Here is a 60,948-nt window from a genome sequence, read left to right as displayed (position 1 = left end):
ACCCCTTCTAGTCTTATTCAGGAGAGAGTTAGAGAGCCAAGTATATTAGACATCAAAGGGTCTAGGACTGGGGCTAAAATCCCAATAATATCTCATGGATTCTCAGATTTTCTACCTTTCAGATGGGATCAGCATGCAATGATTTGAGGACTTTGTCTTGGACAACTTTAGAAGATGGCATTATAGTTCTTTTTGTTTCTTCCTCCCCTCAACAAGAAAATCTCGACCCCAGTGATTTATAAAACAATCTAGACACATAGTTTTCTCTTCTGAGTATTCAGTACATGTCCCTGGAGTACTCTCAGGTTGTCAGATGCTGTCCTGATATTAGAGGCTGTCTGTTCTTTGTTTAAGGTTCAGGTAAGTGATTCATAATAAGACCCGATCCACATGCAGGATCTCAGGACAGTCTCATCAGTTTATATTTTTCCAAAGTCTTGTTCTTGAATATTCTCCTGCTTCTATTTTCTACTGAATCTAATTTCTCTTTGTGATCTTCCTTTTCTCCATAATGCTACGTTTTATAGCATGAATGGCATCCAAGGAAAGATAGGGAAAATGATAAACATTTATCATAAGAGAGGGTATGCTTTATTTATTTTGGTATGACCAGTGCCCAGGTCTGGGCCAAGCACCTAGATGAAGCTTAATAGATGTTTTTTGAGTGAAGGAATAATGTTCAGGAATGTAAGGGACAGAGAATGATAAGATCATTTCTTTTTTAAAAAATGTTTATTTATTTGTGTTTTTTTTGGGGGGGGGGAGAGAGAACACATGTGCAGGGGGAGGATGGGCAGTGCAAAGCATGACGAGGGGCTAGAACTCATGAACCACGAGATCATGACCTGAGCTGAATGAAGTCGGATGCTTAACTGACTGAGCCACCCAGGCACCCCTTACCTGCATTTTAAACAAATACAAGAAGTGATTCTTCCACAAACTAAATTTTGAGATTAACAGTTTCAATTAATATTCCCATTATAGAGTCCAGGTTATCATCATCTCTTACCTAGATCCATTCCTACAATAGCCCCACATCTCCCCAGGGCTATACTCCCTCTCTAGTATATTCTCCAAACAGCAGCAGCCAGAATGAACTTGGATCTTGTCACTTCTTTGCCTCAAGTCCTTCAATGGCATCTCAATACACTTAAAAGTCTCAACTTCACACCGTGGCCTGGAAGGCCCTGCATGATTTTTTTTTTTTTTTTTTTTTTTTGCTAATCTTCTCTCATTTCACCCTCCCCTTCAGTCACTATACTTCAGTACTATGAGGTTTTAGAGTCTCAAAGAAGCCAAAGTCATTCACTCTTCAAAGACTTTGCAGACATTGTTTCCTCTAACCCTGAGGATCGCCCCTCTTCTGCTTAATCCTTCCTGCCACTTGAGTGTTACCTTCTCAGAGAGGCTTTTTCTCTAAGTGTGGCAGCAGAATTAAGGTACATATGGCTGCAAATATCAGGAAACCCAAACCCAAACTGGCTGAAACAGTAGGGCAGGTTCCAGGCAGGACCCTCCAGGCAGTCTTCTCACAGCAGTCCTCCTGGAGACACCATCTTCTGTGTGTTAATGTCCTCCCTAGGTTAGTTGCAAAGTGGTTGCAGCTGTTCCAGCCATCTTATCTAGGCACAGCTGCATCCAGAGGGATCAGAGCAACTTTCTCTTCTTGGAGCACTCTGGAAAGAGGAAGCCTCCCTTTAACAGATTTTTCTTTGCCTGATTGGTCAGAATTGGGTCATATGCTAATTTATAAACAAGTCACTGGTTGGGGGAAGTGGAGTTATTGTGATTAGCCTTGACTAGAGATTCTTACTCTGTTTTGTACCAAGTACACCTGGCACAGTTTTGTGAGGTCTACAGACCCCTTCTGAGAACAATGTTTTTAAATAAATACCACTAAAATCAGCTATAAAGAACTATACTTGACAAAATTACCAAATTTGTGAGCTACTAATATATATTATCTTTTATTAATTACCATTAGACACTAATAGTAATCAACAATAATTGGTGTAATAATAATTGATGTAATTAAAAAAAAAGTTTTATGTTTATTTATTTTTGAGAGAGAGAGAGAGAGACAGTGTGAGCAGGGGAGGGACCAAGAGAGAGGGAGACACAGAATCTAAAGCAGGCTCCAGGCTCTGAGCTGTCAGGACTGGGCCTGACGGGGGGGGGGGGGGGGGGGGGGGGCGGGGGGGGGGGCTTGAACTCACGATGAGATCATGACCTGAGCGGAAGTCAGACACTTAACCAGCTGAGTCACCCAGGCACCCCTAATTAATGTAATTTTTAAGAAGTGCCTAGTATAAGTCATATTTTGAGATATCTGCAAGAGCTATCATGTGACTTGAAAATATCTGTGGTTTCTATTGGTGACAAAGACATAGGTACTATGGATATGCTACTTGGTTTACTGCCTACAGTGATAATTCAAGGAAATGCTACATTTTATTTAGAGGTTAATTAAAAAAATAGAGGTTAATTAAAGTATAGATGTGATCTTTTCTTCATCTAATATATGGACACCCTGAACTTAATCCTAAATTAAGAACTCCTGGCTTACACTTGAAGATTAAATGATGCAAAAATGTATTTCAAGTGTTAAGCATAATGCCCAATACATGATAGGTATTGAAGAAATGATAGCTTAAAACATAGACATACACAGAAATCTTGGGAATCCAAAACCCAAAATAATATAATTTAAATCAATTCATTTTATCCTTATGAACTAGGAAAGGGGTTTCAGTGTAATATATTAAAATATACTACTCCAAAACAATTTTACATATGCATTTCAAGGCAGTCAGAAGAATGGCAAATGAATGAAACGAACTTGGTGGGTGGATTAGAATCCTATCAAGAAATATTCAAAATCACACCCAGCTTATTAAGGTTACTAGTAGGAGAACTTGCCCCTCGATGCCATGGTTTGGCACCACCAACCACTGTGATTGAAATGCCTGGATTATAGCTCACTCTGTCATGTTGCTGATACTGGATAAGCCAGGACCAAGACTTGGCTATGCATCCTATGGTGTGGTCACCTTGGCTCAAAGCTGAGTAGTTCTGGCTTACACCAGTCATGGTTCTTCATTAAATTTTAGTTCCTTACCCGCCTCCCTTGAGAAGGATGTAATTCTATGACCATTAAGGTATCATATTTTAGTCAGAAAGATAAAAGGTCATCTTAACCTACAGAATGGGTTGGGGAGAAAAGGCACTTGCTTGTTCATGTGTGTGTTTGGGTCTGGAAGGAGAAACTTGGAGAGATGGCTGTTTTCTGATGATGGTTCTTATATTCTCTCCATAAAAGAAAGTAATTTCCTATTTCCAGAAGTGTTATTTTACTCTCAGAATTACCCTGGTTTAGTCATTCAAAAGCATTGCCTCCTCTAGTCTGAGCACTCAAGTTCTGGAGTCAGAAAGACCTGAGTTCAAATTCTGACTCTGCCACATACTGTCTGTGTGACTCTGAACAAATACCTACTTCTATAACATAATAAAAATTATAATATATATTAATACAATCTATAACAATGCATCAGAAATAATTATATAGTATGTATAATAATATTATGTAACATTGTATTCTTTTATGACATAATAGTAGTAGTGATCATAGCAGCAGCAGCAGCAGCAGCAGCACTAGTATTAGTAATCACATACTTAGGATTTACTCTTACAAGGCTAAGTAAGGGTAAACATGGATTCTTTTATTTAATTTTCACAGCCCTAAAAAATAGCTTATACTTTTTTTTCTCTCATTTTACAATGAGGAGATGAAGCTAACGTGGGTTACGTAATTTGCTTCTAAACTTTCTTTTCCTTTCCTACAAAGTGGAGATAATTGTGCTACCTGCCTCACACGCTTGCTGTAGAGGTTACATTGCTTTATGTGGCAGGTTTTTGATTGTGTGATACATAGTAAGTGTGTGGTGAGTTGCATTGTTAGGTCGTATTTGTCTACCTGATCTTGTATGGCCAACAAGACTTTACTGCACTTCCCCTTACATTAATAAAGTAATAGAGTAGTTGATTTTGCTTATTGATTTTGCTTATTCAGGAAGAGATGATATGGATTCATAATCATAATTACCACATGTGACCCAAGGGTACATATATCCTAAGCATAGTCTATGATCATGCTGATTCCACCCCTTTTGCAAAACAATTCCTGGGCCTTCGTGAACATTATTTGGCAACCATAGGCACTGTTGTTATATGAGAATATTTAGCAAGGAATATCTTTTTGTTTTATGTTTTTCTCTGCTTAATTCATTCTTATTCAAAATGGTTTGGGCTTGTTTTTTAATATTCAAAGTGACATATGGTTCGTTAATTCTATTGCAAATATTGCTAAATTATGCAAGGGATAACAGAAATATCTTAGACCAAATTACCATAGACAGGGTGGCTTAAATAACAAGAGCTATTTCTCACAGTTCTGTAGGTTGGAAGGCTGTGATCAGGATGCCAACATGGTCAAGTTCTCGGTGAGTCCCATATTTCAGTTTTCCGAAAGGCTGTCTTCTTGCTGTGTTCTTACTTGGCAGACAGAGCAGAAAGCTAGCTCTTATGTGTGTTTATAAGAAGCTAGCCTCTTCTTATAAAGGAACTAATCCCATTCATGAGAGCTCTACTCTTTTTTTTTTTTTAAGATTTTATTTTGAAGTAATCTCAACACCCAAGGTGGGATGTGAACTCACAACGCTGAAATCAAAAGTTGCCTGCTCCACTGACTGAGCCAGCCAGGTGACCTGAGAGCTCTACTTTTGTAACCTAATTACCTCCCAAAGGCCCCACCACTACATACTATCATATTGGGGCATTAGAATTTAACAAATGAATATTGGGGGGCACAAACATTCAGTTCATAATGTCCACAAAGCTCTATTTTCAGTGTGGAATTTTTCCAGTCTCGGATTACTTTACACACAAAAAGCCACATAAATTGCTTCCTGCTTATATGCAAAGTCAAAACTTCATTTAAGAAGACACTAGGAGTGAAATTCATGGTCTTTTATTAAGAAGCCATCTGTCTACTATTTATTTACTGAGCTGTAATGAACAATCTTTTGTGAACAAAGATTTCTCTGCCAGTGGGAAAGCTCCCTGTAGCCTTGAATGTGAGTGCCACCTGCTGGATGCTGTACACAAAAACTTTCCCGTACCTCAACCCAAGAATGGCTGGTCATTATCTGGGAAAATGCCCAGGTAACACCCCTTTGATTTTAGGTCACAAGGACAGCTGTAATGCCTAATGAGTAATGTAATCTTTGGGTAAGAGCGCAGATTTTATAAGAAAAACACACTCAGGAAACAAACCTAATGCAAAAATATTCCACTGAGCTATTGTTTATAAGCTTGCCAGTGCCAAGAATATAGTAAATAGTTCTCTGTTTATATTATGAGCTCACTGAGTTTTATACATTGGTGACATAGGCAGTTGGTGGGTGGCTTTTTACCTTAAGGAGGCCGTACCTATATCTTGCAGGAGGGTAGGAAATTAGGGACCCCTTGGCTATGACCATGAGTTGGCTTCAATACCAAATATGTAATCTCATCAATTTTAGTTTTGGTGCCAAATTCCCTGTTTGGGGCTTAGGGAAAAAGTGTTTCTTTGCATCACTCTAATGGACTCTGTGACTTATGGACTCAGTAGCCTGGGGCTTATATTAGCATTGGGACAATTTGTAATTTCCATTGAGGGCAAGAAGGTAGAAATGGCTCTTTAAGAGAAATAAATACACACCTTGGTCTATCAAGAGCTTTATGAAGTTTCTTCCAGTTTGGTCCTTGGGAAGGACATGAAAATTGCATAGCATTGTTTTCATGCTAGTTACCTAGGAGAAGGTAGGGGGAAAGAGGCCCTTAGAAAGGGACAATCATCTAGCCTTTTTTTTTTTTTAATTTTTTAACGTTTATTCATTTTTGAGAGACAGAGAGAGACAGAGTGTGAATGGGGAAGGGGCAGTGACACAGAATCCAAAGCAGGCTCCAGGCTCTGAGCTGTCAGCACAGAGCCTGACATGGGGCTTGAACTCACAGACCAGGGGGATCATGACCGGACCTGAAGTCAGATGTTTAACCGACTGAGCTACCTAGGTGCCCCTCCTGGGGTTATTTTGAATCACTTTTGCAGAAATTTAAAATTTTTAATAATTTTTGCAGAAAGTTTAAAGTTGGGCCTTTTCTCAGCTGCTGCTAAGGTGCTCTGTCCTTCCGAGGAAGCTAAGGCTGCTTTGGGGTGAGGCCCTCACTTCATCCAGCGACTAGCACTGTGCCAGCTCAGCACTCACCTGCCCGTGGCCTCTGTCTAGGAATTCACCTGCATCTGCTCAGCCCTCATCCAGCATGATGATGAGGTGACAGTCACGGAGGATAAGATCAATGCCCTCATTCAAGCAGCAGGTATAAATGTTGAACCTTTCTGACTAAGCTTGTTTGCAAAGGCCCTGGTCAATGTCAACATCGGGTGCCTCATTGCAATGTAAGGGCTGATGGATCTGCCCCAGCAGGAGGACCTGCTTCTTCCACCACTGCTGCTCCAGCTGAGGAGAAGAAAGTGGAAGCAAAGAAAGAAGAATCTGAGGAGTCTGATGATGACATGGGCTTTGGTCTTTTTAGCTAAACCTCTTCTGTAACCTGTTCAATAAAAAGCTCTTAAAAAAAAAAAAGTTGGTCCCTAGGTTATAACTCACCCAAGGATTGTCTTTAGTATGTTCTTGACATGATGAGACCAGTTATCTGCTTTTAGAATTTTATAGAAGCTGGTGGCATGTATTTCTCCTGCCCTGGCTCCCTTTTCCTAGCGCTGGAAAAACATCATGCATAATTCACAAAAGAGTCTTTTGGGCTAAAACAAAAATTCTCTTCCTTTGTTCCAAAGTTGGTTAATAGATTTTTGTGGCTAAAATTTTTAAACCTACAAAATAGGATTCAGATTTGGAAGGGGCTCAAGGCAGAGTGAGCTTTCTGTTTTTATTTCTGGTTATGTGCAGCTCAGGACTATAACACCATGGTGCTGGAATTCAGATTTTATGGAAAAATGATGGGTGCTTGACAAGATTCTATATTGAGGGGCACCTGGGTGGCTCAGTCAGTTAAGTGTCTGACTCTTGATTTCAGCTCAGTTCTTGATCTCAGGGGCATGAGTTCAAGTTCTGCATTGGGGTCTGTGTTGGGCATGAAGCCTACTTAAAATTTTTTCTAAAAAATGAAGAATCTATATTGTGGATGTTGACTAGCCTTGTTTTTAAGAGAGGGATAACATGAGTGGGGTAGAGGGACTGAAGGAGAGAGAATCCTAAGCAGGCTCCACAATTAGCATAGAGCCCAATGTGGGGCTCAATCCCATGACCCTGGGATCATGACCTGAGTCAAAACCAAGAGTCAGACACTTAACCAACTGAGCCACCCACGTGCTTCTAACCTTATTTTTGCAATATATATGAATGCAGAATCATGTTGAACACCTGAAACTAATATAATGTTATGTGTCAAATATACCTTAATAAAAAAAAGAATCTATATTGCATGAGATTACATGATATTTAGCACTCTTGTCTGTACCTACATCAATGCCAAGCCAGAACACAGAATGGAGATGTTACTTCTTACACCTACAATGGTACAATCAGCTCACGAGATTGACGTATTTTGACTTTGCTAATGATTGCATGTTCAGATTTTTGGCTTCTCAGGACCCTTCAGGATAATATACCAGTTATATGTTTCTTGTACTCTTAGTCTGGGACATATATCAATTTTGGGGCTTCTGTCCTCTAACAACTCTATCCCATAATATGCAACCCCCAGAAATTTTTTCAAATGTGACTTTCAAATTGAATTGTTGTTATAGTTGGTCTAATAGTACTATCATGTAGATTTGCATCATATCTTAGAAATTTCCTCATTTTACACTAAATGGATTTTAGCATTTTCTGCTTTTTCATCATTGGGTTCTCCAAAAATGTTGCTGGGCAGAAATTTCATTCTGAGTTTCTGTGGAACAGAAGAGAAATTGAAGATTTACAGAGTCATATGCTATAGAAGTCATCAGATTTTGCAAAAAGATTTTGAAACAAGACAGGAATGGAAGTGCAAATCTCAGTGGGTCTTAGTGTTTCATCACAAAGTTTTGTGGTGAAACCAAGATGAAACCACAAGTTTCACTGTTAGCCAGACCAGCACTGGAAGAATGATCGATTTCAAGGTTAGCCAAGGTCAGGCGGAAACTTGGCTTGTTTTATTCATATGTTCAAACCCCAGACCTACTGAATTTTGTATGATTTGGGGTTTCCAAAACAGAAAGCATTTGGGGGCCCAGTCCAAAGCTGAGGCCTACAGACTAAGGGTAAAGAAAGTTGTTCTGTCTTGGTTTGCACTTTAGAGCAATTACTAGCTAATTACTACCCAATTACTAGCTGAACCTTATTTACTTAAACTGTTCTTTGGAAGTTTAAAAAACCAAAGTATGTATTTTCTCCCTATCTTCTGTCTAATAAGAATACCAGGATTCTTCTCCCAGAGTCTCCAGATGTTTCTACAGGCCACAAGAAGATTTATTTCTTGAAAGATTTCACGGCTGCACTTACCAGCACTCATAGACTGTATTCCATTCTTCAGCTCAATATTTGGATAATTCTCTAGGGGTAAAAGGAGCAAGGTTGCCGACTCTTAAAGAGTCTGGCCCAACCCAGTAATTTGAAAAAAATCATGTACTTTCAAAATAAGAATTCAAAGAAAAGAAAAGAAAAGAAAAGAAAAGAAAAGAAAAGAAAAGAAAAGAAAAAAAACAGTCAAGCTCAGAGCCTCAGACGTGTCCCCCATTACAGTGGGGAAAATGTGACACATGAAAGACAATCTGTGGCAGCCCAAGTTCTGATTAGGGCATCATCAGTGAGGAATATGAGGCTGGGAGTGACTCTAATTATGCCAGGACCAAATCTACTAGGAGGTGGCAAATCCATCAGGTCAATTGGACATGCTTTTGGCTGCACATTATAGAAAACCCTTCTACAAGGTTTCAGTCTTACAGGGTGTTATTTGTTGAGACTGGTTGGTGGTTCACTGATGCCATCAGGAACCTAGACCTTTTTCTTCTTTCCATTCCACATTCTTATTATGGTCACCTTAGGATCTTAAGATGGCTGCTGTGGTTCCAGACATCATTCTTGTTTGTATTCCATTCAGGCAGAAAGACAAAAGGAGCTAAGGCTTAGGGGCAAAGTGGTGAAAAGGCCCATTTTATGCAGAAAACAAGAACTTATCCAGAAGAACGCATTTTCACATGTGCTGACTGGGTCATCCAGTCAACAATATCTACCTTAACTAACTGAAGACAGGTGGTCAACAATAAGAGGATACCCTGTAACTGCACAGAAGAGCAGATGTGAAATACTCTGGCTAAGGCAGACCACATCTACAAACCAGACCCATGGAGTAATTAGCTGTAGAGAGCCTTGCAGCTAAACTTTGGAGGACTCTGAAAGAGAAGGTTCTTTGTGAAAGTTCATGGAGAAGTCCAGGGAAGGTAGTATCAGATGATCATAAAGGGATTGTGTAAACTACAATAATTGGACATGGGATGGTTAAAATGTAATGTTATGAGCTATTATTGACCCTTAAAGTTTCCAGAATGATCAAACCAGCTAAACCCACATCTTTCAGGGTCTTAAGGAAGACTTGCTTCCTTCCTTCCTTCCCCCACCCACTTCTCTTTCTTTCCATTTTTCTTTTTTTCTATTCATATTTTTAAGTTTTTAATCATGAAAAATCTCAGCATACAGAAAAAGAGAAAGAATAATACCTCACAACTCCCCCATTAAGTTTCAATAAATTATTTACATGTTTTGCCTTATCTTTCATTCTATATACAAAACCATTAAATACACATTAATAGGTATATACACACATGTATATATATATACACATACACATATCTATCTATCTATCTATCTATCTATCTATCTATCTATCTAGATATCTATCTATCTCTGAGCTATTTAAGTAGGTTGTAGACACTTTACCCCTAAATACTTTTTAAAAATTTATTATTATTATTTTTTAATGTTTATTTATTTTTGAGAGAGAGACAGAGCATGAGCAGGGGAGGGGCAGAGAGAAAGGGAGACACAGAATCTGAATCAGGCTCCAGGCTCTGAGCTGTTAGCACAGAGCCTGATGCCAAGCTCGAACTCACGAACCGTGAGATCATGACCTGAGCTGACATCAAGAGTCAGACACTTAACCGACTGAGCCACCCAGGCACCCCTGTACATCACTTTCTAAACCACCTTGTTTTAAGGATTAGGTTTTTAAGCTGTCTGAAGGACAAGCAAAATTGTTTTGTTTTCATTCTTCTTGAATTTTCCTTTGTTACATGTATTTTTCCCTGGTTACCTCACTGTGTCTGCTTTTGCTACTGTTGATTTTATCACACCTCCACTGTCACAGGCAGCATGTTTTCAGCCTGCTGGGCTAAAAGTGGTGGAAAAGGTTTCCTCACTGGCACTGACTCTCTCTGGTTTCTTTTTAGGGCCAATATACTCTTGTTTTAATTATTCTATTTCTCCTGACATTCAAAATCTCCTCTCTTTTTAATTAGCTTAAACCAACCTCAGGCCTTTATTGATGGGAGAGAGTTTTCAAAAGCAATATGCAGAGGGTTTGCTTGCCAGAAAGGTTAGCCAGCAAGCACCTACCTCTTGTACAAGGCCATATGTTCTCTAAGGAATAGGAGTTCATTAACAGACTTTGTTGTCTGAGAGTTTTTTTTTTTTTATTCTTTCCTCTCTTTCAGACTTAGAAGGATGTCTAAAGTGTTTATTATTAGCCTAAACTGAGAGCAAGTGAATGTTCTTATCATTCAAAAACAAATACACCTGTCTGGCAACAGGAACTCTGCCTGGCTTTATGAACCAGGAAAATCAACACTGTATTCTGAGCTCAGCCAGTAAATCTGAGGGGCCTGTAAAGTCATGTTGGAGAAGGGGCTCTTTGTGGAAGGATCTAAACTTCCACAGGCTCAAGAATTCTCACTGGAAGACCAGACTTGCTAGTCATGTGTCTGCACAGACTCTGTATCCTACTTATGTGTCCTATACTACTAAATATAAAATAAAAGAACTCTGAAGGTTGGGAACACACTGAAAAATTGGTAGGGAAGAAATCTAAGGGATAAAGAACCAATATCCTGTGACTGCTGTCAGATTGGCACTTCTTCCTGATATCTCCTAAGGGCCCCCTTGACTACTTTCCTTTTTGCTAAAAAAGAAGCTAGTTTAGTTCCAAAAGTTAGCTATTGTCCTGATTTCCCTCTCCTAGATTTAAAAATGAAATTTAAGAGTAACTTTACTTTTCAAAAGGAAAAGGGTGTTTGGACACTGCCCAAATGCACAAAGCTATAACACCCAATATTCATTTAGTTATTTGACTACTCTTTGAGTAACTGTGGATTTTAAGGACAAATAAAGGTGTAGTATATGAGAACTTGCTCTCCAGAAACTTATGATCTAATGGGGATATAAGATGCATCACACCCACACCAGATCCACACATCCACCGCTCCCACTCTCTAATCATTAGCATCAAGGATGTTTTCATATTGGAGACAGTTTCAGTGTCCTGCTGGCCCTGACCCTTTCCCTCTGTAATTTTAAGCCTTCTTAGATTGGACTCAATGGAATTAAAAAAAACAAAACAAAACAGCTTTAGAGTCACCTGAACAGGTGCAGGTAGTGCTGTCTCCTTTTACCTTAGCTGTTTGGATATAATTAGATGGTTTATCTCTGAGGGGAGAGATTTCTACATCAAATGTAGGAGTTTGAGTGAGTTGTAAAGGATAATATTTTTGATGAAATAAAAATGTTCAGGATCTGTTTCAAGAAATGATCCCAAATTAGGGAGCAATTGAACACATAGTTATTACTACTAATGAATGTAGTCAACCAAATTTAGAAGTTGTATTTGTCATACTTTCAAACCTAAGATAGCCTGTGAGACAATGTATGTTTTGAAATGAGCAGAATGGTGTTCAAATTCTGCTCCACCATTTTCTATCTGTATATCTTTAGACAAATAACTTAAAAGTCTAAGCCTCTACTTTTACCTCTGCAAAATGGTTATTACCAACATTCGCTCTTCACAACGGTGTGAAGATTGAGACAATGTGTGCAAAAGCTTTTAACTCGGTGCCTGCCCCCTGCCCCCACCCCGCCAGTGCTAATTCTGTCCTTGTCTTTTCCTACACTTCTCTTTGGAGGATTATGCCTGTATTTTATTTTAGTTCATCCTTTTTTATTTTTTTTCCTGTTCTTGGCTTTTCTCATTGTTTTTGTTCTTATTTTTTCTGGCTGATCTTGTCTTTTTGGTTTCCCTCTCTCTCCTCTCTGTGGATGTTTGTTTTGCCTGTGTTTATTTTTCCATCGTGAACTTTCCTTGAGTTCCTTTCTCATTTGCCTTTTTGCAGGCGTCTTTTGTTTTACCTGGGGCTCTAGCCCTTTGCACATTGATGTCAACACTGACTGCTGATTTTGGACTTTGCTGAGGAAAGGGGGGTGGAAGGTGTGGGAAAACCGTTCTTATGGGGCCTAGAGAAAGGATATTGGGATGTTGAAGCAGTTAGTTACTTGGCTATACATATTTTGCAGACACACACTTCAGTTCCTGGCCAGAAGTCTGACGCTTTTTCCCGCAGATCTTCAGAATTTTTCAATCTGCCCTGATTTCACTCCCTTTCTCTTCCCTCCCTGTTTCTCTACCCGGTTGCAGTAGAGCTCAGCTTTCCCCTCCCCAACTTCCTGCTGTCTTGCTTTCTCTGAAACATGTTTTACCTATTACTGCTCCTCTCCAACATTTCACTTATGTGGAACACCCACTTGGAAGGGGAGTTGTTTTTGAAGAGGAGGAGGTCATTATTGATGATAGCAATAAGAGTAAGAGTTGCATATGAAGCACCAATGCTCATACAAGGCCAAAAACAAGACAGCAGGAACTCATGACCCTGTTCCATTGGGCACAGATTCTAATAGAATCCAGAGAGTCCAAAGGATAGAAACAAGCTAAGGGAGTGGTGGGTGGTGACAGGAAGGAGAAGCCAGAGAATATTTCTTGCATCTTAATTTCCACATTTATTCATCACCTATGCTGGGCCAAGCAGTGTGCTAGGCTCTGGGTATCATTTGATGAACAATATACAGAAAAGTTTTGTCTTTAGTAGTCTTTGATAGTTCTAGTTGTGTTCTAAAGAGTTAGACTCTCCCCAAAATTCCTATCTAGTATTTTAAATTTGGACATAGTTTTCTACCTTGAGAAACACCATGGAAGGGAGCCTGTGGCTCCAGTGGCAGCAATAGATCTGGCAGTGCTTGGGGGCAGTGGTTGGTGGCACACCACGACTACCCATTATATGTCCTTAAATATTTTTATTATGGAGTTTTAAGCAAATGTGGAGAGAATAGCAGAATGAATGTTTATGACCTACCACTCAGCTTTAATAATTATCAACATTTTTTGGATCTTGTTATAATTCCTCCTTCCTCTACTATTTTCCTGAAATATTTTCATGCAAATTCCAGACATCATGTCATTTCACCTTTATCTTAGTCTGCATCTTAAGTAGGCAAGGCTTTTTTTTACATAGCCATGATGCCATTATCACATGTAACAAAACCAATAATAATGACATAATTTCCTCTACTATTCATTCCACATGCAAAAATTTCCCCAGTTATCTCAAAGATGCTTTTTTTATGGTTGGTTTGTGTGCATGAAGATCAAAGCAAAGCCCACACATTACATTTAGTCATTCTGCCTTTTAAATCTCTTTACTCTATAATAGGCTCCCTCCATTTCCCCCCATATCATTGCTTTTTGTAGAAATTTGATGTAATGGATGCTGTGGTGTGCTGCCTAGATCCCTTCCTCATGACCAGAGCACTCATTCCTGTAACTTCCAGACCCACAGCATGTATCTAATGACTACAGTATGGAGGTTCTTCAAACAATTAAAAATAGAACTACCCTATGATCTGGCAACTGCACTACTAAGAATTTATCCAAAGGATACAAAAATACTGATTCCAAGGGGCACATGCACCCCAATGTTTATAGCAGCACTATCAATAATAGCCAAATTATGGAAAGGGCCCAAATGTCCACTGACTGATGAATGGATAAAGAACATGTGGTATATATGTACACACACACACACACACACACACACACACACAATGGAATACTATTCAGCAATGAAAAAGAATGAAATCTTGACATTTGCAACAACATGGATGGAACTAGAGTGTATTATGCTAAATGAAATGAGTCAATGAGAGAAAGACAAATACCATATGATTTCACTCATATGTAGAATTTAAGAAACAAAACAGATGAACAGAGGGGAAGGGAAGCAAAAATAAGACAAATACAGAGAGGGAGGCAAACCATAAGAGACTCTTAAATACAGAGAACAAACTTAGGGTTGCTGGAGGGGAAGTGGGTAGGGGGATAGGTTGAATGGGTGATGGGCATTAAGGAGGGCACTTGTTGGGATGAGCGCTGGGTGTCATGAAAGAGATGAATCACTGAGTTCTACTCCTGAAGCCAAGACTACACTGTATGTAAATGAACTTGAATTTAAATAAATGAATAAATAAAAATTGTTTAGAGAGTAGAAAGGCCTGACTCTCTTGCTTCAGTTTAGGACAACTCTGAAGGACTATCTCAACTCCAGAGCTTCCTGTGGGACTAAGACCTCAGTTGTGACTATATCACAGGTCAATTTCTTCCTCTGCCCGAACTTGTTCCCCTCACTCCCTTCAGGTATGTTCCTGAGGCTACTCCCAGTAAAATGCCTTGCACGAATCACCATGTCAGAGTCTATTTCCTAGGAAACCTAACCTAGACAGTTGATACTATGAACGCTCTAATCAAGCAGAATGTAAATTGGGATTTTAGAACTGGATCACCTGCCTATCAGCTGGCAATACAAACACCATTACTGGTGGTAGATGAATACTGATAACATTCATATGGTGTAGAGTCATAATTTGTAAACAAGAATTTCATACTCCACTCTTTAATCATCAACACCCTTTCCCCTTCCTGCCCTCTAACTTCTCAAGGTATAATTATTGGCATGGCCTCACTCTCTCTTTTTATTGAAAAAAAATTTTTTCTTTTAGTAAGCTCTTTATTTTGAGATAATTTTAGATTTATATACAATTATAGGAAATAATTCTGAGAGGTCCCATATACCTTTTACCCAGTTTCTTTCAATGGTAGCATCCTGCAAAACTATAGTACCAGAATGCAATCAAGGTACAGAACATTTCCATTACCAACAGGATTTATCATGCTTTCCTTTAAAAACCACGCTCTCTTTCCTTCAGTGCTCCCCTGCCTGGCAACCACCAATCTGTTCTTCATCTCTATAATTTTTCATTTCAAGAATGTTGCATGAATGGAACCATACAGTATGTAAACTTCTGAGATTACTTTTTTTTCACTTAGCAAAATTCTCTGGAGAGTCATTCAGGTTGTTCTATCAATAATTTGTTCTTTTTTTAACAGTTTGTTCTTTTTAAAATTGCTAAATAATATTCCATGCTATGGATTTACAACCATTTGTTTAACCATTCATCCATTGAAGGATATCTACATTATTTCTGGGTTTTGGCTATTATGAATACAGCTGCTATCAACTTTTGTATATAGGTTTTGTGTTAGCATAAGTTTTTATTTCTCTGCAATAAATGCTCAGGAGTGTAATTGCTGGGTAGTATGATAGTTTTATGTTTAGTTTTTAGAATAAACTGCCGAACTTTTCCTAGAGTGGCTATACCATTTTACATTCTTACCAGCAATGAATGCACGGATGATCCAGTTTTTCCACATTTTTGCCAGCACTTGTGGTTGTCACCTTTTGTTTCTTTTTTCTTTTACTTTTCCAGATTTTTTGAGTTATAATTAACAACTTAAAATGTATATATTTAAGGTGTACAACATGATGATTTAATATATATATCCATTGAGAAATGATTATGCCAAGAAAGTTAATTCACGCGTCTGTCACCTCACATAGTTATTATTTGTGTGTGTGGTGAGAACACTTAAGATTTACTTTCTTAGCAGATTTCAAGTATACAGTACAGTATTATTTTTTTTAAATATGCTTTTTTACTTTTTAAATGCTTATTTATTTTTGAGAGAGAGAGAGAGCGTGCGAGCGAGCATGAGTGGGGGAGGGGCAGAGAGAGAGGGAGACACAGAATCCAAAACAGGCTTCAGGCTCTGAGCTGTCAGCACAGACAGAGCCTGATGTGGGGCTTGAGCTCACAAACCATGAGATCATGACCTGAGCTGAAGTTGGAAGCTTACCCAACTGAGACACCCAGTGCCCCTACAGTACAGTGTTATTAGCTATAACCCTCATTCTGTATAGTAGATCTCACTTCATCTTATAACTGAAAGTTTGTACCCTTTGACCAACATCACCTCATTTCTCCCCACCCCCAGCCCCTGGCAACCACCTTCCTACTTTCTGGTTCCAAGAGATAGAGTTTTTTTGTATTCCCATATATAAGTGAGAACCTACGGTATTTGTATTTTTGTGTCTGGCTTATTTTACTTAGCTAATTGTCCTACAGTTTCATTCATGTTGATGCAAATGGCAGGATTGTTTTCTTTGTTGTGGCTGAATAATATTCCTGGGTGTGTGTGTGTGTGTGTGTCTGTGTGTGTGTGTGTAACATTTTCATTATCCATTCATCTGTTGATAGACTGTTAGGTTTTTTCCTATGTCTTGAATATTGTGAATAATGCTATGATAAACATGGGGATACAGATATCTCTTCGAGATACTGATTTCATTTCCTTTGGGTATATACCCAAAAGTAGAATTACTGAATCATTATGAAAATTTTTAATTTTTAAAGAAAGCTCCATACTGTTTTCCACAGTGACTGCACCAATTTACATTCCCACCAACAGTATACAAAGATTCCCTTTTCTCCACATTCTTACCAACACTTTTTATCCTTCCGTAAGAGCCATCCTAACAGACATAAATATCTCATTGTGGTTTTGATTTGCACTTCCCTGATGATTAGTGACGTTGGACACTAATCTCATGTAACTTTTATTGAAATTTGATGTCAGTTTGCTAAGTCGATAAATTATTCAGGTATGTTAAATGAAAGGAAAGGGGGAAGGTCTAGGGTCCTCCTTTTAGTATCCCACTTCCTCTGTATGATAATGCATATCTGACATCTGAAGATAATGCTTTAATCTTTATTGTTCCATAAAAAGAATGACTGTAGGGATGGGAATTCATAGGGGGAAGGAAAACACCTTGGCAAGCTAGGGTGGCAGCTTTTTGGTAGGGATGGTGTTGAATGTAGTAACTATCAATTAACTCAGTGGGCTGCAGCTTACTAAATTTACACACAGGCCTGGCTGAAAGGCTTACGTTCAGAAGCATTAAGAAAGTGTTCACCTAAAAAAAAAGACATTATTTGTCGATGACATCTGATCTTTCTCACACACTGGATCACAGTCAATGTTGTAAAGTTCTTTTGATTGCCAGTAACAGAAAATAACTGGGAATAGCTTAGCCAAAAAAGGAAAGGGGGGAAAAAACACAGAGATAGACTATGAAATCCAAAAAGAAGTTGATCATTAAATAAGGTTATATGGAAAGGAAATGACCAGAAGTTAGAAATCTGTCAGAACCCATGCCACTATTCGCACTTGCAGTGTCTCTCTGCTTACCATTCTCAAGAGAGATTGTGATTGGCTATGGCCGGTCAGGTGTCCATTCCTCATTCAACCATGTATGGTCAAGGGGACAAGCCAATTACTACAAATTTGTGGGGAGGGCCAGTTCTCACCAAAGGGGACTTGAGTTATGGCCTGGAAAGATACCCCCCAAATCAGGCAACATCTAATAAGTATGAGAAATAGATAAAAGATGTGTGTATGTGATTTTACACACGTACATGCAAATATACAAATACATATATTTATATGTATGATTTAAACATAAAATTCATATTAAACAGTGAACACTAACATTAAAAAGAATCTGTAGATCAAACATTAAAATGATAAAATATGGAAGCTTATGAAGGCAGGGACCTTGCTATTATATTTACTTCTTTATGCCCAAGCCTGGAAATATATCTGGCTCATGCTAGGTATTTGGTAAACATTTGTTGAATTTATCAATCTTCATTAATAATGATAAAAATAAAATGATACTTAGTATCATTAAAAATGGGACAGTGAGGGGGTGCCTGGGTGGCTCAGTCAGTTAAGCATCCAACTTTGGCTCAGGTCATGATCTCACAGTTTGTGGGTTCGAGCCCTGCATCGGGCTCTGTGCTGATAGCTCAGAGCCTGGAGCCTACTTCAGATTCTGTGTCTCCCTCTCTGTCTGCCCCTCCCCTGCTTGCATTCTGTCTCTCTCTCAAAAAATAAATAAAACATTAAAGAAAATTAAAAGTGAGACAGTGAGCCCTGCGAGTTTCTTAATAAGATGCAATTTGAAGCACACAGCTCTACCTATAAAATATTCTTGCTAAAAACTTGAACCTCGGTCTAATCAAGGCTTTAGAACTAATTTACAGTTTATAAGAAATAGGGGGAGAGAGGAACAGGTTAAATGGTATCACAGGAAATAAGATAAATCCAGAATATGGGACATTATACAGGACAATTGACCTGGTTTCTGTAATAAGCCAATGACACAGGGGAGAAAAAGGGAGATATTTGAGACATAATAAGTAAATATAATATGTGGACCTTGTTTAGATCATGATTCAAACACAGTAAATGAATGATAAAAAGAGATTTTTGAGACAATTGTGGAAATGTGATCATAAACTGGATATTAAATGATACCAAAAAACTATTGTTAATTTTGTTAAATATAAGAATAGCCTTATGGTTACATAAGAAAGGGTCCATATTTTTTTTAGATAACTAAAAAATGGGTAGAATGATATGTCATCTTAGATTTTATTAAAAATGCTTCATCAAAGAAAAGCAAAAAGGAATAGATGATATAATGGCAAATGTTTACAATTCTTGAGTGTGGGGGATATGCATATGGAGGGTTATTGTCTATTTTGTTTTCAATGCATTTGAAATTTTACATTAGAAAAAAAACTGAATAGAGCATACTTTAAGCTTTTTCTAAAAATATTGGGTATGTTTGAGTTTTGTCATTAGAATGTCTAAATTTACATGGAGAAACACTTCTTGTTGGACAAGATGAAATGGCGGAAAGTACACTAGCTTAGAAGACAAGTCAGTGGTTTGATTCTTTTTTTTCAACGTTTATTTATTTTTGGGACAGAGAGAGACAGAGCATGAACGGGGTGGGGGTGGGCAGAGAGAGAGGGAGACACAGAATCGGAAACAGGCTCCAGGCTCTGAGCCATCAGCCCAGAGCCTGACGCGGGGCTCGAACTCACAGACCGCGAGATCGTGACCTGGCTGAAGTCGGACGCTTAACCGACTGCGCCACCCAGGCGCCCCGGTTTGATTCTTATCTGCACTGCAAGGTCCTGAGGAAGGAGAAACATGGCTGAGCACAGATGGCAAGAGCATAGATAAGTCTGGTTTATAACATCTATGTGCATGTTTTTTTGGGTGGGGATGGTGCTGGGGTGCTTGAGGCTGGCTGTGTCAAGTTTAGAGCAAGCATATACTTTCTCTGTTTGCCTTTTTGTCTTGTTTTTGCCATAATTATGTCATCAGTCACAATGACTGCCTTGCCAACAAATCATCTCAAAGAAAATTGTTGGAAAGTTGTCACTTTTGGAGATTATGCCCTGGAAGCAAGTCTACTTCCCTTCCTCTCTCCCTAGTAAGACAGAGTGCAGTCTGAATAGAAGCTGGTGAGGTAGGTAGAGATGAGATCATGTAGAGCATTGTAGATGGCTCTAAGGAGTTTGGTCCTGATCCCAAGAGCAACAGGGAGACATCTGAAGATTTTTAAACAGGATATGCATTGTGACATGATTGGTTTTGTATTCTGAAATGATGACTCTGGCTAAAGTATGAAGAACAGATTGGTAGGGGCCAGAGTAGATGTATAAAAAACAGAGTGGGTGCTTGGAGGCCAGGGCTGTTGTCCATGTGAGAGTGGGTTGGGGGGGGGAGTAGTGTGTTGGAGATGAAGGGGAACAGATGTTTTGAGGGACACTGAAGAGGTAAAATGGGCAGGACTTGGTGATATATCGAAATAGTAGAGTAAGAAGATGCTGTCAAACATGATAGGTTTCTGAGTGGTAGAACTGGATGGATGGTGGACTGATTCACTTGGGGATTTCTGGAAGCAGACCAAATTTTGAGGAGTGAGGGAAATAATGATTTTGCTTTTGGGCACATTGAGTTTGAATTTAAGGTGCCTTTGAGACATATAAGAAGTGATGTCAAGAATGCAGTTCAATATTAAAGTCTGGAGCTCTGATGAGACACCAGTGTACATCTGTAAGTTTGATAGAGAAAGGAGCTTACCCTTTGGACTTTTCTATATAATTGTGTTACTGCTATAGCATATACAAATATTTAACACCTATAATATCTGTGAGAAGCAAGGACTCATATAAACCAAAGTTTTGTTTTGTTTCACAAACGAGCAGGTTTATTTTTACAGGAAAGCAGTTACCTTTCCCCTGCTTTTAATTTTTTTATTGCAAATACTGAGTGATTCTGGCAGTAGCTAAGACTTCTGAGCCAAGTATGCCTTAGTTTTCTCCTCTTATTACAATTTCTCTTTTTCATGATGTTTATTTGCCAATTACTAGTTAGGTCAACTTTCCATTGAAGGATTCCATAGAAATCTGGAATTGCAATGTAGCAATTTCTAAGCAGGGACACACCTCTCCACCTCATTAGAAAAAAAAATTGTTAGGGGCGCCTGGGTGGCGCAGTCGGTTAAGCCTCCGACTTCAGCCAGGTCATGATCTCGCAGTCCGGGAGTTCGAGCCCTGCGTCAGGCTCTGGGCTGACGGCTCAGAGCCTGGAGCCTGTTTCCGATTCTGTGTCTCCCTCTCTCTCTGCCCCTCCCCCGTTCATGCTCTGTCTCTCTCTGTCCCAAAAATAAATAAACGTTGAAAAAAAATTAAAAAAAAGAAAAGAAAAAAAAAACTGTTAGAGAACTGTTAATATTATCTGAAGAGTCAGATCCCAAATATATTTTATATGTAGAACAGAATGAGAAAAGCTGGAGGGGAGGGAGTGGTGGTGGTGCAGGGGCTATTTCTAATCCTATTTTAAGCAAAGTTGAAAAATGCTGTTTCTGTAAATAATTTGGTTTTTCAAAGGGCTATCGTCCTTCAGAGCCTTTGGTAAACTCAGACATATGCTGAGATCAATTGTCCAATTTGGGGTTAGTTTTGCTTAGCTTTCCATAGAATGTTGTGAGTAATCATATATATACATACATATATATATATATATATATATATATATATGTATGTATATATACACATATATATTTAATGCTACATAATATATGTATATATATGTATATATGTATATACATGTATATTTAATGCTACATAACGCTATTTAATGCTATATGTGTGTGTGTGTATATATATATATATATATATATATATATACATATATATATAAATGTTTGTTTATTTATTTATTTATTTAGAGAGTAAGAGAGAGAGAGAGAGTGCATGCACAAGTACACGAATCAGGGAAGGGCAGAGAGAGAAACCCAAGAAGGCTGGGCATTGTCAGCATGGAGCCTGACTAGGGGCTCCATCCCATGAACCATGAAATCATGACCTGAGCTGAAATAGTCAACTGACTGAGCCACTCAGGTGCCCTGAGTAATGCTATATTTTTAACTAGGAAAGGAAAACAAGTTGATGGGGCACTAATGGGTCCTTGGACACCCCTTGGAGAGTTTGTCACCCTTCCCTTGCTGCACCTGTTTACTCATTTCTAGGTTTTCCTAATTGTTTCTTAATTTTGTAGACAAGTCTATGGTTTAGTGAGTAGATAAAAATTATCAAAACAATACCTTTGATTTATCTAATTCCTTTCTCTTGATTGATATCTCATGTGTGATTTCACTAGAATTTATGTGATATTTCTGTCAGTGAGTTAGAGAAGGATAGGTGCTATTATTCCCTATTTTGATAGGGTAATATTTACCCTGTTATACCTTATTTTGATAGGGTAAAATATCAGTGACCCACAGAGTTAGCATCTGAACCAGGGCTGGAACACGGGTGTTTTGATTTCTATTCTAACAAGAGAAAAAGAAAAAAAGAAGGAAGATAAAGGATAAAAGGAGGGGACAGGAGAAAAGGCAGGATGTAAAATGGAAAATAAGTTTATTTATTCCTTCAAGAAAAGTCTTTTCCATATGGAAAGAGCACAAATGTCATGAATGGATACAGAATACGTGGCATATATATATACAATGGATGCAAATACGTGGCAAATTTTTGGCAAATACGTGCCAAAAATACGTGGCAAAGAATGAAATCTTGCCATTTGCAATGATGTGGATGGAGCTAGAGAGTATTATGCTAAGTGAAATAAATCAGTCAGAGAAAGGCAAATACCATATGATTTCATGCATATGTGGAATTTAAGAAAACAAACAGATGAACATAGAGGGAAAAAAAGAAGATAGAAGCAAACCAGGAAACAGACTCTTAACTATAGAGAAGAAACTGAGGGCTCCTGGAGGAGAGGTAAGCAGGGACAGGTATATACAGGTATAAATGGGTGACAGGTATTAAGGAGGTCACTTGTGATGAGCACTGGATGTTTACGTAAGTGATGAATCACTACATTCTATACCTGAAACTAATATTATACAGTATGTTAACTAACTGGAATTTACTTTTTAAAAAAAAAATTTTTTTAACATTTATTTACTTTTGAGACAGAGAGAGACAGAGCATGAACGGGGGAGGGGCAGAGAGAGAGGGAGACACAGAATCGGAAGCAGGCTCCAGGCTCTGAGCTGTCGGACCAGAGCCCGACGCGGGGCTCGAACTCACGGACCGTGAGATCGTGACCTGAGCTGAAGTCGGACGCTCAACCGACTGAGCCACTCAGGCGCCCCTAACTAACTGGAATTTAAATAAAAATTTGGAGAAAGAAAAAAATAAACATACGTAGAAGCATTAAAAAAAAAAGAAGTAAAGTCTTCCAAATTAGAAAAACACAAAGGAGAGGAGTAATGAAGAGCTGGGACATACCCTGTAGGTATATTATAAATGGAGTTAGGGCGCAAAATCTAAGGTGTATCATGGGTGTTAAAGGCAGAACTTGTAGTCCAATTGCTAGCTCTCAAATTATTAACTATATATATTTCCTAACTTTTTATCTGGGCCTCTGAGTCCTCTTCTATACAATACAGATAACAATACACACCTTGAGTGGTTACTACAAAGATCGGTCATAAATTTGTTATACCACATGGCATACAGCAGCAACTAAATAATGAATAGCCATCACCATCACCATTGTCATCATCATATGAGAATGCAAACCAAGGCTCAAAAATGCTGTTAGGTAATTTTCCTAAAATCTCACAGAGAATTAATTGGGATTAAAACCTAGAGTTTGCTTGTTTGCTTGCTTGTTTTGTTTGTTTTGAACTAAACATCCTTATATAAAAAGGTACAGAGAAAAATCTGAAAAAACAGAAAAGTTTTAAAATTTATTATTATTTATTTTTAAGAAAAAACATTTTTTAAAGTCTTCAATGTTCCCATTCCCGAGAATACAATGATGTATGATTCATGGTTACATGAGAGGAGCTAAAACCCAAGGTGGGGGGATGAACTCATAAATGTTATAATACAGACGAAGAATTAAAGGAGGGCCATGGAAGATGTATTGCAGAAAATGAATAATAACACAAAGTAATTTTTGTCAATGGTCTCAGTTTCTCAATCCAAATATCTAATATCTTCTCATTTGTTTATTCTGAAGTGGATTTGTTTGTCATGTATTATATATTACTTCTCATTCACACACTTTTGTGTCTTTACACTATTTTGCCCACATTTTGACATAAGATTCCTTGATTTTCTCAAATGTGTATCCTTTCTTAGTCACATTTTGCCCATTGAAGTTGTTGTAAACTCCCATTTTCAATTTTATGCTCCCAGAATTACCAGTTTGGAGCAGGGGAGGACTGCAGGAGATCTTCGAATCTTGATTCCTGGCCTCTCTCCTTGTATCACCTTCACAAACCTTGATGGAGCACCATGTCGTACTCCTGGACTTCCAAACACTGTCATTTCCCCCATCACAACCCAAGGATAACCAGTGGGCTAGATGCTATACCATATGCTTACTTAGTTTTTAAAATATGTCATTTCAGAAGATCTTGTTACAGAATTAAAAAATAGTAACCAGGCAGGGTTAGGGGAGGGAAAAGATGGTCAAATCTACAAATGTTCAGTTACAAGATAAATGAGTATTAGGGATGTAATTACAACATGATGACTATTGCTAACACTGCTGTATGATATACAGGAAAGTTGTTAAGAGAGTAAATCCTAATAGCTCTCATCACAAGGAGACAATTATTTTTCTTTTATCCTTTCTTGTCTTTTTACTGTATCTATATAAGAAGATACATGTTAGCAGAACTTATTATGGTAATCATTTCATGGTATATGTAAACCATACCATCACGTTGTACTCCTTTGACATACACAGTGGTATACGTTCATTATTTCTCAATAAAAATGGAAAAGAAAGTGGAATTGGGTTTGAGTGAAGGAAAGGTATGGTAACTGATGTGACTCATTTAATAAAGTATAATTAACTGTTTTTATCTTAACGCATCATGCTTTGTGTTGGTACATGTGCACACGTGTGTGTGTGCGCACATGTGTATGTGTGTGTGAGAATTATCAAGAAACAAACCACTTCCTTACATTTCAGATGTGAGGGCTAACCTATTCTTTTTTTTTTTTTAATTTTTTTTCAACGTTTTTTATTTATTTTTGGGACAGAGAGAGACAGAGCATGAACGGGGGAGGGGCAGAGAGAGAGGGAGACACAGAATCGGAAACAGGCTCCAGGCTCTGAGCCATCAGCCCAGAGCCTGACGCGGGGCTCGAACTCACGGACCGCGAGATTGTGACCTGGCTGAAGTCGGACACTCAACCGACTTTGCCACCCAGGCGCCCCAGGGCTAACCTATTCTTGTGATCAGTTTTGAAGAGGGAACTTTGCTTACATATGTATTTATTCAAAAAGCATTTATTGAATACTTTCTATAGTCAAGTCACCTTCAGATACATGGGAGATACAGAGGTGCCTGGCTCCCAGGGTGGTGGCAGGGTTCAAATAAATTAATAAGATAATATGTTCATATGAAACCTGCTTTAAAAACAAACATTGTAGTGTTGTTACAAAGAACAAAACAAAATCAATTCATCTTTTCCTATTGCTTGTTTGGCACAGAGGTGAAACCATTTCAATGTTGCACCTTTGTAACCCTGGGCTTATGGAACCGCGGTAAATCTGGCTTGGACTTGGTTCACATTCGTAGATCTCAGAAACTGTGGGGACTGTGGTAGTGGCAGCACCATTCATCTTGTCCTTTGTAAGCCCCCAGAGTTATAATCTTCACTCCAATTTGGGTAGAAGAGGAATCTGAGACCAGTTTTGCCTTTTGAGTCATGTAGACCTTGAGTGACTTAGATTTTCATCCTCACTAATTTCTTTTGCAAAATGTCCTTGCATACCGGGTGTGGGCAGAGAAACTATGGTAGACTCCCTCCTCTTGCAAAGCAAAGTGGAGTGTTACCGTCACAACAAATGCAGCTTTTCTTTTCCTCTAGTTTTCATAAATGCCCAGGTGCATAAACAAATGTCCTAGGACTCTCTGTGGCTTGCTCAAGATTGTAATAATTTTTATATTTTCTATGTTGAGGTCTTTTTTTCTCCTTTCCTAAATTCTGTTATCTGGCCTACCAAGGAAAGATGCTTATTCTCAAAATATGGATAAAGAAAAATAAGGCTCTACATAGTGAAATCAGTGACAACTCAAATTGTTTGGCCTTTGTTCACAAGATAAGAATTGTATATCTTGGTTATGGTCTATTAGTTGCTCTGAAATCTTTGGTACAAATTAGTAATGACCTTAGTTGTATTTGGGATTGAAAACAGCAGAGAGTAATACACATTTTATTCTATAGAGTAGTTCCAGCTGGTGCTGACTGGAGCCACCTGACTCTTAAACAGTGTTTATTGCAAAGGTCATTTTACATCATTGCTTTATTGTCCAAGGTTAATTGCCAATTTGCTTTTAAATATTATGCAAAAGCATTGGCTGAGATGTAGAAAACTTAGAGAATTTGACTGTCTTAGGAATGAATAGTTAATGTCTTGTGAAGTCACACACGTGAAAGAGAATTCTAAATTTCACCTTGACCATTCTTCTTCCTTCTCCTAACTGTATCCTATTTTTAAAAATTCCTGGAAACCATTCTATGTTAAAAAAGAAATAAAAATGTAAAAACAAACATGCTGAGAAAGTATTCACAAAACATATGATAGACAAAAGATTGCTAATTTTATTATATACATTTATAAGAAAATCATAGATAGATTAGGTGAATGAAGAAAGGGTCTGAACAGTCTACAAAAGAGAGTTTACCTAACAAACATGGAAAATTGGTCAGTCTCACAAGTGTCACAGGTATATGATAACAGATGCTTTTTTTCCCCTGGCCAAATTAGCTTTGGGAAGATTATAATACTGGTGAGAGTGTGGTGAAATAGGCACTGTCTTACATAATTTCTGAGTGCACAAACTGATAAGACTGTTTTGCAAAGTGGGAAAACTGTATGAAGATTCTTAAACATACTGCTACACTTCGTTTTCAGTGATTACACCCCTAGGAATCTATTCTACAGATATAATGTCACATAAAACATATAATGCATAAATACACTAATCTAAAGTGAAACATAAGAACTGCAACAGACATATTCAGCAATAGGAAAAGAGTCAATAAATTCTGTTTACTGTTGACCATTGAACACTAGGGGTTTGAACTAGGCTGGTTCACTTATACACAGATTGTTTTTACAGTACAGTGCTGTAAATGTATTTTCTCTTCCTCATGGTTTTCTTGATAACGATATGAATATGGTTTTCTTTTCTCTAGTTTACTTTATTGTAAGAATACAGTATAAAATATGCATAACATACAAAATATGTGTTAACTGAGTGTTTATGTTATCAATCAACAGGAGGCAGTTCAGTTTTGGGGGAGTGAAAAGTTATACATGGATTTTTAGCTGCATGGTAGTTGGCACCCTTAACCCTTCAAGGGTCAACTGTATTTAATATTATGTCCTAACTGAATAATATTGTAATGTTAAATTGCAAGGTCAAAAGGACAAATATTGCATGATTCCACGTATATGAGGTACCCAGATAGTCAAATTTATAGAGACAAAAAGCAGAATGGTGGTTGCCAGGGGTGGTGAATGGGGTAGGAAATAGGGAGTTGTTGTTTAATGGGTATGGTGTTTCAGTTTAGGAGGATGAAAAGTTCTGGAGACAGAGTGATGATAGTTGCACAACCATGTGACTGTACTTACTATCACTGAAATGTATACCTAAAAATGGTTAAAATGGTAAATTTTATGTTATGTATATTTTATCACAATAAAATTGCAAGTTTCTTATAATAGTATGAGGAATGCTTCTTATATGAGTTCAGTTTAAAAAAGCAATATACATGCTCTGCAAAAGACACTGTCAAGAGAATGAGAAGACAAGCCATAGACTAGAAGAAAATATTTGTAAAAGACACATGTGATAGAGGACTGTTATCCAAAATATATGAAGAGCTCTGAAAACTCACCAATAAGAGGGGTGCTTGGGTGGCTCAGTTGGTTAAGCATCCAACTTTGGCTCAGGTCATGATCTCATGATTCATGAGTTCGAACCCTGCATTGGGCTCTGTGTTGACAGCTCAGAGACTTTGGATTCTTGTCTCCCTCTCTCTCTGCCCCTCCTCCGCTCACGCTCTCTCTCTGTCTCTCTCTCAACAATAAATAAACATTAAAAAAATTAAAAAAAAAAACCCTCAAGAATAAGAAAAAAACCACTTGGTTAAAAAAATGGGCCAAAGATCTGAACAGACACCTCACAAAAGAAGAGATACAGATGGCAAATAAGCCTATGAAAAAATGCTGAACGTGATATGTCATTAGAGAATTGCAAAGTAAAACAGCAATAAAGTACAACTGCATACTTATTAACATGGCCCAAATCTAAAACACTGACAACACCAAATGCTGGTGAGGATGAGGAGCAACAGGAGCTCTTATAATTTGCTGGTGGGAGTGCAAAGTGGTATAGCCACTTTGGAAGACGGTTGGCAGTTTCTTACAAAACGAAACAGACTCTTACTATATGATCCAGCAATTGAACTTCTTGGTATTCTCCCAAAGGAAGTGAAAACTTATATGTACACAAAAAATCTGCACTCAGTTGTTTATAGTAATTTTTTTTATGATTGTCCAAACTTAGTCCAATTTCATTCTTTTGCATATGGATATCTGGTTTTCCTACCATCATTTGTTGAAGAGACTATCCTTTCCTCATTGGGTTTTCTTGGCTCATTTGTCAAAGTATTAGTTGACTGTATATGTCTGGGTTTATTTTTGGGCTCTTGGTTCTGTTCCATTGGTCAATGTGTCTGTTTTTGTGCCAGTACCATATCGTTTTGATTACGACATCTGGGTAGTACAGTTTGAAATCAGGAAGTGTGATGCTTTCAGCTTTGTTCTTTCTCAAGGTTGCTTTGGCTATTTGGGGTCTTTTGTGGTTCCATACAAATTTTAGAATTTTTTTCTATTTAATTTAATTGTTTTTTTCTATTCCACAGGTTGCCTTTTCATACTTTTGATTTTCAAAAGCTGTGAAGAAACTTTTTAGTTTGATGCAGTCCTAGGAAGCCCTCATACTTTTATCAGCTTCACCTCTAGGAATTCTACCAGTTTTTAATTTTTTTAATTTTTAATTTTTTAATTTAAATTCAAGTTAGTTAACATATAGTATAATAATGATATCAGGAGTAGAATTTAGTGATTTATCACTTACATATAACACCAAAGGCTCATCCCAACAAGTGACCTCCTTAACGCCCATTACCCATTTTGTCCATTCCCCCACCTAACACCCCTCCAGCAACCCTCAGTTTGTTCTCTCTGTATTTAAGAGTCTCTTATGGTTTGCCTCCCTCTCTGTTTTTACCTTATTTTTGCTTCCCTTCCCCTCTGTTCATCTATTTTGTTTATTAAATTCTATATATGAGTGAAATCATATGATATTTGTCTTTCTCTGACTTATTTCACTTAGCATAATACACAGTAGTTCCAACCACGTTTTTGCAAATAGCAAGATTTCATTATTTTTGACTGCCGAGTACTATTCTGTTGTATATATATAACACATCTTATTTATCCATTTGTCAGTCAACAGACATTTGGGCTCTTTCTGTAATTTGGCTACTGTCAATAGTGCTGCTATAAACATTGAGGTGCATGTGCCCCTTCAAATCACCATTTTTGTATCCTTTGGATAAATACCTAGTAGGGCAATTGCTGGATCACAGGGTAGTTCTATTTTTAGTTTTTTAAGGAACCTCCATATTGTTTTCCAGAGTGGCTGTACAAGTTTATATTCCCACCAGCAGTGCAAAAGGGTTCCCCTTTCTCTGCAACCTCACTAACATCTGTTGTTTCCTGAGTTGTTAATTTTAGCCATTCTGACAGGTGTGAGGTGATATTCATTGTGGTTTTGATTTGTATTTCCCTGATGATGAGTGATGTTGAGCATTTTTTCACATGTCTGTTAGCCATCAGGATGTCTTCTTTGGAGAAGTGTCTATTCATGTCTTTTGCCCATTTCTTCACTGGATTATTTGTTTTTTGGGTGTTGAGTTTGATAAGTTCTTTATAGATTTTGGATACTAACCCTTTATCTGATATGTCCTTTGCATCATTTGCAAATATCGTCTCCCATTCCATCAGTTGCCTTTCAGTTTTGCTGATTCTACCAGTTTCTTAGAGTGAAGAGGCAAGATAAACCTTCATGTTTCTGCTAGTGGGAGGGGAAAAGCAACCCTTTTGAAATACATCTAGTGTATTCTCCTTAACAAAGGCATATTTAGCAACAGAAAAGATTACCAGAGCTTTATCTGAAGTGGGGGAAGGAAAATTACCCAACTCCAGCCTCTTCTAGCCTTTCTGTCTCACCTATGGGAAAAAACAAGATCTCAGCCCAGAAATACAGGCTCACTGAAAAACTGAGACAATCATGGAATTACAGTATGCTCCCCCTTCATTATAGTTGGAGACTTCAACTCCTTTCTTTCAGTAATTGGTAGATCATGCAGGCAGAAAACCAGTAAGGATATAGTTGAACTGAATAGCACCACCAATTATCTTGATCTAATATTGACACTTATAAAGTACTTCATCCAAAAAAAAAAAAAAAGCAGAATACACATTCTTTTCAAGTTCACACGGAACATTCATCAAAATAGACCATATTCTAGACCAGAAAACACACCTGAACAAACTTAGAATATAAATCCTATAAAGTATGTTAGTGTGTTCCTCAGACCACAATAGAATTAAACTAGAAAAAACAAAACAAAACAAAACAGAGAGTCACCTGGACGGCTCAGTCAGTTAAACCTTGGATTCTTGATCTCAGCTCAGGTCTTGATCTCAGGGTCATGAGTTCAAGCCCTGTGTTGGGCTCTGTGCTGGCCATGAAGCCTACTTAAAAAAAAATTAAAAAATAAAACGAAAAAAGCAGAAAGCTAGAAAATTCCAATATATTAGGAAAATAAGCCACACACTACTAAATAACCTGTGTATCAGGGAGGCTGGGTGGCTCAGTCAGTTAAGCATCCAACTTTGGAGCAGGTCATGATCTTGCGGTTTGTGGGTTCAAGCCCTGCGTTGGACTGTCTGCTGACAGCCCAAAGCCTGGAGCCTGCTTCAGATTCTGTGTCTGCCTCTCTCTCTGCCCCTCCCCAACTCATGCTCTGTCTCTCTCTCTCTCTCTCTTTCAAAAAATGAATAAACATTAAAAAAATAATAACCCATGTGTCAAAGAAGAAGTCTTGAGAAAGTAGAAGCTTTATTGTTTTGTCTTTCACATTTAGGTTTACAATCCACCTAAAATCAACTTTATGTGTGATGTGAGTCAGGGATCAAGTTTTACTCTTTTTAATATGAGTATCTGTCAAGCACACATGAGACAAGGTAAGGCCAATTCCTGACTGATTTAGTCATAAAGATACAATGAGCCACTTCTGGACTCGGGTAGTTTTTTACTGTACAGACAGTGAAAGCATAAAAGCTTCCCATGGTCTTTGTCCCCACACCAAGGACAATGCCAAAACAAAAGGAGCTAGATGATGGCAATTAGGTTTGTGGGATACCCCCTTACGGAGGAGCCAACTCTAAACTGCATGGCTAAGTGGTTTTATATTCTGCTGCATTATTCTTAGAGGGATGGAGGAGAAAGTCTTGAATGTCATCAGAACCCAGGAGGCAGTGAGAAATTGTTTCACAACAGCCTTTCAGGAGAAGCAAATGGGACGTGGCTTTGGAGTAGCTCTTCACTGGCCTTCTATCCTCTCATGCCCTGGAAGGATCACAAAGTATTCTACCAAGACTCTAATTAGATGTGGTTCAAGCATTTTCCTGCATGGCCTATGTAAATACATAAAAGTTACCAGGGTGTAGCTATTTCTCTACAATTTCCAACTGATCCGGGATTTCATTTTAGTTTTAGTTTAGCTTAGTTTAGTTTTTAAGTAGTTCCCATGCCCAGCATGGAGCTCATTGCGGGGCTTGAACTCACAATCCTGAGATCAAGACCTGAACTGAGATCAAGAGTCAGACACTTAACCGACTGAGCCACCCAGGTGCCCCAGATCCAGCATTTTAATAAAAAAGATCATCCTTTGCCCACTGTACCGAAGTGTCAATAAATGCTTATTGACTCATTAATTGATTAAAGTGACAGATCTGAAAATGTTAGGATTAGAAAATCATCTAAACATTTAAGAACCATACTAGATGATTTTTTTTTAATGAGGCATAATGATTTTAGGGCAAGAAACATAATTTTTGGAATCATGTAGTTCTGGATTTGAAACCAGGTTTGATTACTGACTAGCTATGTGATAATCATTGACATTTCAGAACCTTTAACTTCTCATTATAAAATGGAAATAATACCCATTTCTCACTATTATTAAATGAGATAATGTATGTGGCTGGTATCTAGCAAGATGCATTTTATAGAATACATGTTCAGAAAATGTGCAAAGGTGATAGTTGGGATGCATTTTATTTAGAATTAATAAGTCTTTTGGGGCCACCAGTTTTCTTTTTTTTTTCAATATATGAAATTGATTGTCAAATTGGTTTCCATACAACACCCAGTGCTCATCCCAAAAGGTGCCCTCCTCAATACCCATCACCCACCCTCCCCTCCCTCCCACCCCCCATCAACCCTCAGTTTGTTCTCAGTTTTTAAGAGTCTCTTATGCTTTGGCTCTCTCCCACTCTAACCTCTTTTTTTTTTCCCTCCCCCTCCCCCATGGGTTTCTGTTAAGTTTCTCAGGATCCACATAAGAGTGAAAACGTATGGTATCTGTCTTTCTCTGTATGGCTTATTTCACTTAGCACCACACTCTCCAGTTCCATCCACGTTGCTACAAAAGGCCATATTTCATTCTTTCTCATTGACAAATAGTATTCCATTGTATATATAAACCACAATTTCTTTATCCATTCATCAGTTGATGGACATTTAGGCTCTTTCCATAATTTGGCTATTGTCAAGAGTGCTGCTATCAACATTGGGGTACAAGTGCCCCTATGCATCAGTACTCCTGTATCCCTTGGGTAAATTCCTAGCAGTGCTATTGCTGGGTCATAGGGTAGGTTTATTTTTAATTTTCTGAGGAACCTTCACACTGTTTTCCAGAGCGGCTGCACCAATTTGCATTCCCACCAACAGTGCAAGAGGGTTCCCGTTTCTCCACATCCTCTCCAGCATCTGTAGTCTCCTGATTTGTTCATTTTGGCCACTCTGACTGGCGTGAGGTGATATCTGAGTGTGGTTTTGATTTGTATTTCCCTGATAAAGAGCGACGTTGAGCATCTTTTCATGTGCCTGTTGGCCATCCAGATGTCTTCTTTAGAGAAGTGTCTATTCATGTTTTCTGCCCATTTCTTCACTGGGTTATTTGTTTTTCGGGTGTGGAGTTTGGTGAGCTCTTTATAGATTTTGGATACTAGCCCTTTGTCCGATATGTCATTTGTGAATATCTTTTTCCATTCCGTTGGTTGCCTTTTAGTTTTGTTGGTTGTTTCCTTTGCTGTGCAGAAGCTTTTTATCTTCATAAGGTCCCAGTAATTCATTTTTGCTTTTAATTCCCTTGCCTTTGGGGATGTGTCGAGTAAGAGATTGCTACAGCTGAGATCAGAGAGGTCTTTTCCTGCTTCCTCCTCTAGGGTTTTGATGGTTTCCTGTCTCACATTTAGGTCCTTTATCCATTTTGAGTTTATTTTTGTGAATGGTGTGAGAAAGTGGTCTAGTTTCAACCTTCTGCATGTTGCTGTCCAGTTCTCCCAGCACCATTTGTTAAAGAGACTGTCTTTTTTCTATTGGATGTTCTTTCCTGCTTTGTCAAAGATTAGTTGGCCATACATTTGTGGGTCTAGTTCTGGGGTTTCTATTCTATTCCATTGGCTTATGTGTCTGTTTTTGTGCTATGGGCCACCAGTTTTCTTAAGTGCATGGGCAGATTTTTTTTAATGTTTATTTTTGAGAGAGAGAGAGAGAGAGAGAGAGAGTGAGAGAGAGAGAGAGAGCGTGGGGGAAAGGCAGAGAGCGAGGGGAACAGAGGATCTGAAGTGGGCTCTGTGCTCACAGCAGAGAGGCGGGGCTCAAAGACCCTAACCATGAGATCATGACCTGAGCCAAAGTCGGGAGCTTAACCAACTGAACCACCCAGTGCCCCTGGACAAACCTTTTATTAGCAAAAGAGACCTTCAAGTACTTGTTAAGGAATATAACCTGAAACTCTGCTGCCTAACACTTATCAAGTATCTGTTGAATAAAATAGTGTTTATGGGGTATTGCCTGGAGAGTGTGCAAGCCATCTATTCCTCTATGTCTTAGGTCAGGTTGCCTGGGAAACTGACTCAGAGGGATGTTTACTGAGGAATATCCCAGGATCAACATGGTGAGGGAGTAGGAAACAGGAATAAGAAGAGAAGCTTAACTGTGAGTAAATTTTTTTCTTCTTGAATTAATGAGATTTTCAGAGAGTTATAAAACAGGAGAGTGTGATTTTGGCCCCACTCATTCATTAGTTTATTCAACAAATATTTTTTGAGTACTTACTATGCATTTTGTGTTAGATTCTGGCAATAGTGAACAAGACAGACTCAGTCCCTGAAGTGATGGAGTTTATAATCTCAAAAGAGAGAAAGAGATTTCAATTCAGTGGTTAATACCTAAGATTTTTTTTAACTAGATAGGCAAATTCTAAAGTTACTAGTTAAAATATAATATGTAAGTCTAGTTAAAGTATTAAATAAGAGTAATAAGTGATGGCAGGGGGAAACTAGCCCCAATAGATATTTAAAACATATTATAAAACTATACTAATTAACACCATTGGTACTAGTAAAGAGATCAGTGGAGCAAAAGCAAGCGTCAGAAATCAATCCAAATAAGGAGGCTGAAAGATGGTTTATTTGATGAATGAAATACTTTAAGGCAATTGGTTGGTTATTTGAAAAAATAATCTCTGCGATGAATTTCACTCTTTATACCAAAATAATTTCTAAATGGATCTACTATTTAAAAATATAAATTAAATCATAAAAGCATGAGACAAAAGCATGGAAGATTTTTTTTAATGAGTTGGCATGGAGAAGGATTTTAAAAGCAATATCTGAAATTTAGAATCCATAATGTAAAAACTTGTTAGGTCTGACTATATATTGATTAAAAATGGCTGCACTATAAAAGATAACATGAAGTCAAAAGAAAAATTGATAAATTTTTAAAATATATTTTCAAAGACTAACAATGGCAAATCTTTTCTTAGCATACAGAATCTCTTAAAAATTAACAAATACCACAAACCAATAGGTTATGTTCAGGCACATATAGAAAATAAATGCAAATGAGTTTTCAAGATATGAAAAAATGAATGAAACATGGTGAAAAAACATCAATTAATTAAATAACCATACCTAATTTGGGAGTAAAAATATCAAATACTAAGGATAGGATGAGAAGATCCAATATCCATCCAGTTGGAGTCCCAGAGGGCAGGAGTAGAAAGAATGGGAGAGACATTCTTCAAGAGATCCTATCTAATGATTTTCCAGAAATATGAAGACATACGTTTTCAGATTCAGGTACACAATGAATCCCAATTACTCAATAAGTAATTCACAATTGGATACTTCTTGGATCAATTGTGGAGCACTAAAGACAAAAAGTTTACAAAAGCAAGCAGAGAGAAAAAGACAACCTACTTACAAAGAGTATGACAATTACACTTAGAGCAGACTTCTCATCTCTGACATGGAAACCAGAATACAATGGAATGGTATCTTCAGAGTGCTGAGAGAAAAAAACTGTCAATTTAGCTAAGCTACCATTAAGTAAATACACCGTCTGACAAAAACTGAGATTTTTTTTTACCTTCAACAGATGCTAACGCACATCTAACAGGATTACATCAGGATCAAGGAAAATGTTCTCCAAAGGAAGGTATGAAATACAATAAAGAATTGTGAGCCAAGCAAAAATACTGACTAGAAATACTAGGAGTAGCATGTAAGATATGAGGAGGTAATCTTAATTCAAGAGTTCCAGGTTAAATAAAGCATAGTCTTCAAGAGCACAGTTATGGAACCAGACTGCCTGGTTTGAATTCCAGTATCGTGATTTATTATCTGTGTAGCCATAGGCAAATTACTTAACCTCTTAGGCCTTAAATGACTTGTAAGTAAAGTGCTCACAACAGTTCCTAATAAACAGCAGCCACTGAATAAACATTAGTCTTATGATTATAAAGGTTCTGAGATTGTTTAGAGAAAAACTGACACACTGATTACCTTTAGATATTAACAAATACGTGAGTTCAAATTTTAAGGATTAGTAAAAGTATAGAAATCAAGGTTATACTTTCCTCATCACCGTGAGAGGGGAAAAACCCTTAGTTAACTCAAAATGAGACAGTAAAAGCAATGAAAAATAAGCTTAGAAAAATAGAACATTTAAGATTCTCCTATTGATAATGCAGATGGCAGTTGGTTTTCTCCCACTTGCCAGTGATTCCTCGTTATTAGGATATTGTTAAGGCTAGACATAAAACAAAGAAGGCTTCTTGATGGTTTTATTCCTTAACCATATTTGTCCTAGAAGCTGCCTCTATTGATGAAAATTACAAATAGAGACTTTAGCCAAGCATACAGTGATCACCCTTACCTAAACCAAACATGCAGTCACCTACAAATTCAAAAGGTGGCCCTTTAAAACCTAATGGCCCTTGATATCCTGACTGCAGCTCAAGGAGGAACATATGCTTTATTAAAACAGAGTGTTATGTATACACTCCAGATTACCACAAAAATGTGACAGGGTTACTAAAAGACATGAATAATCAAACTGGCACTTTAAAAAATCCCTCTCTTTCCTTTAGGGATTGGTTAAATTCCTGGACTGGAGGAAGATTTTAGTCAACTATCAAAGGTCTTTTATTCAGACTTCTCTTTCTAATAATAATAAAAAGATTATTATTTTGTTGTCTTTTCAAAAAATTTTTAATGTTTATTTATTTATTTTGAGAGGGCACAAATGGGGATGGGGCAGAGAGGGAGAGAGAGAGAGAATCCCAAGCAGGCTCCATGCTGCCATGCAGGGCTGACGTGGGGCTGACGTGGGACTCGAGCCCACAGACCATAAGATCATGACCTGAGCTGAAACTGATAGTCGGATGCTTAACTGACTAAGCCACCCAGGCACCCCATATTTTGTTGTCTTTTCCTATGTCTTTCTACCTGGTGTTGAGACTCTCACTGACATAACTTCAAGTTGACAGAGGATCCTTTGTACTCAAAGAGACTCATTTATGTTGTCTACTTTGGATTAGGCTGCCTCTGCTTTTGGTAACTCCTGTATGTAAGTTACCCAACAGACTAACGTTGACCCCTAGATAGGGACAGCTCTACGCCCCTATTGAGCAAGAAGAAGTTACAGAAGATAAGACTGTGTACCCTCAGCAACCTTAAAGATTTAAAGGTCAAAATTGTTCAGGGGGGAATGATGAGGAGAGCAAAAGCAAAAGGAAATGTAAAATTAAATTTCCTTACAACTTGCAGCTCATTGACAAATATTTGAGACAGGCAGAGTAAGTCATTCCTCCAGGAACTCCCAACTGTCTTAACGTTAATGCTTTGCTAGAGGAGAAAACAACCTTAGCTTGACAATAGCCAGGCCTCTAGGATCCTGTAAGTCTTCTTTAACATATGAAAATCTTTTGGAAATTTGCTTTGTTTCTACCCCTCCCAACTTAAAAGTACAAAATCAATCCCAGTGCAGCTCTTTCTGCCCACAGGTCCTATCCCTGTGCTTTTATAAAACCATCTTTTTTGTACCAAAAACATCTCAAGAATTCTTTCTTGACCATTTGCTCCTGGACCCCACATCAAATCATATCAGTAGTACATGCCTCTTGTGTTACTATTTTATTTTTTCAAGTTGATTTTTATTCTGAGAGAGAGAGAGAGAGAGAGAGAGAGAGAGAGAGAGGCAGAGAGAGAGAGAGGCAGAGAGAAAGGGAGAGGGAGAATCCCAAGCAGGCTCCGCATTGTCAGTGCAGAACCCAATACAGAGCTCAATCTCACCAACCGTGAGATCATGACCTGAGATGAAACCGAATCAGACACTCAACTGACTGAACCACCCAGGCGTCCCTCACATTTAGGCCTTTAGTCCATTGACTAATTGAATTTACTTTAATGTATGGTGTGAGAAAACTGTCCAGATTCATTCTTTTGCATATGGCTGTCCAGTTTTCCCAACACCCTTTGTTGAAGAGACATTTTCCCATTGGATATTCTTTCCTGCATTATCAAAGATTAATTGACCACATAATTGCAGGTTCATTTCTGGGTTTTCTATTCTGTTCTATTGATCTGATCTATGTGTCTATTTTTGTACCAGTATCACACTGTTTTGATTACTACAGGTTTGTAATACAACTTGAACTCTGGAATTGTGATGCCTCCAGCTTTGGTTTTCTTTTTCAGTGTTGCTTTGGCTTTTTGGGGTCTTTTGTGGTTCCATACACATTTTAGGATTATTTGTTCTAGCTCTGTAAAAAATGCTGTGGGGTATTTCAATAGGGAATGCATTAAATATGTAGATTTCTTTGGATGGTATGGAAATTTTAATAATATTTGTTCTTCCAATCCATGAGCATAGAATGTCTTTCCATTTCTTTGTGTTGTCTTCAATTTCTTTCTTTAGTGTTTTATAGTTTTCAGACTATAAATCTTTCATCTCTTTAATTAGGTTTATTCTTAGGTATCCTATTGTTTTTGGTGTAATTATAAATAGGAGTATTTCCTTACTTTCTCTTTCTGCTGCTTCATTATTGGCATATAGAAATGCAACAGATTTCTGTATCTTGATTTTATATCTTGTGACTTTACTGCATTCCTTTATCAGTTCTAGCAGTTTTTGGTGAAGTATTTTGGGTCTTCTACATATAGTATCATATCATCTGCAAATAGTGAAAGTTTTACTTTTCCTTTCTGAATTGGATGCCTTTTATTTCTTTTTGTTTTCTAATTGTTGCGGCTAGGACTTCCAGTACTACGTTGAATAAAAGTGGTGAGAGTGGACATCCCTGTCTTGTTCCTGACCATAGAGGAAAAGCTGTCAGTTTTTCCCCACTGAAGATATTAGCTGTGGGTTTTTCATATATGATCTTTATTATGTTGAGGTATGTTCCCTCTAAACCTACTTTGTTGAGGGTTTTTGTCATGAACTGATATTGAACATTGTCAAATGCTTTTTCTTCATCCTTTGAAAGGATCATACGGTTCTTATCCTTTCTTTTTTTAACGTGATGTGTCACAATGATTGATTTGCAAATACTGAACCACCCTTGCAACCCAGGAATAAACTCCACTTGATTGTGATGAATGATTTTTTAATGTATTGTTGGATTTGGTTTGCCAGTATTTTATTTAGAATTTTTGCATCTATGTTCATCAGGGATATTGGCCTGTAGTTCTCTTTTTTGTGGTATCTTTATCTGGTTTTTGTATCAGGGTGATGCTGGCCTCATAGAATGAATTTGAGAATTTTCTTTCTTTTTCTATTTTTTGGAATAGTTTGAGAAGAATAGGAATTAACTCTTCTTTAAATGTTTGGTACAATTCACCTGTGAAGCCATCTGGTCCTGGACTTTTGTTTTTTAGGAGTGTTTTGATTACTGATTCATTTTTTTTGCTGGTTATCCATCTGCTCAAGTTTTCTATTTCTTCCTGTTTCAGTTTTAGTAATTTATATGTTTCTAGGAATTTATCCATTTCTTCTAGGTTGTTAAAATTTTTGGCATATAGTTTTTCATAATACAGAATGCACATTTCTCAAGCACTGAGAAGCCTCTGAAAAATTGAACATCAAGGAATCTCAATGAACTTTAAAGAATCCATAGTCTACCAATCATATTTTCTGACCATAATGCACTTCAGTTAGAAGTCAAGTACAAAAAATAACCAGCCCTGTTGGTAGGGGTATAGATTGGTCCAACCACTTTGAAAAACTATTTGGCCACATCAGTTAAAGCTGAATATACACATAGCTATGGCCCAACAATTCTTTTCCTCTAATAGAAATACATACATACATTCATTACTAAGTGAAAGAAGGTAACCTAAAAATGCTATAGATTGTAATGATTCCAACTACATGAAATTCTGAAAAAGGCAAAACTATGGAGACAGTAAAGAGATCAGTGGTTGCCAGGAGTTAGGGGGCAGGGAGGGAAGAATAGGTGGAGCACATAGGATTTTCAGAGTAGTGAAACTATTCTGTATATAATAACAGAATATGGAATGTATTGGATACATATGTCGATATCCACAAATGTGGATACATTTGTCCAAATCCATTGAATGTATAATGTCAAGAGTGAATCCTAATGAAAACAATGGACTCTGGGCAATAATGATGTGTCAGCGTACTTTTGTTGATTGTAATGAATATACCACTCTGGTAGGGGAGGTTGATGGTGGAGGGAGTCTGTACTAGTTGGGAGGGTATGAGGTACCTTTCTCTACCTTCCTTACAATTTTGCTAGACCCTAAAACTGCTCTAAAAATAAAGTCTATTTTTAAAGCATAAAAAAAGAAATACATACATACATTCAACAACAACAAAAAAAACTGTACTAGAATGTTCACAGCAGCACTATTCACAACAGCCCTAAACTAGAAACTACTCAAATGTCCATCAGTTGTAGAATGGATAAAAAAATCATGGTACATTCTTACAATGAGGTATTCTGCAGCAAGGACTATTAACAAACTACAGTTAAATGCAACAGTATGGATGATCTCACAAATATAAGGTTGAATGAAAGAAGACAAAACAACATACATATTGTATGATTTTATTTACATTAAATACAAAAGCAGGCAGATCTATGCTGTTAGAAGTTAGGATAGCGTTTATTCTTGGGGAAGGGGTAGCGATGGGAAGGGAGCATAAGGGTGGCTTCCAGGATACTGACAAAATTCTGTTCCTTGATTTTGGGGTTGGTGACATGGCTGTATTTAGTTTGTAAAAATTTACTGAGCTGTGCATTTATAACATGTACTTTGTGTATGCATATTATTCTTCAATGAAAAGTTAAAATTAAACCCATATGACTTCCTTATATTTAGAAATTAGAAGTATTTACTAAGTAACTTATGAATAAGAGTATAGTCAAAATGGAAATTTATACATGCCTAGAACTACCATAAGGAAAATACTAAACCAAAATTAATTAAATATAGCCAAAGCAGAGGGAAATGTCTATTTTTGAATGTTTATATTATCAAGAAGAGAAGGCTGAAAATTTAATAAACTAAGCATCCAACTTAAGATAGCAAAAGATCAGCAGAGCAAGCCCAAAGAAAATAGAAGGAAAGAAAAATAAGAGCAGACAATAATGAAACAGAAAAAATAAAGATAAAATAGAGAGGATCAACAAAGCCAGAAGTTGGTTCTTTGGAAAGACTAACACAGTAGAAAAATCTTTGGCAGGACTGATGATGAGGAAAAAGAGAAGATGAATAAATAAACAGTATTAATAATGAAACAGATATCTAGTACACATTCCACAGAAATCAAAAAGATAATAAAAGAAAGCTCAGAATGTCTTTAAGACAATAATTGAAATTTGCTAAGAAAGTAGAACTTAAGTGCTCTCACACACACACAGAAAAAGATATATGAGGTGATGGATATGTTAAATTTTTTTCATTTTATTGAGAAATAATTGACATACATCACTGTGTAAGTTTAAGGTAGATCGCATGATGGTTTTATTGACATATATTCTGAAATGATTACCACACTAGAGTTAGTTAACATCCATTCTCTCATATAGATACAATAAAACAAATGAAAATTTTTTCTACTTGTGATAAGAACTCCTAGGATCTTTGTACCTTTTGAATGCCTTCCTCCAATTCCCTCTCTCTGTTCTCCATCTCTGGTAACCACAAATCTGATCTCTTTTTCTATGAATTTGATGGGGTTTTTGGGGCTTTGTTTTTAGATTCCACATATAAATGAAATAATACAGTAATTTGTCTTTCTTTGTTTGACTTATTTCACTTAGCATAATGCCTTCAAGATCCATCCATATTGTCACAAATTATAGGATTTCCTCATTTTTCCTGGCTGAATAATATTCCCGTGTGTGTGTGTGTGTGTGTGTGTGTGTGTGTGTGTATGTATTACAACTTCTTTATCCATTAACCCATTGATGGACACGTAGGTTGTTTCCATGCCATAGCTATTATAAATAATGCTGCTATGAACATAGGGGTGGATATTTTTTTCAAGTTAGTTTTTTGTTTCCTTTGGATATATTTCCAGAAGTGGCACTGCTGGGTTATTTGGAAGTTCTATTTTTAATTTTTTGAGGATACTTCATACTGTTTTCCATAGTGGCTGCACTGATTTATAATCCCACCAACACAAGGTTTCCTTTTCTACACATCCACGCCAGCATTTATCTCTTGTCTTTTTGATGATAGCCGTTGAAATAGGCATGAGGTGATATCTCATTGTGGTTTTAATTTACATTTTCCTTATGATAGTGATGTGCAGCAATTTTTCATGTACTTGTTAGCCATTCATATATCTTCTTTGGAAAAATGTCTATTCAGGTTGTTTGCACATTTTCAAGGGAAACAGAAGCAAAAATGAACTATTTGGACCACATCAAAATAAAAACCTTCTGCACAGCAAAGGAAACAACCAATAAAACTAAAAGATGACCTGTTGAATGGGAAAAGATATTTGCTAATGACTTAGCTGATAAAGGGTTAGTATCGAAAATATATAAAGAACTTATAAAACTCAACACCCAAAAACCAAATACAGGCAGATGACATGAACAGACATTTCTCCAAAGAAGACATATGGATGGCCAACAAACACATAAAAAGATTCTCAACATCACTGATCATCAGAGAAATGCAAAACAAAACTACAATGAGATATCACCCCACACCTGTCAGAATGGCTAAAATAAAAAACATAAGAAACAACAGGTGTTTGCAAGGATGTGGAGAAAAATGGACCATAGCATACTATTGGTGGGAATGCAATTGTTAGTAGTGCAGGTACTATGGAAAACAATAAAGAAGCTCCTCAAAAAGTTAAAAATAGAACTACCCTATGATCTAATAATTGTACTACTGAGTATTTACCCAAAATATACAAAAACAGTAATTCAAAGGGATACATGCACCCAATGTTTATGGCAGCATTATTTACAATAGCCAAATTATGGAAATAGCCCAAGTGTCCATCAACTGATGAATGGACAAAGAATATGTGGTGTATATATATGTACAATGGAATATTACTCAGCCATAAAAAGAATGGAATCTTGCCATTTACAATGATGTGGATGGAGTTAGAGTGTATTATGCTAAGTGAAATAAGTCAGTCAGAGAAAGATAAATACCATATGATTTCATTCATATGCAGAATTTAAGAAACAAAACAAAGAAAAAAAGAGAGACAAACCAAGAAACAGACTCTTAACTATATAGGTTGTTTGCTCATTTTAATTGGATTATCTGTTTTGTTTTGTTTTGCTATTGAGTTGTATGAATTCTTTATATATTTTGGATATTAACTCCTTAGGAGATATATGATTTGCAAATATTTCTAATGGATACGCTAATTAATTTGATGGTGAAAATCCTTTCACAATATATACATATATCAAATGTTGTACACTTCAAATTTACTTTGTCAATTATGCCTCAATAAAGCTGAAAAAGAAAAGAAAAGGGAAAAAACAAAAGAATACTGGCATTTGTTTTTTGTTTAAAATTTTTTTGTAATGTTTATTTATTTTTGAGAGAGAGAGAGAGAGAGAGAGAGAGAGAGAGAGAGAGAGAGAGGAGCAGTGAGAGAGGGAGACAGAAACCAAAGAGGCTTCAAGCTCTGAGCTGTCAGCACAGAGCCCGACACGGGACTCTAACTCACTAAACAGGAGATCATCACCTGAGCCGAAGTCAGAGGTTCATCCGACTGAGCCACTGAGGCACCCCAAGAATACTGCCATTTGAATCACTTGCTATGTCAAAGAAATACGGATATATTGTTTATAAGAGACACATTTAAAATAAAGACACACAAAGCAAAAGGATGGAAAAACATATTGGGCAAAAGCCACAAGAAAACTAGTGTGGCTATATTATTATCAGGTAGAATGGACTTTAAGACAAAAAATATTTTTAGAGATGGAGAGGGTGACAGCCTAGTGAATAATGATTTTATACATATATGCACTGAATAAACTAGGCTCAATATACATGAAACAAATGCACAGGAAGAAATGGATGCACAAATCTATCATTCTTGGGGGGATTTCAAGCAATTGTGCTTAGTGTTGTTAGAACAAGCAGACAAAAAGCAGCAAAGATACAGAAAAAGTGGCAGCACAACTAATATGCTTAACATAATGTACAGATGTAGAGGTCTGTATCCAACAATAAGAGAATACCTATTTTATCAATTACTTTGGCAATATTTTCAAAAATTATTATGTACTAGGTCATTAAGAAAGCCTCAATAGGGGCACCTGGGTGGCTCAGTTGGTTGGGACTCTGACTCTTGATTTTGGCTCAGGTCATGATCTCACAGTTGGTGGAATTGAGCCTGGAAGTGGGCTCCCCACTGTCAGCACTTGGAATTCTCTTTTTCCCTCTTTCTGTCCCTCCCCAACTCACACCTGTGTCCCTGCATTCTCTCTCAAAATAAATAAAACATTTAAAAAAATAAAAAAAGAAAGCTTCAATAAGTTTCAAAGACTAATTATCATATATACAATAATCTTTCAACACAATGCAATTAAACGAGAAATTAATTACAAAAACATAAAAAAATTTAAGTTCCTGAATATTTTAAAATCTATAAAATATTTTACTAAATAACTCATTTTTTAAAGTAGAAATTTAAAGAATACCTGGGAGCAAATAATAACTACTACATAGAAAACCTGTGGGATGCAAGAAAAATTGTGCTTCTAGGCAAGTTAGCAAAGCCTACAAATTAATGAGACAAGTATCAATTTTAAGATATTGGTAAAAGAATAAATATATATACATAAATGAAAATACAATAGAAATGAAATAGAAATGAAAGATTCAATATAGGCCAACAAAGCCAAAGTTGATTTTTCAAAACAACTAACAACACAAACAAACTGCTGACAAGATTTATCAAGAGCAAAAGGGAGAAAATACAATTTTATAAGTGAAAGGGGAACATAATAAAGACAAAGTAGAGATTAACAAACAAGAAAACACTACTAACAACTCTATGCCAACAATTTTGTAAATAGAGGTGAGGACAAAACCCCAGGAAAAAAAGTTTAACAGAAGAAATAAAAGGTTTGAATAGTCTTAGACTATTACAGTAATTGAAGTAATTGAAACAATAGTTAAAATCTTCCCATAGAGAAAGCACTGATATTTTTATGGAAAAGTTTTGTTAAATTTTTAAAAAACAGATAAAATATGAAAATTATTTGAGACAATAGAAAAATAGAGAATATTACCCAATCTGTTCTAACAAGGCCAGTATAACAAACAAAATAAAACCAGGAAACGTATTATGAGAAAGAAAAACTACAGGCCCATTTCACTAACGAATATCAATACAATAATCTTAAAACATTCACAAATTGAAAAAATATATTAAAAAGATAATACACTATAATGAAGTTGGATTTATCCCAGATTTGCAAGGATGCTTTAATAAATGTGGGAAATTTATGCATTTATTTCAAAGGTTGCAGAAAAATCATTCATAATAAAAAATAAATACTTCATAATAGAAATGGAAGGGAGGCTCTTTATTCTCATAAAAATATTTACCAAATGCCTAGCACAAACATCATCCTAAATAGGGGGACATTAGAAATAGTCCCTTTAAAATCAGAAATGAGAGAAATATGCACGTCACTAACACTTGTATTCAATATTGCATTGCAGGTCCAAGTCAGTGTAACAAGACAAGAAGAGTATAGGAGGCATAAAGACCGGTAGTATGTGGCAGAAGGGACTTTCTGGGACTTCCAAGTGCAGACCTTAAGAAAACTATTTCCACGGCCTGTCTCTAGCAGTCCAACCCCCATGTTAAATGTCTAGCTCCCCTGCTAAACAGACCCCATGGACAGATGATGTACAGAGGTCATATGGGTAGAGAGAGGTTCTGAAATGAAAGGATTTGAAAAATCTAGCCAACAAGAATCAAAACCCCACGAATATGACCCCAGTTGATGTTCTTGTCAGCCTCCAGCCACTTGAGCTACCCTAGCTGAGGTTCCAGATGTATGAGTAAAGGAGCCATCTTGGACATTCCAGCCCCAGCAAACATCGGGCAGAGATGAGATAAGCTGTCTCTGCTATATCCTGTCCAAATACTAACCCACCATCTCATGAGCAAGATAAAATGGTTATGGTTTTAAGCCACTAAATTTTGAGGTACTTATTTAGTGATAGGCATTTTACACACCAGGAGCCTAACTCTATACACTGTTTTCTTAAGCTCCATGATACAAAGGATGTTTATATCCTTTATGAAGTATATAAAACGCTTTGAGGGAGAAACGCTTGAGGCCTTTTATCTGAACTCTTGCTATAGACATATTTTCACTGGTTGGCAATTTGTATATAATATGGATTATGTGGCAGATAGATGCCAAGGTGATCTCTAGCGATTCCTACCTCCTTGTCTTCATGACTGTGTAATCCCTTTAAGTGTAGGCAGGACACACACACATATAAAGATGATTGGATGTCACTCCCATGATTAGGTTATGTAATATTGTAAAGATGAGGAGATAACACTCCTGTGATTATATTACATTATATAAGCCTCTGTCTTAGTAGACTGGAACTACAGATTTTTGCTGAATGAATAAACAGCCATATTGAAAAAGCCCTTATGTTGAAGGGCTATGAGTAGCCAGCCTCTAGGATCAAAGGAGACCTCCAGTCAAATGCTAGCAAAAAGCTAAGCCCCCAGTCATGCAGTCACAAGGAAATAAAGTCTGCCAACAACCTGAATTCTTGCCCAGTGGATTCAAGTGGATTCTTGCCCAGTCAAGTCTCCAAATGGAAATGCAGCCTGGTCAATGCTTTGATTGCAGCATTGTGAGACTCTGAGCCAAGGATCCAGTTAAGCTGTGCCTGAGCTCCTGATCCATGGAAACTGTGAGATAACAAATGTGTGGTGTTTTAAGGCAGTGAATTTGTGGTCATTTGTCACATTGCAGTAGAACACAAATTCAGGAAAGTTTGTGTTGGGGGAGTATTATGAAGCATCACTTATGTATCCAGAAAAGAAGGGCATTACTAGACAAATAAAAGAGGCTACATAAATTCCACACATTACTTCATTCACAGGGTGTAGCTGGTGGTCATCAATATGCCTCGTGATTTTGATTTAGAATTGAAAAAAAGTAAAAATAAGTGATCCATTGCAGGATTTTAAACTTTGGAATGTAGTTCTAGTGAGAGTTGGTATAATGGTAATTGTGAGTTTTGTTTGCTTGTGGTTTTGTTTTTTATATTTTGCATGGTGCTTGCTGTATGTGTGGTTGAATAAGGCACTTCCATTTACCTTTCCTAGGGTTTTTGATGGTTTAGTTCTTTCTGATTTTCCCTGTCTCTATGCTCCCCAAACCAAGGATTGTAATATTTTAGTGCATGGCGTATTAGATGCAGAAGTCCATACCTTTCTGGTTTCCACAAGAAACCACTAATACTAAGTGTTTTATGACTTTTTTTGGAGTTGTGTGAGGGGTAGTGCCCTTTTACCAAAGGTTTGGAGAGAACAAAAGTGGGGAGTCCTGATGTGCAATGCTCTTGCTGGCTCTTCCCCTCTCTTCTTCTCAGTCTCTCCTAGTCTGCTTTGTGAGCAGTTGAGTATTTCCTCTCCTCAAGCAGGGAAGTTCTGTCCTCCTTCAGGTGCACTCAAGGTTTTAGCCTCTATCTGAATTAATTAATCAAGATATTTATTCCAATTAAATATTTTGTATGTGGCATACTCTGCCACTTTTCTACCCAATATCTATTTACTTGTTTTCCTTACTAACAGAACCCAGATAAAGTATTGATTCTCCCAAGCTTTTCTTAGAGCCAATAAGATGTATATAGGCTGTATGGGGCGTTGGGGAAAACTGTGATTTCCTGGTATAAAGGAACAGACTCAGCTGGCAGTGGTGCCCTTTTGTCCTTTCTCCTTCTTCCTGGCTAAACAGACTACACTGATTCATAGGGCTGCAGTCATCTGGTAACCTTGGAGGTGAATAGCAGAGCAGGAAAATAGCAGGGCTATCTTGAGACTTTGTTGAGCTGCTTTACTTGCCCTGTTTATCAATCTCAGGACCTACCGTCATAGAAGAGAACAAAATCTCGTATTTAATTAAGTCACTATTTATTGGATATCTATTACATTATCCTGGCTAATACAGTGCTCTTCCCAAAAGGAATTCTGGTGAGTAGTTTATTTTCCTTTCCACTTGTATTTTTATCTTTTATGAATGGTTATGTTGAACAACTCAAATAAAACTGGATCTTTATGTTCCCTCCTTAAGGTCTCCCTCAGCATGGTGATTTATCTCAAAGTAACATGAATCTGATTTCAGAAAGCAGTATGGTGTTCATTGAAGCCTCTTGAGCACAGGGAAAATTGCCACATATAGCTCACAGCAAAACTTCCCCCAAACCCTTTTTTGTATAGCTTTCTCTCTAAAGGAACACACTAAGCTACACTTCTCCCTACCCCTTTTTGCTAACTCCTCAAAACTGTGTCCACTTCTTTCATCCTCTTTACTAGCCTTTGAGTTGAATGTTTTCTTTAGGAGAAGCTTCATATCAGCACTTTTATGAATCAATCTGTCCCTATCTTTCTTCCTTAATTTTGTAGTTGTACCTATTAGCCCTGGAAACACATTGAAGAATCCATGTGCAGTCACAGACTTGTCCTCAGAAGGCAACCAAGGGAGAGAGTCGTGAATAGGGACACTTGAGTATTTTCCCCGCATGTATTAGCCAGGATTCTCCAGAAAAATAGAACCAACAGGATTGAATAGTTGGTTGGTTGATTGGTTGGTTGGTTAGTTGGTTAATTGTTTTTGAGGAATTGGATCCTGTGATTATGGAGGATTTTAAGTCCCAAGATTTACACTTGGCACTTTGGAATCCCTGGATTGCTGATGGTGCAGTTCTAGTCTGAAGGCTGGTGGCTTGAGACCCAAGAAATCCAGTGTTTCAGCTTGAGTCCACAGGCAGAAAAAAAACAAGTGTTCTAGCTCTCAGGCAGTCAGTCAGAAGGAGTTCCTCTTTACTTGAGGGAGGGCCAGCTTTTTTATTTTATCCAAACCCTCAACTGATTTGATGATGCCCACCCATATTGGGAAGAGCAATCTGCTTTAGTTACTCTACTAATTCAAATGTTAATGTCATCCAAGAAACACCCTCACAGACACCTCCAGAATGATGTTTGACCAAATGTCTGGGCACCCTGAGTCCCAGTCACATAAAATTAACCGTCATACCCCATCACACTTGTTATCTCTCACACAGCTCTCCACTGTATGTGCCAACTCTCTAGGCTCATTTCTTTTCACTTCCCTTCTCTCCTCCCTTCCTCTTTTCACCCCAGGCTCTTGGTTCTATGTCCTAGAGTAGACTCTTGCCTCTCCACCTTCCTCCCCTTCAAACCTCTGTTTCTCCTTTAAGGATTGGCTCACATGTCACTTCCTTTGTAGTGTTCTTTGATTCCCCCAATTAAACATAATTGCTCTTTCTTTTCTGCATGCCTAGTATTTTGTGTGACTCTTGGCCATGTACTTATCTCAGATGACTTGTGTTCTATTCATGTCTGTGTCTGACATGTCTGTGTCCTGTAAGTACTCTCCAAAGAGTTGATTGAAGTGGTAGGAGAGGATCAGTGATGTCATGTTTCCACAGAAATGGTAGCAATAATGAAAACTTGGCATGTGAGTAACTGGTTTCACTCTAATAACAAAGATATTTTAGTTGAAAATAAGTTTTACAAGTTTTTTTAAATTTTTAAATATTTATTTATTTTTGAGAGAGAGAATGAACATGAGCAGGGGAGGGGCAGAGATAGAGGGGGGCAGAAGATCTGAAGTGGGGTCTGCGCTGACAGCAGTGAGCCTGATGTGGGGCTCGAACCCATGAACCATGAGATCATGACCTGAGCCGAAGTCAGACGGTTAACCAACTGAGCTACCCAGTTGTCCCAGTTGAAAATAAGTTTTGAAATGGAAATGTGGATGATAATAATACAAATAGCTAATCATAAAAGCTATTGTGTCCTGGGCAATGCATTAAATGCTTTACATATGTCACCTTATTTAATCATCATATCAACACTATGAAGTAAATCCTAATAACTCTATTTTACAAATGAGGAAACTGAGGCAGAGTGGGGTAAAGTAACTTGGCAAGGTCACAAAACTAGTTGCTGTGGAGCTGCAGTTTGAACCCAAGCACAAATACGTAACACCCACATATGCACTGGGGAAAGGCAGAAGTGTGTAAAGTTCCCAGGAGGAAAGCTGTACACCTATGTACTCTGTTATGTGCATTCTTTGTTCTCCCCACCCCCCACTCCTGATAGCATTCCTTGTACTCTTGCCCACCGACAACGTGTTTTTTTGCTCCTTTTCTCCTGTTTTCCCTCCTTAAAAAATGCTATTAATTATTATAATGAAAACCTTTCTGGAAAAGCAACACCAGGCACCACATGCATTCCAAGCCTGGTTTTTGTTACCAGATTTGCTCTCCACACATGATTCTCACCATGAGCGTGAAGTTATGGTGCCCTTATTGTGACATGATGTAGTTGGCTCTGCTTTGTGGTTGGTGCTGCCAACCTCTGGATTAAATAATAAAGAGCCAATTGTATATTTCAGGGCTATTATACCATTTAATCAGGATTAAAAAAAACTGAATAGAGTAATGGAATCTGTAAATGTATTTATAATTAATGCTATTTTCATTTCACTGAAGTAAAAACACATTATGTGGATTATCAAGGGAAGAATATCCTAATTTTTTCTTTTCTAGAAATGAGCAATTTTACATCTAGAGTCTCCCTCCTCAATACCCCTCAATACCCCTTAAAAATTATTACAACTTCCTACTGGAAAAAGTGGGATTGGTCAGTTCTAATATATTTTTATAGTAGAAACTTAAAATTAAATATTAGGATACTTCCTACATTATCATATACAAGCAAATGTAGTGTCTTTAAGTTTCATACATTGCAATCTAAGAAAAGGTACTGAAATGAAGTAAATATTCTTATAATTTAATTCCCTTCTCAAGAATTTTCTTGCAGGTATCTTGTGAAATTTGCTATTGTAGGGACAAATATCTACTTTGGAGGAAATGAATCATCAGCATCTAAGTAGCTACTCTATAAATCACGGTGTTTTCAGAGCAAAGTCTCAGTTCTTTCACAACTTTTTTGATAAGCAAATGAGATTAAAAATGACTTTATATTTCACAAAGTTCTTTTTGATGGAAGAGCACACAAATCAGGCATTTAAATGTCAGAATGTAGAATTTTTCAAGAGGATTTTTTGCTACCAGACCTGCCCGTACGCTGCCCGTACATATCTTTAGGGCCAAGGAACTGAACTTTCTGAGAGAGTTTTGCTTTGAGGAAAGAGAACGGGCTTTAGCAGCAAGCCACTTCTTACGAAACAGCCTGGGGAAGGCTTCCAGAGAAAATATGAGAAATCTGCTATGTATTTAGAAATGCACTTTCCCAGATATGGAAGAGGCATTACTTGCAAACTTAAACTATTTTAGAAGTCATCGTCCTACATGTAATTAGGACATTTCAGGAGTCCTTACCCTGGTTAGCATAGAGAATAACTCTAATTCAGAAAAGTCTGATATTCCAACCAGAAAAAAAAGATATCCCTTTTGTCTTTTAATTCTTTTTGGTAACTTAACTCATCAATTCAGACTATTTTGAGAGAGAAGAATTATAGCTATAGAATTGGAATAAAACTTTCTGGGGCCAAATTCAGACTGACCTTGGGCAAGTCATTTACCACTTTGGGTCTAGAGTTTTCTTCCCCTCTGCTGCATTTTAGTAAGCTGGACTGGATCCCAGATTTGCTGGTCTGGTAGAAAAGGACTATGTGTCCTTGGCTGAAGATGTAAGAGGTGATGTGGTAATTTATGTGTTTTATTTTTAGTTATTAAAGACTTTTTTTTCTTCTTTCTTCCTATTCCTTCATTTCTTCCTTCTTTCCTTCCTTCCATTCTTTCTTTCTTTCTTTCTTTCTTTCTTTCTTTCTTTCTCCTTCTTTCTTTTTTCCTTTCCTTTCCTTTCCTTTCCTTTCCTTTCCTTTCCTTTCCTTTCCTTTCCTTTCCTTTCCTTCTTTCTTTTGAAAGAGAAAGAGAGCATGAGTGGGGGAAGGGCAGAGGGAGAAGGACAGAGAGAATCTTAAACAGGCTCCATGCACAGCGTGGGGCTCAATTTTACAACAGTGAGATCATGACCTGAGCTGAAACCAAGAGTCAGACATTTAACTGACTGAGCCACCCAGGCACCTCAAGACTCACTTTCTTAACCAGAGAGTTGGATGGTGATATGTGTTTGTCAAGAATTTGATCAATGAATGAGCAACAATGATAGACATGCAAATTATTGCTTCTATATGGCTTTCTTCTCTCAAAAGATCATAGGGACAAACTTGCCTATAATTATATTTTGCTTCGGTATGGCACTTTTCATTAGATGATATCAAAGTATTTTTGCAAATGTTAATTAAAATTTGCATCTTGGGGCGCCTGGGTGGCGCAGTCGGTTAAGCGTCCGACTTCAGCCAGGTCACGATCTCGCGGTCCGTGAGTTCGAGCCCCGCGTCGGGCTCTGGGCTGATGGCTCAGAGCCTGGAGCCTGTTTCCGGTTCTGTGTCTCCCTCTCTCTCTGCCCCTCCCCCGTTCATGCTCTGTCTCTCTCTGTCCCAAAAATAAATAAACGTTGAAAAAAAAATTAAAAAAAAAATTTGCATCTTCCCTGTGATGTGAATGTGATTGTTTTCCTGATAATACGGAGCAGCAGACTGAGACATAGAATACTTTAAAGGCTGCCCAAGATTACCCTGATGAACCGTACATCAAGAACCAAAGAGACTGTTCATAAGTTACATGCTCTAACTTGCAACACTATATAGTTACTTGGTAGGGGTTAAGTAATTAAGAAACTTTTCCAAGAAGGCCATTTGGCCTTGGTGCCACTGACTAAGTTTTCAGAAGCATCAGAATGCTTGTCTCCTAGGCAGAAATGGAGGCAACTCTATCTAAGTGAGGGAGGGAATGTTACCAGGAGACTAACTGGTTTTGTCGTCTCCTCAGAAGTTGCAGGCTTCATTTCCACCTGCTATGCTAGGCAGGTTCTATGGCATTGGGTGGAGTTTGTAAAAGCAGGGTTTTTGAGGAATAGGGATACTCCCCAAGGTATTACTGTGGATACTACTGGGGATTTCAGGGTCTAAGTAGAGCAAGCTAAGGGTTGGATAAATGGTCTCTCACTTTTCATAAAAACACAAAAATTCTGAATCACCCCAGAGACTTCTATAATAATCTCTGAGTGTGTTATAGGATTATTGAGCCCTATCTTTACAGGTTCTTAACATGGAAAGATTTTGCTCTTATGAGTGTTCACTTGGTGGTCATGTGGAGAAGTGGCTGATAGACAAAAAAAAAATAGTAGTTATGGTGGAAGGTGTTTTTTCCTTCTTCTTCTCTCATTGCCTCACCCCTGGACCACTGCCTCCTCACTTATTTTGTCATATTTACTTGTTTCTTCTTCAGTCTGTCCTGTGAAAACTAACTGCAAGATTAGTTTAAAGCACTGCTTTTTTTCTTTTTTTAAATCTTTAAAATGTTTTATTTATTTTTGGCAGAGAGAGAGAGACAGAGTATGAGCTGAGGAGGGGCAGAGAGAGAGGGAGACACAGAATCCAAAGAAGGTTCCAGGCTCTGAACTGTCAGCACAGAGCCCAACATGGGACTTGATCTAGTGAATGAGCCGAAGTCGGATGCTTAACCGACTGAGCCACTCAGGTGCCCCAAAGCACTGCTTTCATGGCAAATCTCTTCTTAGAAATCTCTCATGGCCTTTCCTTGCACAACAACATCAACAAAAACAGCAATAAATATAAGCCGTGTCCTTAGTTATGAGTAGACATTGTGCTAAGGTCTTACATACCTTATTTTTATTTCATTACAAATATTTCTGTATAATTTGAAAACCTGTTCAAAATTGGATCCTACCCTCCTTTTTCAATTGCATTTTCTAACATGTACTCTCTGCTCCAGTGGTACTGTGTCTCATTTCTGTGCCCATACCCACCCCCATCCCTGCTTTAAATGCCATTATCATTATCCTTGGCTCATTGTTTCCCTCTCATTCAATGGGTCCACTTTCCTCTGCCCATCCAATTCGTTTTTCAAGGAACAGCTTGAGTCCCACTTCAGGGCTTCTACCAACAATTCTATTTTCCTTCTACATACTAGTCACTATTGTTGAATCTATTATTACCACCCAGTTACTTGCCATTCTATTTTCTGATAGACTATCAGGGCATATTGAGTACCAATGTGCAAGATGTTCCTTGATCCCTCCATTTTCTTTTGGATCATCATCTTCTTCTAGATTTGACTTCTATATCAGGTAGGATAGGTTAAGTTATCCTTCATTAGTGAAGCCTCAAATCTTAATGGTTTCTAACAACAAAGATTTATTTGTTACCTATAATATGCATCTGTTGTAGGTTGGCTGGAGGCTCTGCTCCATGCCTCCTTATTCAGGGATGCAGGCTGACTGAGGGGCAACATCTGGAACATTGCCTAATGCAGGGACAGGGCAAAAAAGATGTGGCTAATAATACTCTAGCTCTTAAATCCAAACCCATATCTCTTCTTGTTTTTTATGGTCAAAACAAGTTAAATGGCTATGGCTAACTTCAAGGAGTACAGGGAAGTACAATTCTATCATGTACCTGTCAGAAAGGAAACCAGAATATTTGCCAGAAACTCTGATGCCTAATACAACATCCTTTTTTGTATAGACAAGATCAGTGGTTTTCAAATTTTTGACTATAGCCCATTATGAAAACTACCTTTTACATCATCACTGAATATACAATACATCTATGCATGTACTTAACTGAGACAAAGTACTCTGAGACAGAGTACCATTTACTCTGGTATTTTTTCTTCCATTCCACTTAGCTTCATTTTTTTTAATGGGTATTACCCACTAAATTGGTTTTATGATCCTCTGATGAATTGTGACCCAGGATTTGAAAAATACTTGTCTAGAAGCCATAGGCCCAGCACTGTTAACCCTTTCTCACTGCCAATCCCACTTTTTTTCTAACTGAAAATCCCATTCCATACATTCACCTTCTCTATAGCAATATGCTTGCTGTTAAGTACTGCTGGTGAAAAATCATATGAAGACTCACTGGAGGTTGGAGACACTGCATTTGTAGAAGTCTGATCACCATAATTGTGTAATTGTACTGTAGCTTTTTGTGTGTCCTACCCCATCACCGTCTTCTCTCTGCAAATGAGTCAATATGCACACACAATTAAGGTCATTTAGGGACATGCTCCTTCAATGTCTCACCTCATGTTTATAACCTTGTCAATCAATATCTGCCTTCTCTCTCACTTTCTTTCATTTGGTCTCAGAGAGGGTGGTGTTACTTTATGAAGGTACTCTTATTGATTATTTGAGTGTTCATCTGCTTTCTCCAGGAGCAGGTCTATGTCATTAGGCTTGCATTCTAATCATCCTACCTATTTCGCTTATTTCTGGTTGCTGGATTGCCTTAGGTAAGGTGTTTCTTTTTTTCTCTTGGGCTCATTATTTATCTCTTGGGCTTATACACCTGGTTGCCATTCTTAAATGCAGGAAGTACAAGGCAAGTGGATCTTTGGCCCAGCAACCAGTCCCTCCTAGGTACCTGGAGAAGGTCATCTGCTCTCTACCTTTCTAGCTTGGAATTAAGGGAAGATTAGCCTTGCCATTGGCTCTCTCCTGGATTTTGGGAGTCAGGAAGATCAGCATACTTACATGTGGGGTTAAGGTAGGCTATCCCAAGAGCCATAGTTTGCTAAATGACAAGCTCTTCCCAGTATCCACTGCCTCTGGTCTTCACCCCTGAGTCTGGTTCACAGGTAAAGAAGCCCCACATCACGTCACTCCCCTGGAAGACTGAATGGCTACTGCTTCACTTATACTCAGTTACTTGTCTGAATGTCCCAGCACATTGTGACTCAAGAGAGACAGATGCCTTGTGGGAATGGACAGGAAGGAGCTGCCTTAGAGATGCCCTTTCCTGGGATCCTGATAGCTAGTTGTCTCCCTAATTACCTCCTTATTGATATCTTTCATTTGCTACCAACTTTCTCAAAAAATAAACTACACCTGTTTTCTCCCTTTCTTATCTTACATTTGCTTTAGAATCTACTGCAATAAAAGGGAGAATAAAACCTCCCTGAAACTGCTTTGGCAAAGGCAAACATTGACCTATTAATTGCCACATGCTTTGCAATCTTCATGGTTCTGAGGTCTTTTTTTTTAACCTCTCAGCTGCACTGACTCTGGCTGGCCACTCCCACTCCTTTTTTGATTCTCTTTGGCTTTTGTGACAAAACTCTCTTCCAGTTCTTCTCTTATTTCTCTGATTCTTCTTAGTCTCCTCTTCTGCATTTCCTAACTCTCCTATGTTTTTGTTTTTGGTGTCACCCATAATTGTGTTCTGTCCTTTCTCACCCTACTTGTTCTCCCCTGGGTAAATCAATCCAATCTTTTAACTTCTGTATTTAGCCACCTGTATGTGAGTGATTCACAAATTCAGGCCTCTGGTCCAGATCTCTTCTGGAATCTAGATCTATTTTCACAGCTTCCAATAGTACATTTCTACCCAAACATTCCACAGGCATTCTGAACTCAGCAGTCCAAAATGGAAAGTAATCTTTTTCAGAAGTAGTAGCTCCAGAGTTTTTAAATGAAGACCAAAGGGCCAAATATGGCCTGCTGACTGTTTTTATATCGCCCAAGGACAATGAATGGTTTTTACATTTTTAAATGGTTGGAAAACTCAAAATAATAATATTTCAGAAAACATGGAAATTATATAAAATTTATAGTTCAGTGTTTATAAGGAAAGTTTTTTCGTAAAACAATGTTACCCATTTGTTTATGTCATTGTTTATGTTTGGTTATAGCTTTCCACTACAATGGCAGAGATGAGTAGTTGCAGCAGAGATCATATGGTTCACGATGCCTAAAATAATTTAGTATTTGGCCGTTTGCAGAAAAAGGTCTGCTAACCCCTGGTGCAGCTAAATGGACCTAGCTTCAAATCTCAGCTCTACCACTTACTCTCCATATCACCTGGGCAAATTACTTTACTTCTCTCGATCTAAGTTTTCTTATCTAAAAATGAAAATAATCATATTTACTGCTCAAGGTTTTTTATAGATTCAATGAGATAAAGCATGTAAGACACTTGGCACAGTGCTTGACATATATCACCTCATATTTGTTAACTATTGTTGTTTCTCACCAAACTCACTCTTCCTCTTGTTTTTTCTCTATATGATAGCTACATGGTCCACCAGTCACCTAAGCCAGAAATTTGAGAGTCATTGTAGGCCATACGTACTATTGGTTGTTGATTTTACCTCCACAAAATCTAAGATGTCCATTCTTTTTTCTTTACAGCTACTGCTACTGCCTTAGTTCACACTCTAATCTTCTCTTGCCTGGATTGTCCTTAACTTGTCTCCCTGACTCGGATCATGTCCTCATTTCTCTGTTTTCTATACTACAATGTATTTTAAAATGAAAATCTTACTGTGTTACTCTTCATCTTAAAGCCATGCAAGGATTCCCCCAATGTCTGCATGATAAAACCTAAGCTCCTTTCATCCTCCTCCAAGGTTAGTTCTTTGCTCAGGCTTAATTTTTACCATGCCTACTTTGGACATCATGCACCAGCTTCACTATGGCTTGAAATTTTCAAAGCCATCTGGAATTCCCTTCTCCACCCTGTCAATCCAGGCAGCTCCTACTTCACTTTCAACATTGAACCCAACCATTACTGCCACTGTGAAGTAAGTTTTCTTTAGTTCTAACCTCTCCCTATTCTTGTGCAGAATTGAGCACTCCCTTCTTTGAGTTCCCATGGACCCTTATGTTCTTCAGTCACAGCATGTAATTGTGATTCTAGATTATAAACTCCTTGATAGCAAGATACCTGTTCAGGTCCCAGAATCTAGCACAGTGTTTGACACACTGTGGAAACTTACAAACATTTATCAAAAGAAAGAATGAACAGAGTCCTACAGAAAAAATACACACGTACATAATTTCTCAAATGACTATCTACTTGTCTTTTCCCTCTGTGATTTTCACAAGATCAAAGTGATTCTTAAAGTGTGGTATCCCTGGGGCGCCTGGGTGGCGCAGTCGGTTAAGCGTCCGACTTCAGCCAGGTCATGATCTCGCGGTCCGTGAGTTTGAGCCCCGCGTCAGGCTCTGGGCTGATGGCTCGGAGCCTGGAGCTTGTTTCCGATTCTGTGTCTCCTTCTCTCTCTGCCCCTCCCCCGTTCATGCTCTGTCTCTCTCTGTCCCAAAAATAAATAAAAACATGGAAAAAAAATAAAAAAAAAAAAGTGTGGTATCCCTACACCAGTATCACCTGGAAATTTGTTAGAAATGCAGGTGCTTAGGCCTCATCCCACACTACCTGAATCAGAAACTCTGGAGGTAGGGCCCAGTAAACTGTGTCAATAAGCCCTTGAGGTAATTTGGATGGATGCTAAAGTTGGAGAACCACTATCCTAGACTAGTTTTTCTCAGACTGTGACTGTGTACCACCTGTATTGGAATTGTCTAAGCTGATTGTTGAAGCTAAAGATGGCAGGCCCCATCCCAGAGTCTCTGGGTGCATGAAATAGCTATGGTTTCAACACTGGCTGTACATTAGAAGTACCTGGGCAAGACTTAAGAAAAAAATAACCAGTGCTCTGACTTTATTCCCAGAGATTCTGATTCTTTGGGTTTGGTGGAGGATCCAGCACAGCTTTTTGTTTTTTTTTTTTTTTCCCCAAAGCTTCCTAAGTGATGGAAGTGTACAGCCAGGGTAGAGCATGGACTATGAGCATGGACTCTGGGGTCTGATGATTCACCTTCTAGTCCTAGCAGTGTGACTCTAGGTAAGTTAACTCTGTTTCACTCTCTTGTCTGTTAACAAGGATTAAGTGAGATAATATGTATAGAGTGCTTATCACAAGGTCTGGCCCACAGTAAGCTGTTAATAGATGTTAATTACATTTTCTTTAGTGAATATAAGCCCTTATAGTTTTTTATGTACACCAACATTTAGGAACCATGGAGCTAGAGGATATCCTTAGCCCCCGAAACTGACTGAGTGCTGGTGGAATTACTTTTCTCTTCAGATGGTTTGATTAGGAACAATGTAAATCCCTCAGTTTACTGGTGGGCTATTTCATCCAGATAATCAGTTCTGACTAATCCTGATGGTGGTGACAAAGTGTAGGTATACCTGCAGAGACCTGCTATGTTGGAAGTATTTTGAAAGTGTCTATCATGATCTCTTGCTCAGAAGTGTTTCATAGGTGTATCTCTTCTTCCTAACTAGATTCTAATTCTTGTGGGCAGGAACTGAATCTTATATTTTGTTCTCATATCACAGTGCCCAGCAGAGTGTTAGATATACAGGAGACCTTCAACTTGACTGGAAACACAGGCTCCAAATATGCCAATTTCAGTCCTGCCTAGTGTGATCCTGATTAGGTTTTCTAAATTCCTTGAGTCTTGATTTCCTCATCTGGGAAAGGGAGAGAGTTATTTCAATTTACTTCCCAGGGCTGCTATGAAAAAAAATGTCTATGGAGCACCTCAGAATTTCTAGAGTGCCTTCAATTTTCAAGTATTCAAAGAAAATAGACACAAAGTTTCATCACAGCTTGTGTTTCATCACAATACATGTTGGAGCTCCAAGTACTTATTTGAGGTTGCTGTATCACCAGGTATCTTAGTACAACCTTCCTTCATTGTGGTATCTCATTGTGAATGATTTTAACATGAATTGTATAAATGCCCACTTACAAAAAGTATTAAGTTTTAAGATACTACTGCTTTTTAAGCCTACCTTTTTTTAAATTTTCTTCCTTGTAAAATTCCAAAAGTCATCTATTTTTTAAGATTTGATTGGTATCTTCAAAAGAAAAATGATAATTATAGAAGCACAAAGGGCCACTATATAAATCTCATATACTTTATGGACTAAGAGTATGTTAAACAGATGAAGATTATGATTTTCATTCATGATGAAATAAATAAATCTTGTTTCCAGGAAATTGGTGGTGTTGTTTCAGTAATTAGGGCTTTGTAATGATGTCATCTACATGATTTTTATCATTGAATCCCATTAAAAATGATTATCACCTTTGAAGGTTTTGGGTTAGAAATCAGTACATCAGAGAATATTCCCTTTGACCTGATGTTAAAACAGAACTTTTGAGAATCAAAACCAAACTGGAGGTACTCTCAAACTTACCTCTCTTCACTACAATTATGCTCTGTACCTTTCTTTATCCTTACTTAAATCACAGAGCATTGTTCTTAAGTTTTTATATATAGTTACTATAGTGCTTTGGGCAGCTGGTTTTTATTTTAGTTAGAATTAGTCACACTGTTCTCTGGCCTTGGAATTTGTAAGAGTTTTGGATGGCGAGACTGTTCTTGGAAGCTAAGGCCTGTGTAATTTTGTTAGTTTTTTTGGCTTGCTGAATTCACTGCTGTGGTTCTTGACAGATGAAGGGTGTGTGTGAATTGGCTGTAATTTCTTTGTTGTATCAGGCAAAACTATGCACTGGGTGACTTTTAATAAACCAGTTTTATTTACTTTCTCAGTGTTGGAACATTTATGA

General features: G+C 37.7%; 1 long non-coding RNA gene and 1 pseudogene across 2 annotated transcripts; one reads left to right on the top strand and one right to left on the bottom strand.

Moving 5' to 3' along the window:
- Positions 1-4,406: 4,406 nt before the first annotated feature.
- Positions 4,407-5,978, bottom strand: LOC111561000. 2 transcript variants are annotated; one of them, XR_006600129.1, is made up of 2 exons: positions 5,759-5,978; positions 4,407-4,551 (listed from the first exon to the last, which is right to left on the bottom strand). It is a non-coding gene; the product is annotated as an uncharacterized LOC111561000 (long non-coding RNA). The 2 variants fall into 2 exon arrangements; XR_002743369.2 differs by having other exon boundaries at positions 4,407-4,547.
- An 88-nt stretch (positions 5,979-6,066) lies between these two features.
- LOC105260668 lies at positions 6,067-6,728 on the top strand (annotated as a pseudogene).
- Positions 6,729-60,948: the final 54,220 nt, after the last annotated feature.

Source organism: Felis catus, chromosome B3, assembly GCF_018350175.1.
Source record: "Felis catus isolate Fca126 chromosome B3, F.catus_Fca126_mat1.0, whole genome shotgun sequence".
Classification (NCBI taxonomy): domain Eukaryota; kingdom Metazoa; phylum Chordata; class Mammalia; order Carnivora; family Felidae; genus Felis; species Felis catus.
The sequence above is the reverse complement of the archived record's forward strand: the minus strand, read 5'-3'. Positions and strand labels throughout refer to the sequence as shown.